Source organism: Miscanthus floridulus, chromosome 8, assembly GCF_019320115.1.
Source record: "Miscanthus floridulus cultivar M001 chromosome 8, ASM1932011v1, whole genome shotgun sequence".
Lineage (NCBI taxonomy): Eukaryota > Viridiplantae > Streptophyta > Magnoliopsida > Poales > Poaceae > Miscanthus > Miscanthus floridulus.
The window spans coordinates 128,803,253-128,868,322 of NC_089587.1; the positions used below are offsets into that span (position 1 = coordinate 128,803,253).

General features: G+C 45.0%; 3 long non-coding RNA genes across 6 annotated transcripts; all 3 read right to left on the reverse strand.

The window, feature by feature from the left end:
* Window positions 1-21,240: 21,240 nt before the first annotated feature.
* LOC136473534 (uncharacterized) lies at window positions 21,241-24,304 on the reverse strand. 3 transcript variants are annotated; one of them, XR_010762656.1, is made up of 5 exons: window positions 24,113-24,304; window positions 23,789-24,035; window positions 23,573-23,602; window positions 23,093-23,197; window positions 21,241-22,605 (listed from the first exon to the last, which is right to left on the reverse strand). It is a non-coding gene; the product is annotated as an uncharacterized lncRNA (long non-coding RNA). The 3 variants fall into 3 exon arrangements; XR_010762655.1 differs by having other exon boundaries at window positions 23,093-24,035; XR_010762657.1 differs by having other exon boundaries at window positions 21,241-21,492; window positions 21,763-24,035.
* A 9,187-nt stretch (window positions 24,305-33,491) lies between these two features.
* On the reverse strand, window positions 33,492-35,621 carry LOC136477282 (uncharacterized). 2 transcript variants are annotated; one of them, XR_010763971.1, is made up of 4 exons: window positions 35,329-35,621; window positions 35,118-35,244; window positions 33,801-33,996; window positions 33,492-33,723 (listed from the first exon to the last, which is right to left on the reverse strand). It is a non-coding gene; the product is annotated as an uncharacterized lncRNA (long non-coding RNA). The 2 variants fall into 2 exon arrangements; XR_010763970.1 differs by having other exon boundaries at window positions 35,118-35,620.
* A 14,299-nt stretch (window positions 35,622-49,920) lies between these two features.
* LOC136473535 (uncharacterized) lies at window positions 49,921-52,650 on the reverse strand. Its single transcript, XR_010762658.1, has 2 exons — window positions 52,494-52,650; window positions 49,921-50,659 (listed from the first exon to the last, which is right to left on the reverse strand). It is a non-coding gene; the product is annotated as an uncharacterized lncRNA (long non-coding RNA).
* Between the last annotated feature and the right edge of the window lie 12,420 nt (window positions 52,651-65,070).

Here is a 65,070-nt window from a genome sequence, read left to right on the forward strand (position 1 = left end):
TCATCCACCGCTTCGGCATACCCACCAGCATCATCACTGATCTAGGTACTCAGTTCACCGGGAATGCTTTTTGGGACTTCTGTGCAATGAAAGGAGCATAGTAGTAAAATACGTCTCAGGTGGCACACTCTAGAGCTAATGGACAGGTCGAGCGGACAAATGGTATGATCTTGGATGCACTTAAGAAGAGGATGTACAGAGAAAATGATAAAGCTCCCGAAAGATGGCTCAAAGAGTTACCAGCTGTGGTCTGGGACCTCAGAACCCAGCCCAGTCGCAATACCAGCGTATCACCATACTTTATGGTTTATGGCGCTGAGGCAGTGCTCCCAGCAGATATAGCCTTTAGATCAGCACGGGTAGAGAACTTTGATGAAGATAAGGCCAATGAAGTATGGGAGCTAGAAGTAAATAGTGTAGAAGAGAAGCGGCTCGATTCTTGCGTACGTATAGCCAAATACCTTGTTGTTTTGCGCAGGTACTACAACAAGAACGTCAAGGAGCGGTTCTTCATGGTTGGGGACCTAGTCCTAAAGTGGAAGACAAATCAGGCTAGCAGTCCACAAACTCAGCAACCCCATGGGAAGGGCCCTTCATGATCAAGGAGGTTACACGACCAACATCTTATAGGTTAGCTCACCTGGACTGGTACAGACATACCCAATTCATGGCACATCGACAAGCTTAGGCATTTCTATGCTTAACCACTGAGATATGTACCCTCTTGTACTTTCAATTTAATTCAATAAAGCTATTATGATTTCTCTGACCACTCTAATGTGTCACTTCGAAGTCTATTGTTATTCTAACTCAACCAGTTAAAACCGACCACCATTCCTTCTTAGGTTTTTGGAGCAGGCCCTAGTCTCTGGTTCCTCCCAACGCGTGCATGGGATCTGCTCTCTACACTATGGGTGATCGGCAGGTCCTCTCTGGTTTGACTTGTGTGTGTCTACGCGTGCACTAGCTACACACCTCACACTCCAACCAGAAGACAAACCAGGGCCATACAAACCTTTCAGGATGACGTGTCGACTAAACTGGTACAACTAAACAGAACGCTAACATGTTCTCACTTAGTTACACCAACATGATATCCAAGCTTAAATACGTTTTCTACAAAACAAACAAGCTTATGCTGATATATAGTTACGTTATTACAAGCTTGCCTGAAAAGGTCCAAGTTTACAATAACACAACTACATCTTCTTCCATAGCTATAACCTATACTATTGGCTGGTCGGGGCACGCGGCACCTGCTACTTGTTGGGCCTGACATCGTGCAAGGGTCTCGGAGACTCTAGCATTGATCGAGCTGAAGAAGATGGCCCCACCAATGCCTGGCTAGTCGAGACCGCAGGCTTCGCCGGTTGGCTTAAAAATGACGGCGCTTCTAGCTAACTTGTTGATGGCATTCCCTATACAGGTGGGGTCACGCCTCCACACAAGTTAATGTCGCCAATTATTTTCGCCAGACAAGTCCAGCTGGGTCATCCGTAGCTCCTCAGCCTTGTCTGGATCTACCTCCTTCGGGTATCTAGCCTCTAGGCGCTTGAGATCGATCAAGGGGTAGTGAGCATATACCATGCTTAGCACATGTGCGCCTGTGTACTCACCCGTCTCCTTCATGAACTCCTGGAACCATCCCCATGCCTATCAGCATCTCTCGATCAATCCCAGCTGCGGTGTCCTTGGCACGTCCTCTGCTAGCGCCGGATCGATGAGGTTAAGGACCGGCAAAATGCCCGTTGCCACCTCCTGGCACTGGTTTTTCTAGGTGTCATGATCCTTGGTGATCTCTTGGCACTGCGCCTTCCAGCCATCACGATCTTTTATCACGGCCTCCAGATGCTTCTTCGCATTGATTTTTATAACTGCAAACCGTACATGCTGTTAAGACGCTATATTACGCCAAACTACGGCAGGCAACAAAAATGGGCAAAGGGGTTTGGAAAACTTACCTTTTAGCTCCTCTATCATCTTGGTCATGTGGTCCCAGAGCTGCAACTGGTCTTGCGCCAGTTTTTTGTTGTCCTCTTTCAGGCGATCACACTCCATGACCGCACGACTGTTCTCCTCTCGGAGACAGACCACTTCGGCTTCTAAGCCTGCACTACAGCTGTTACTACCAACAACGCAGGTTCTGGTTCTAGGACTCTTGCACCATCTTTTCATGGTTGGCGGCTTCAAGTCGCTGGCACAAGCGTTCCACCTCCACCGTCAGCTCCTTGTTGCTTGTAGCGATCCCCTCGATCTGGTCAAAGCATTTCTTGCGGTACCTTGCGGTCTTCATTAAGTCCTATGTGTAGATAGCTAAGTAAGACAGCTGTGACTAGACAGCGAGATCAGGGGGTGAAGCGAAGCTTACCTGCACTTCCATCACTAGCCGTTTCACCGCCCGTTCAACTTTCTTGGTTTCTTCGACCTCTGGGATTTCCTCATGGACAACCCATTGGTCGTTCCGCCAATGCAACACATGCACATGTTGTTGCTTGTCCTGTGGATGGCCTAGGACCTCCTCCACTTCGTCCTCTTCAGGCTCTTCTTTGGGTCTCGGTGCTGGTCTGGCGCCAGCAGCTTCAGCGATCACCAAAGCCTTTCCACGGGCTTCAGCGTCGGTGAATGTGGGCTGTGCTCTCACCTCTGGTTGTTGCTCCTCGGTCTGCTCTGTCACCCTTAACGCTAAAGTGTTGCCCTCAGTAGGTCTAGTGCTCAGAGCACTCATGCCCAGCTCAGTTGGTCCCTTGACCACCTGCTCGGGGACTGTTGTCTAACTGCTCCCTTGCTAAGGCCTGATGGATCTTCTACTATGGCTTCCTCGGTGGCCGACTGTTGGGCAGTCTGCTCTGAACTTATTGGTGGAGCCACGAAACTTCCGGCTAGCTGGTCTGGACTTTCTGTGGACGCCGAACTAGTACATCCGAGAAAAGTTTAGAAGGCAACCATATTCAAGCACAGAATGATATGGTGAATGCGCGTCTCTTCGGCCACACTTGCTCCATGTGCTGTGCGAGTGACTCCTGGTCTCCCTCTACATCCAGCACTGTCGCTGGGCCTTGGTGCTCGACACCTCTGCCGCTTGTCCTTCGCGCTGCAGTGGTCGGTGGTGTGCTCGATCGGGTTGTTGCTCCCATTGCCGGTCGCGTTCCTTGCCTAGGTACTCCCGAGGTTGACCTGGCTACATCCTTCACTGTCATTGACAATGTGGGTCCCATAAGCGTGGAGGAGACACCCTGCTCCATCGACTCTAGTTGTTTCCTCCTCTTTTGAGGGACAAGTCGAAAGGTGTCTGCATCCTCTCCCTCCTCTATGTCATCGTCCGACCAGGAAAAAATCGCCTGTCGCCGCTTGCTGGTAGGTTTCTCCTTTGGGCCCTCCTCGGGCTCATTGATACTTAGCGCCCCCCCCCCCGGTGAGTAGGGTGGTTGCTTATCCCTTCTTCGGCTATTTGGGGCCAGCCGGCCGCTTACCAGCGGCTAGGGCCACTGCCTCCTCTCCAGCTTCGAGCACCGCCTAGTCGATGTCCTCGTCTTCGATCTCGATGCTAGTCTGGGTGGTGGGACTAGCTCCTTGTGGCCACTCCACTCTAGGGGGTGGCGACACAAACACTGTTGCTCTATCCCGATCATTAACCTAGGTAACAAAAATGGGTGAACACAGTAAGTTTCCACTTATCCTACCACAATATAAAACTACGGGTACAAGGCAAGACGAGTTACCTTTGGGGGAGGTCGAGCAAGCTTGAAAGCATGCTCGATGTCATTCAATCTGGCATAATTTGGATCATCTAAGTTAAATAGCTCTCCAATTCTAGCTTTGACTTCAATTTTCTCAAGCGCCTCCTGCCTCGTCCTTATCGGGTCCGCGCTACCTTGATATTCATAGACAGGATGTACTCTCCTCTGGCAGGGCTAGATCCGTCGGCTGATGAAGTTCCCAACAACGCTCGGACCATCTAGTTTTTCCATGGGATCATTCCAAATATTTCTAGAATCTATTTCAGGTGCTCGGGCTTCTCTGACCAGCTTGTCCTCTTCTCCGGAATGTACCCCACGTCACACAATGTAATCATGATCGGCTCTTCATGGATGTAGAACCATTTCTTATACCAGTTGATCTAGCGATGTGTTCCATGGGCAGTGCAGGTACTAGGCTTTCATGCCATCACGGAGGTTGAGGTACACACCCCCAGCTATCTTCGAACCGCCGCTTCCTTTCTTCTGCAGATAGAAAAGATGGCGGAAAAAATCGAAATGGGGCTGGAAGCCACCATATGCTTCACAAAGATGTATGAAAGTGGCGACAAGGAGGATCGAGTTGGGATGCAGATTGCAAATCCCAATCTCGTAGTAAAGACAGAGCCCCTGGAGAAAAGGATGTACTGGAACCGCAAATCCCCACTTAAAGAAGTCTTCAAACACCACGATCTCACCTGGTTGTGGATCGAGGTACCCCTCACCTCTGGCGCATGCCATCCTGTAAGCTCCTTGTTGTGGAGTACCCCCATGGTGATGAGGTCTTCAATGGTCTGCTCATTGCTTCTCGATTTCCACCACTCCTTCGCCATGACTCCTACTTTCTTCTGCGCATCGCTTTTCGCCATGACCCTAGCCTTGCTGATGAATGAGGAAATGGCGAAGGATTGATTGGTGGTAATTTCGAAGGTATTAGGGTTGGCGAGAGGAAGAACATGGTTGCGGCTGCGAATGGCAATGGGGTTCAGTAAAAAGTAACTTACCTATCTTATACTGTATTTAACCCAAGAGTTATGCCATTTCATCTGCCCGAGATTCTTGGGAGACGTGCGCATGTGCCGTAGATGGTTGTTTTCATAGCCTCGAGATCTATGCTAATATATGCGCCTCTTCGTTGCCAGTGTGGGAGGGCCCACGCTGACACACCTACTTACAGGTGCCACGCAACTGTTTGCTTAAAAAGACAAAAAGGCAGTATGACGTGCTATACCCGTCTACTTCTTTGACCAGACATGTCAGATTGGACTTGACAGAGCAAGTAAATAAATAAATATAAAAAATAATAGTACAAGTGGCATATGGTTTTTCGCCACACTTCTCGTGCTCAGGGACTATCGCGACTATCCTTGTGCTCAGGGACTGTCCAGACCACCATCGTGCTCAGGGACTGTTCCGACCACCATCGTGCTCGGGGACTATTCAGACCACCATCAGTGCTCGGGGACTGTCCAGACCACCATCATGCTTGGGGACTGTTCCGACCACTCTCATGCTCGGGGACTTCCTCGACCACTCTCCTAACATTTCTCGAGACCGCTCTCCTCGGCTACATATGATTTGTACTCACATATAGTTGAGAGGCATTTATTTAGACCTTGCTACAAGGCTGATACCTCGCCTTCTAGCAAGCTCGGGGACTACATTGGTATGATGCACCTGCCGGTGCATCTCGTATTGCTTGTACGACGATTGGATTCTCAACTTCAGTGGGAGTTCTTTTTAGACCCTGGCACCACGTGCCTACGTCACCTACTACCAGGCTCGGGGACTAAGTAGGCACACTTCACCTTATGGTGAATGTGTTTATTTTATCAACCTCTAAGCTCTAACTGTTGGCCATAACTACTATTGTACAAGGGTCACTTACATTTCTTTTCAGAAATACAAGTGGGCACACTTCATCAGGAAAGAAATCTTTTTCTTTTTTCTTTAGAGCACCATGCATTCTTTCGGACAACCAGGAATCTTTGGCTATAATCGTGGTCTACTGCTTTCTGTTCTGACCAGAATACTAGCACATTCGCTTGGTCAATGTTTCAACCAGTTGGAGATGACATGAAGACGGATCGCATTAGCCGAAGGAGATCGAACGGCGTGTCACAGCATAATACATGGTACTCGAGGACTAGCTGTGGGGGTATTAACCCCTATACCCTTACAGCTAGGCTTGGGCCGGCCCAAACTAGGGGGTCTAGCCCACTAGAAGATGACGCGTGGCTCGGCCAATCTGTTTGGAGTCCCACGCAAGGAATCAAGGCAGATTTGGAGATCAAGCAAGATCCTGGTCGGTTAGAATAGGAATCCTTATCCGGCCACCTATGGCAATTGTAACTGGTTAGGATTAATTTCCAGATCTGTAACCCTACCCCCTAGACTATATAAGGTGGGCAGGGGACCCCTCTAAAAAACATCTTTCATTGACATACAACAATATAATCAAACGCAGGACATAGGTATTACGCCTTCGCGGCGGCCAAACCTGGATAAAACCTCATGTTTGTCTTGTGTCACCATCTTGTTTGTAGCTTGCGCATCTGTCTACCGATAATCTACTACCTTGGGAATACCCCTAGGTAGACTACCGACCATATTTCGTCGACAGCGATGATCCTTCGGTTTACATCGCGGGCCACGGCACGTGCGTGCCCACCATCTCCACGGCGCCTGATCTCCTCATCGACCTCCACGTACTCTCGAACAAGCTGTTGTCCGACTTTGTCTATTTCCTGCTTTCGGGCTCTTAGCTGCTCCACCCCTATGTGAGGTGGGGCCACTGTCCCCCTCTCAGTTGCACCGCCGAAGTTGCCTATCGGGGTAGTTTCCTCCGTGGAGACGCTTTCGACGTGTCCCTCAAAGGTTTCTGCCATGAAACATTCCCGGGAGGGATGATGGCTCCCCCTACTAGAGTCAGAGCTAGAGTCCGACCCCGGCCCCTCCGCGAGGAGGCCGTGGAGGGACTCCGTAATGCTTTCGATCATCCCTATGAACTTGTTGTTCAGTGGGGGATAGGATCAGTGCACTAGTGCCACAAGGTGGCTAACGATCGCCGTGGCGTTACGGAGACCAAACAGAAGCGCCGTCGGGGCACTCCGTGCGGAGTGTTCCGGAGTGAGGGTGAGGCAGCGTGGGTCCTCCCTAGGATGGCTGTGGTCCAAGGGAGACACCGGGCTGGCTCTCAAGCCTCCCAGTAGTTGAAGTTGACGGAGGGGAGAGACTAGACGGTGGCGTGGGCCAAGCGCCAACTCTCCTCCTAGCCTGACGATGAACTCTAGGTCACAGAAATGCACATGCGCGCCGGGGACCCAACTGATTGCGTGGTTAGCCATTTGAGGCCTGATTTGGAATACGCAAAGGCCCCTACCTGGCACGCCAACTGTTGATGTTTCGAACAAACACTGGCAAGTAAATTTATAATTGTTGTACGTTAGACCCGGATGGTGCACTAAAGGACACAAGATTTATACTAGGTTCGGGCCAAATGTCCCTACTGTCCAGTTTGTCACTGCTCATGTTATCGGTACCGAAAAGGGTTCGTAATAGGGGGTACAAACGGTCGAGAGAGGGAAAGGTCCCAAGTCTCTGATGGAATGGTCGAAAGGACGCCAAAAGCTCGATCACTGCTTGGCTGTATGAGTGATGTGTTGTGTGTGTTGAATAGATCTATCAAGAGTCGGTCCCTTTAGTGGGGAGCCCTACCCTCCCTTTTATAGACCAAGGGGGAGCAAGGGTTACAGATAGGAGAAAGAGGAAAATGCTGAAGGTATAGAAGGTCCTTTGAGGGAGCTGGGTCTTCCTTTTTCCCTGTGCCTACCCTGCTTAACACGACAGGCCGTGTCAGAGGTAGCATGTTCCTTGATCCTCATAGGCTATGCCCTAGCCTCATTTAGCAAGTGGGTGCATCCCATCATACGCTAGCAGACAGTGTGGCATGTCGGAGAGCCGAGCTGTGACCCCTCGGGGAGTAATAGGGGAAGTGACCATACGTCCGTCACTGTAGATGATGTGATTTCTGTCTTGGACCGTTGTGGCTGTCGTATGCCTGTGTTAGTATCCACGCCCGAGGACTAAAGGCAGTGCCTACTACACTATGGGACAAAAGTCGGCGCCTACAACACTATTTGGACACTGTTACGTCGGAAAGGGCTTAAAGCGCCTGTCCCATCGTATCCTGATGGTACCTTCCTACAGGCATGCAGGGCATGGTCCTCGACACTGCGTTTGACTTGAATGTCCTGTCGTACCCTGTGCTTGTCATCATGAAGGAGCAAGGTGCGATTGTCGGGCAAGGCGGAGCCCGCCCTCGGACGTCGGGCGAGGCGGAGCCAGCCCCTAGCCGTTGGGCGAGGCGGAGGCCGCCCTTGGATGTCGGGCGAGGCAGATCCCACCCTCGGACGTCGGGCAAGGCAGAGCCAGCCCCTAGCCATCGGGCGAGGCAGAGCCAGCCCTTAGTCATCGGGTGAGGCGAAGGCCAGCCCTCGGGGGTCGGGCGAGGCGGAGCCCGCCCTCGGACATCGGGCTGAGGCGGAGCCAGCCCTTAGTCATCGGGCGAGACGGAACCAATCTTTCGTCATTCGGGCAAGAAGCGTAGTAGTGTTCTTGTCTGACTAGAAGCGTCAACGTTCGATGGTCGTTAGTCCCACCTCATTGGGTACCCCGGTATTAGGTCCCCGACACATGGTCACTATTGCATCGAAAGTTTTATGTTGCATGATGTTGAAACATATCTTTGAGCCACAAGTGCCTTAAGCCCTGAGGCCAAGGATAAGGACTTAGGGGCAGAGACATCACTCCCTAAGCCGCCCATCTCCCTATGTCACACCACCTGTGAGCCGCTATACGCCGTAGACTAAGCCGGGACGCAAAGGCAATAAAGTAACCAAATTTTCCTTATTTTCTAATAGCCAAAAAATAATAACAAAAATTTAGATGCTCAAATACAACAAGGCAACAACTAATCACTATTCTCACCATTTGTTCCATTGTTGGAACCACATCCTCCTGATCACATTCAAAATCAATTTCCACATTTGGCTAATTGTCACACCCAATTTTAAGGATAAAATGGGATGCATAAATCTTATATGCACCCAGAGATCAATCGCACACATAAGCTGACAAATTACAAAGTATCATCATAAGTGTTTATTACATCACGAAGAATAACTCCTTACAAAAACATCAAGTCTATAATAAAAGCGGAAGAACTAGATAACTACTCTCCATGAGAGCCGCCTAAACTCCACAGGGACGTCGACTAGTGAACCACAAGTCTAGTAATCCTCAGGGTAGTCATCATAACCACTGTCATTTGTTACTCATCCGGGATTTTTATCCACATAATAAAAATAAACAAGCATAAGTACATCTCGTACTTAACAAGGATAATATGGGGTTACAAAGCTCAAAAGACTGACACTGATTGTACTGCAGGTTAGCATTTTAATAAGTTATAATTTTAGCATTAAGTAGCTTTAAGTTATACTTAAGCCCCAATTAAACCACATGATCATAACCATGAATAAGAGTCATCATTGGAATTATCATCATTAATAACATCATCATCAAGTGAGCAACTATTCTGTCAGTTTTCTGGGCCGCTCGTGTCTGTGAGCACAGCTGATATACCAGTTTTACACTCTATAAAGGTTGTACACTTTCACCATGAGTCGTGTTGCCCATATGTCTGGGTTTATAACTCCCTAAAACACTACCAAAATGAGCAGGCAAGGAGATGGGTGTTGGCGGTCCTTAACTCACGAAATCTGACCGCTAAATTAATCTAAAATGACATGAAACAAATCAATAACCATAGTCATATGGTTTATTTCTGACCAGTTCCACGAGTTTTTGTGGCTCCAAGTTGTTTTGCAGGATATACTCAAAATACACGTTAAAAGGATATTAAATAGTACAGCTTGACGAAAATAGGGCACGAAAGGAATTCGAAATTTGTTTCACAGCAAAACAGTTCCGAACAAAGATTTAGAGCGTACAATTGCTAAGAGCTCGTCGATCCGATTTGGAACGAGAAGATATTAATTTTCCAATTAAAGAAAAGGAGAAGCCAACTCTACCAGCAGCATGCACGAGTTGAAATTTCTACATCCAATCCACGGATGCAACAGCAGGGCCCAACGGCCCACACGGGCAGTGAACTCTCCGAGAAGGCACAGCAGCAGATGCTGTCGGCGGTAACAGCAGCATGTGGGCTAAGAGGGCTCACCATTGCCAGCGCAAGCAGTAGCATTTGCTGTCCATGCTCACGCGCGTGAGCAGCAGCCCAGACGGTGACGGGTACAGCACAGGCAACGGCCAGAGGCGGTGGCAGAGAGCATGCGCGACCAGGCCCAAGACGACGCACTACGATGGGTCGGCAGCGTTCCCACGTACGAGGAGGCCCGGTCTTTGGTCGGTTCTGTATTACGGTGCGGCGGCTCCAAACCGACCTTGACAAGGTCGGTTCCTGGCCAGGTGTCCAAAGAGTAAAGGAAGGAAGGAATATTATCGAGATGCTAGGAGTATCTTCACTTGTCCAAGTTTCCTCCCATTTATAAATAGAGACCATCTCCCTCACTTGTGACACACAGCACAAGGGCTCTCAAGGCTCTCCTCTCTACCATTTGTTCAAGATTTAAAAGTAACTTAGCTTAGTTGAGAGTTAGAGAGAGATGCTCAAGTTCCGAAGGAATCCTCGGAGATTCGGTATAATTTTGTATCGCTCCTTTGTAAGACTCAAGTATTAATTTATTTACCTTCTCTATTCACTACTACACTCGGACTTTTCACAGCCACGTCCTAACCCCCATCACAGTCCAATTTTGGCCTCGGCAGTAAGCTGTCGGCAGTGATGATCATAGCCCTCACTGTTGCTATCTGAGACCGTCTGTGGTGTACAGTAACACCGTCATATTGGCTTATGATCCGTCCGTGCTAAGGTCCTTACTTCTGTCGTATTGGAACATGACCCTATGTTGGTATGCACTAACACCGCCACATTAGCAAATGATCCTTCTGTGTCGAGGCTATCATCACCATGATGTGGGCACATCAACCGCTTGTGTAGTGGTCACGACACCGTCGCCTTGTACTTCGACCTGACTGTCAACTATGCAGGTTCGCTGTCGCTTCGACGGCTGAGACGTCTATAGAGGTGAACATCACCGCCGCTTCAGCATATGAACCGTTAGTACAAAGGTCATGGTCACCATCGCCTTGCACAACGATCCGCCTTTGATGATCGTTTAGTCAGGTGTCGGGTTACTAAACGATTCGGCGGTGATACACTTTTGATCCCTGCCACATAATACGTATAGCGACGATGTTGGACGTTTGCACCACCAACAGCAGTGGTGATAACAAAACAATAAAATAGCTTACTGAACACAAAGCATACAGATATAATAATTACATCCATAAACCTTATTCTTATAATAACAATGGTCGCTTACCATAATATCATTCTCAACTGATTTCCTAACACAAGCGGTACATATATTGCAAACTAAAGGTATTGATCTCTATAGACTTACATAACGAAACAACGTAGCTATGCTCCTCCTATGTGGCACTCCTGCTTGCTAGGCAAAAATAAATATAATTAGTGCATCTTTCGGATTTATAGCTAATGCACCATGGAACCCCTCTTCTTCCTTCCTTAGCCAATGTAGGAAAATTGTTCAAAAGCACTCAAACTCAACCTGCACAAAGCAGCAGTATTAATGATATTGAACACACTATTCCTTTAGTTACCAAGCCCAAATTGTCATATATATAGAATCAAAATAATTACCTATCTGAACAAACAAAATATAGCAAATGCACATTTACTACTCTGCTAATGACTCCGTGAACAAGGGAACATAAAGAAGATAGAAAGGTCCGTTGATACATAGACTCTAGGTAGGTCTAGGATAGCGGATGACCCATGTAGGGAGGACATGAACTTTTCTATGGTTCGTGTCATATGCAAGCAGTGTTCTGTCCTCTCCAACAAGAAAAATCAAATTCCATTCAAGGTGAACTACAATCACTCTATACTCCGCATCACAAACCTCGTAACCAAATTCAATATTGTTCTATCCAAATATCTCCAGCGTGGTCACCATATGCTTCAGTGTCCATCTATTACTACCATAGTCTTCAAGGATCCAGATTGTCTTCAAGGATCCAGATTGAAAGCTGAGTCATAGTGTAAATATCAGCAGTACATAAACACAACTGACCCTAGGCTTCATGGATCGAGATTGCATCACCACATGGCTTCTATATTTTCATCCATGTCTTTCCATCCATATCAACAGCAACAATCTAAGAGAACTCGAGCCAATGCATAAAACCATTAAGAAACACACTTCTCGCATATGTGGATACTATAATACCGTCGCCTCATTCAGATTCTTTAAAGCTCCAAGCTGCACTCTTAGATGAGTAAATGCTCACACCTACGGAATCACCCTCCCTCATCTTCCCATATTCAAACACATGGAAGTGAGAGGAGACTGTCGGATCGAACCCAAAGGAGCCTCGCCACAAGAACGGAGGTTATCCGGTAATAGCAACCATTTGTTAGTCGCTGGATTGTAGACAACATAGCGACACCCAAAACACCAGCAGAGGATGAGGCCGCTGCAGCAATCTGAGATGACAACATCATGAATGGGGAAGGGCAAGAAGGACAAGGAGGGGTGTTCACCGGTGACGCTGGTGAAGTGGCGTTTTTCTTTCCAAGTGCGATAGAAGAATCCGGCAATAATCTAGGGGCAGCTCTTTTTGGTACTCGGTGTTTGAGATGAGGTGGTTCTAGGAGCGGCAGACACACTTGTAGCTACACAAGGAGCCGACAGTGAGGCGGCGGAGGATGAGGACCAAGACATGGTCTATTAGGATGCCCACTCCCTTCATCTTGTTTGGGACCTCCTCCATCTTAACAAGGATCTGCTAGAGTGGCACACACACACTAATCAGATAGATGCTTGCTTCCTACTTATACTTACATGAGTGAAGAGGGGAATTAAAATCCAAGAAACATAGATAAGGGAAGTGCGAAAGCATTACCCTTACGTTTGGATCTTGTAGCAGTGAGCTCGAGCGGGCACAACGGTGAGTACCACCTTGGTCACCGGTGCATCTGTGGGGGGCAGTGAGGTGTACCGACACCACGGCGTGGAGCACTAGATTGTCGGTGGTGAGTGGCAGTGATGGAGAATAGTAGCACTAAGGTGGAGGCAGATAGGGTGGGGGAAGTAGGCGGTATTTGTAAGCTAAAGTAGGAGCCGTGGGAATGTAAATTTGAGCAAAACTTTGTAAATACACGCAGGGAGACTTGGGCGGTCTTGGAAATTGACGATAGAGGCGCCATCCTGAGTTCCTGACCGTCTAGAAGCAGGCAGTGAAGGCTACCGGCGATGGTGGTTGCATGTTACGAATATCACCTAACGACGGACAGTGACATACGGTCATGAAATCTAAGGTGCTCGGGGGCTACCATCACACTACCAGTTGTAGAAGACCGCTTCTCCATCACACAAAATAAACATCGCAGCAAAGATAAGGAAGATCCCAAAAAATACATAAGTTAAGAACATTTCATATTTCATCTAAATAAAATATACATATTCTACGCTAAAAATTCAGTACATAAAATAAAAATCCTACTACAAGAATAGCTTCAGCGAGATGCGGATGACCCTCCAGTCGGGCCTTCTCCCTAGGCTTGTAGTAGGGGCCCTTTCCCATGCGACGCTTGGGTTTATTGTGTTAATTAAAATATAGTTAGATTCAATTGGTGACAGAAACTACGTAGTAACTTATAAAATTGAAAGAAGGTTGATCACAAAAAACATCATCACAGTAGAGTTATTTCTTCAGTGCCTTCTCCTTGCGCACTTCCTTGTCAGCCCTATTGGCCGCGTGGCGCTTGTCCCTATGAGCCTTCATCGCCTGATTGCCGCTGCTAGTCCCCAACTCCACCAAGCTCGCAGTCGTGGGCCATGGTGTCGTTGCTCAAGATATACTTGGCCAAAGCACTATGCTCGGGCCCAGAGATCCCCTTGCCTCTACAAGACTTCCCATTGGCGTGTTGCAGCAACTCGCGAAGACTCCAGGATGACACTTTCTTGCCACAGCAAAAAGGACACACAAAGGTGCCCTCGCCATAACCACAAAACCTGATGCCTCCATTGGAGAGGCCAAGTAGGAGCTCACTCTCCTTCTCTTCGAATTCAGCCTCATCTGAATATGAGTTTTCGCTCTCGGAGTCACTGTGGCCTGCCATGCTTGTAGAGGAGGTGGACGAAAGAAAGAAAAGATCAAATGCAAAATTTTGCAAGTTTAGAGTGGAGAAAGAAACACACCATAACCCCTTCTTATACGAAGCAATGGCGACGATTAGCATGGCAGCGTCGACTTCCATAGGCGCATATTTTCTATAGCCACGCCTCGTAGTGTACCCTACGCGTCCATTCAATGGCGACCATTTGCATGGCAGCGTCAATTCCCAAGGCGCGTATTTCACATCGCTTGGCCGGGCAACGTACCCAAAGCGTTCTAAAACATTGGAAAAGCAACTGCCACAATGGTCATCAATTAGGAGTGTGATTCACACGTAAGAACACGGCATACCCAACAATGATGTTGTGGGCTACGCGCCATGGAGATTGTGTCCAACGTCCAAGATCAAGTGGCACAGTGCACTGCGTGGCCGGACAATACTCTTTAAATAACCAAGAAACAAAGTTTCATCACAATAACCCCTCCACAATCAAATTCCCCCCCCCCAAAAAAAACTCCTCCTCAATCAACGTATGTCGCGCTATCCACATGTCGTACCTCCATCCACACCGGCAATAATGGCAGCGAGGCAGCGCCCCACATCACTGACGGCGCTCCCTGCTGAGGTGCAAATTGAGATCGACGATGACCCCGCTGTGACCTCGGAGCGGCCCATGGATGAACTCCGCAGCCTACGAGTGACGTGCTCGTCCATGCGCTACATCTATAGTGACCCTACCATCAGGTCGGCGTGTGGCAGTGATCGGTGTAGATGCGGGGCGAGGTCATTGTGGCAAACCCACCCTAAATAACACGCTTTGGAGGTGCTCGTCTTTCCTAGACACTAAGCACCTCGAAAGTGAGCTACATCGGACAGTTTTCATCGAGCACACCCCAAGGGAGAACTCGAAACTAATCTATGTTTTACATCCAGAATCCAATAATGAGTACGAGCTTACAACACTTAGTCCATTTCATACAACAAGAGTTCTTGGAAATTATTTATTACAATACCAAAGTCCAAAGTGCTGATAATTAAACAGCGGAATGAAAATAAACATCTAGCAGAAACGATACAAGGATCCGTATGTGCCCACTAGATGAATCCTCCACACAAGAGCTACTCCTCAAGTTGCACCTGCAACATGGGTAAAATAAACCCTGAGTACACAATATACTCACAAGACTTACCCGACTAGTTGGAATAGTTTCTCGACTCTCAAGGATATGTAGGCAATATGGGTTTGTTGTTTTCTTTTTGTTTGTGGAAAGCCTTACTAATAGTTCATCCTTACAATCAAGTTTTATTAGCAGTCATAATTACTTCATTAGCTAACCATTCTAGGTAAGCACCTGTTCTACTTTCAAGCAAGGGTTAAGCAATCAGAACCACTTCACCATCTTTCATCTTCCAGTTTTTACTACGGTGCTAGAACATAGCCAATTCATACCGTCTCACAAAAACGGTGATTTGCGAATCAATGTATCCCTAGCTGAGTACCCTAAAACACATGCCCCGTTTGTACCCTAGGTACAAACAAGACCAACCCATTCCACTCCTAGTCATGGGGTCTAGGTCCCCGTCCAAACTTAGACTCCAAGCCCCCATACTTGAGACCTAGTCTCAACATGGTGCTTAGACCTCCACCTTTCTCCACCTCCAATAAGTCGGTATAGAAAGAGCCAGAACCCATGATAAGAGCGTAACGAGCCTTCCCGCTCCCATAAGCAAGTATGTGCTCAGGATAATAAGTTTGTGACCTGACTACCATCCATAGCAACGGATGGTTCTTAATCGACACGAACAGAGAAAATAGTGTAACCAAACTAAGCCCCATTGGCCAAGGACACAACCTGTTACACCAATACCCATACCATATCCCTACCCTATCTCCATTTTTCCTTTCATCATTTTATTATGAGAGTAATAATAATCCCTTATCGTGAGCAACGGCAGGTTACTCACGCTACCGATGACCTAAGCATAGCATCTACTCAAACCTACACTAGTAAGACTCTTAGGACAGGTATATCTATGCATGAGGTTTCCATAAAATTCCTATAACGTAAATGCACATAACATATATAAACAGTGATTATCAAAAATAAGGGGTTATACACCGGGGCTTGCCTTGGGCAGGCACGGTGTCAGCTGAGTCAGTTAGTGGTGGCTCTGGGACCTCCTCCTACATGAGAATCTCTTCCTCATACTCCTCGATGATCTCCTCGAACTCAGTGATCACCGGTGGTCACGATCTTTGCCAGCTCGTTCTCTACAAGCATGCGATGATGATCCAACACTTAGCATTTAGGCAACAAGCAACTCTTAGACTAAGAATACACACACTAAGCTACTAAGCTAGCTCTAATGACCAAGGTACTAAGCTAACTATCATCTTTACTGAAGCAAAGTGTTGGGTTCAACTAACAAACACCTAGCTTTATAAATGAAGGATATATCTTTATTTCTGTTGATGATTTAATGTATATTGAAACAAAGAGCATTTAACTACCCTAATGCTTAGTCTATTCTAAAGCCACAAAAATTACAATGAGCACATAATAATACAATGAAGCTACTATAAAAATTTCAGAACTAAAGCTATCATCAATTTACCACCAAAATTTCCTACAATAATTAACTTAATATTATTAAGCATCTTCAATTGATTTAATAGCCCCTAATGTCAATACATATAAACATGAACTAAATACACCAATAGATGGAGCACAATTTTAGGAACCTAACCAAATTTGTTTCACATTTTTTGGACACCTACATGATTTTATATTAATTACCATAGATCAGCTTAGAAATTAAATTAGAAAACTATTTCTAATTCCATATGAAAATGAATAGCGAATCTCTTCGCATGGCCCACATGCGCGGCCCGCACAACCCAACGCGCACACGCAGCGGTCCGCTGAAGCGGCCCACGCGACATCGGCCCACGCGCGAGACAGCCTGCGATGGGGGAATCCCGCGCGCGCTGGCGCTTTTGCAAAATAGACCTCACACTTCTCCTAAATTACAACTAAGTCCTAACTGCTATTTCCCCTTCTCATAAGACTTCTCACTTAACCCCCTGGCTTTCCTAGAATTCCCTCGTGCGCACCCCTAGCTAACCCGTGCCAGGCGACACGGCGAGCGGTGGCATGGGATGGCCACGCCAGCCACCAGAGACCCGCACTAGCTTGTCTGTCAGGCCAACACTCAACTATGGTCTAACCGCCTACACCGAGTGGCAACACGGGGCGGCGGGACGCACTGGAGCGAGCTACGGCGGCGCGCGACCATCCGTGATGGTGACACAACTGCTCTAGCGAACCAAGGCACCTAAGGACCGAACCGGCTAGCGAGTGAGCATCAGTAGACTACCATGGACCTAGCCAAGGTGACGGTTGGAGAAGAGGGTGACGGAGAAGGGTTGGCCACATGCGGCTGAGCCATGCGGCGGTGCACCGTGGCGGCATGGTCGCATCAGCGATGACAGGGAGGTGGTAGCGGTTTGGCTATGGCACATAGGGTGAAGTGGGAGTCCAGGCGATTCTAGTGGTGTAGGTGAATTGGCTCGGGAGGGACGGTAGGAGGGCTGCCCTCGACCATGGAAGAGCGTGGCCTTAATAGCACGGCGGTGGGAAAACTTCAAATTGGAGCTTGGCCTTACACGGTTCGAGGCTGGGTGGGGGTCGGGCAGCGAGAGGACGTGATGTTGAAACTGTGGATGCAGTGAATTGAATGGAGGTGATCGTTCACTGGGTAATTTGATGGCGTGGCTCGATGGTGGCAGCAGAGAGAAAGAGAGAGACGGGGCATGGTAGGTGGGCTCAGCTTGGCCTTGCCTTGGCGGGATGCGGTCGGCGTGATCGTGAAGGCCCACGTGTAGGCACTAAGGACAAGCGTGCGTGTCCACGACCGGCATGGCCTGTGCGACCATAGTGCCATAAATGGCAAGACGACTGTGAGCTCTACCACGTGCGTGCGGCTGCGGCGAGCACCAAACTGGGCTAGCAGCGGGGTATGGGTGCAGAGGTAGGCACGAACGTGACGGTGAGGCGATGGCACCTACAACGGCTGTGACGCGACACAGGGCGGGTCGACTGGTGCGGCGGGATAGCCCACGTGCATGTGGTGGCAGAGCGAGCGGCAACAGCGCAGCACAGTGTCGTGGTGGTGTCGGTAGCAGCAACGTGAGGTAGGGTAGCAGTGCGCAGACACAATGAGAAGGTGACGGCGTCGACAGTGGCTTCGTCGTGGCACGGGGCGGGGCAGGCGGTAGCAGAAGCTCTGCGCGGCGGGCCATCGGCAGCCGAGCCACAACCAGGCCAGAGGCAGCCATGGCCGGCCACGCGTGGCAGCGCACGCATGCGCAACCAGTGTGGTGACATCATGCACCCGAGCTAGGTGACCGCATCCACCCTGGCGAGTTAGGCCGAGAACATGTCGTACACGCATTTTAAAGCACCTATAACAACTAAATGATTGTTTCTGGACCTAAACCATCTTCACCGTGCTCAAGATGGCATATGAGGCTACCTAACCTGAGCTAAAACACGACACCACCTCCTAACTCGATTTCACAAAATAAATCACCAAACATTGCACTATCTTGATGCTTATATATACTTAAATTCTTCTAAATCCTTGAGCTGAATTTGATTTCAAGTTCCATTTTTAGGCTATTAGAAATGTTATCTAGTAATGTTATTTTTTCACAACTAAGTATTTCATTGTCATCTACAAAGTTCATATCCCAAATTCTATTTAAGTGCCACATATATGTTCTATAGTATTTTTGTTCAATAAAAATTAGGTTTTAAACCCTACATGATATACATGAGTTGTGTAATAGCTTCTCATTTAATATTTTTATTGATCATTTTAGGTTGCAATACTTCATCTATTCATTCCATCACATGCACTAACACATAAATATAATGCTCATGATGTGTCTTAGTAAATGATTTAGGGTGTAACACCGAGGGTGTTACAGTAGTCGAACAACTGCGTCAACTACTTCGCCCTCCTTGCTAGGCTGACCCAAGTCAGCAACCCGGAGGCTTGCTTGCTCACCGGGATACAAACCGTATTCACTGGAAAACGATAGCCCTCCAGCCATGCCTCGACTATCTCACCGGCGCTACCAATGGCGGGCACAATGTGGTGGCCTATTTGGTCGTTATATTCCTCTATAGGCACAATGGCGGTGCTCGCGACAACAACACTGCGAGGCAGCACATAAGACGGGTTGAGGGCGAGGAAGAATCGCAGGCGGCGGTGGCGGGCGGCGACGGCAGACCAATGAGCAGCACTACTAGATTTTGACCCTATTGCTATTTGACGTCATTTGCATCACCACAAATTGTGTTGTAATAGAGGTGTGTTTTACAATATTTATCCAAAAAGGTGGCAATAGAGGGACTATGTTGCCACAAAAATAATGCATTGTAATTTTTATGTTCGGTGTTGCAACAGGTGAGACCTATAGCAACTCTTTTTTTAAAAGTGTTGCTATTGGTTAATAATATTGCCAGTGATGACATTTAGTTGCATTAGTATTGTTGGCCATTGCACCTATCTAGGTGCTCTTGCAACCAAATAGAACAGTGTTGCTATTGCTTGAAATTATTGCCACAGTGTTGTTGGGTTGTAATATTTCTCACGACCATTGCAATAGGTAGACCGTGTATTGCAACTAAATTTCTAAGGCGATGTAATAGCTTGTTGCTATTGCCATAGTTTTTGTTGGTTGTAATATTTCTCACAACCATTGCAATAGGTAGTTGTTTATTGCCACAAAATTTCTAAGGCAATGTAATAGTTTGTTGCTATTGCCTACAGTGTTGTTGGGTTGTAATATTTCTCACGTCCATTGCAATAGGTTAACCATGTATTGCAACTAAAATTCAAAGGCGATGTAATAATTTATTGCTATTGCCATAGTTTTGTCTGGTTGTAATATTTATCTCGACCATTGCAATAGGTAGTTGTTTATTGCAACTAAATATTTAAAGCGATGCAATAGCATGTTTCTAAGTATGCATGGTCGTCACGAGTAAGGATTCTCATTCCAGCATTCTTGGGTCTAGTTTGGACTTGGACTTAGATGTAGTGGGTTCTTGGGCCACAAGCTTTACCTATCAAAACCTTCCAAGGAGCATTAGTCTTTGACACATCAATCAACTCGGCGTAGGAGCATGGGATTTGTACACATCAGCACCAAATCAGATGTTGAAGTGGAGTATGAGCTTCTATCTAATCGAAAGAAGAAGCAAAGGCTTTTTGGTACTGCCACAAGTAAATTTTGTTGCTATAGAATAACATGTGTTGTTGCAATATTGTATTCTATTGCAACACTCCTATTTGGTGGGCCTTTGGGTGTGAAAGGCTAGGAAAACAAGGCACCAACACCCAATGTGAATAAGAGAAATTGGTGCCCTATAGATCAAGAAACAACGGCTCCATGCCCTTCATTATTAGGGCATCAACACTGCGATGCTCAACACACACCATCTACATTGACAATGCTTGCACCCTGATTCATCTTGCCTTTGGTAAAGTTCTTCTAACGATCTTGTGGGCATGTACTCTCCATGCTACAGATTTATGCAATTCTAATTGAATTCATTTTATTAGCATACTGGGTATACTAGTATGTATTTAGTAAAAAAGGCGTACCCTAGTGCAGAGAATTCCCGCTCTATGCGGGGTCTGGGAAAGGGTGTCAGTGGCAAGCCTTATCCCTCGCCTGTGCAATGCAAGGAGACTGCGACTCGAACCCAAAACCTTTCAGTCACAGGTGGTAAGACTACCGCTTGCACCAGGCCCGCCCTTCACTAGTATGTATTTAGTCAGCCTAATAATTGTTTGCTTAAGTATACTAGTATGTATTTAGTCAATTTTTTTTGGGACAAACATATACATTAGTTCATACCAACTACCGGGTCATACATTCACCCTGTTCGCTGGTTGGTGGTGGTGCTGGTTTAGACTGACTGGTGCTAGTTTTTTATGAGAAGAAAACATTATTGACTGGTTGAATAAGCCTAGGTGAGACCAAAGAGCGAACAGGGTGATTACATATATATCGTGGGTCCAAACATAGCCACAAACTTACATTAGTTCATCCAAACCAACTACCAACACATGTAGTGCTTCTATGCCAACTCCCGGGTCATATATACATATATATACACATAGACAATCAAATTACTATGCAAATAAGCCCAACAGCATATCATAACATTCACCATATTTCATTACATTCATTGTCAAGTTCATATCGACAGAAGTGACAGTTTATATAGATAAAATAAAACACAGCATTACATTCGTCCTTAGGCAGGTAAGGACATAGACTATCTGTTGAGCAAGTCCCCAGCTGCTTGACCTTGGCCATCCATAATGCCTTTTGTCCACTATGCAACCAGATAAAACACAACCACTTCTCCAAAGTAACCGCAATTCCTGTTCAAATCAATCGAATTAAGTTTATTCAAAAGCAACAGCTATAGCAAAAGGTAGTACATAGACGGTAATCAAATATCAACTTGTTGAGGAATCAAAATAGTGTAATTGAAATAAATATACAAATTAACTCATATTGTAACTTCTGGTTATCAGCACTGAATATATATATAACAAAACAATTATAATTTTGTACTATTCATGAGCACTTTTAGATTAGAATTAGAGCCATATCCAGTTATTCTTGGTGTCAAGAGCAAGAGCGAGTACCTTAGGGTCATGGAATTTGTCCATATCATGCATACACAACACGAGAAGCAACCATCACTTACTGAAGCAAAGAAATCAGTCAAAAAGGCACTTTACATATGTGTACTGCACGAAGAAACCAGATAGCTGATCCAAAAATACAATCAAACAAGGTGGTGCAGCTACAACTTTGCTACAACATGCAGTAGCCAGAACCCTTCGCAGTAGTAACCACTGCAAATACTACAGCTATGCAACAGGATGCAAATATTCCTTACCAGATTTGTGAAGGAATGAAAAATTGATCTACTGAGTTTCAGACACGGCAATATAAGTTGTGTGACTGTTTTTAGAAAGTTACAGACACCACCAATATTATAGCAATGCAACAGGATTCAGAGTTTTAGACAGCAGCACTGACATCTGAGTGAGAAGTATAACTCTATAAGCTGCTGAGTTGCTTAGTTATGGCTGTAAGTAGTACACTGGATTAGCACTAGTCATACTTTGTAAAACTAAATAAATACAGAGAATCCAGTGTTATCACCTTTCAGTGTCATTTTAGTACGTATTGCTTGCTGGTCATTTTAGTACATATTGCTTGCAATTTAATTTCATGGAGAAAGTAAATTGTTCTACCAGTCAAAACTACAGGTTGCTAAACATGTATGCTACTTAAGGAGAAGTATAAAGCAGAGCATAGGTGAGCCGAGCTGTTGCCAACTGCTGCACAGAACAGAACATTTTAGCCGAGCTGTTGCCAACAGCCAGACAAGTTTGATGGTGGCACTGTAGTAGGACAACATTTTATTAATGAAAAAAGCACCAGCAGCTGGTTTGCTTTCACAGACTCGTTGGTTTTCTCTGCAATCAAACCACACACAAAATTAATTGCATTGGAACACAGTCGTATGAGCATGAACAAAGACTGAAATCACCAACTCACAAATTGAAATAAGTGCAAACATTTCTAGTTGGAGTGCTGCTTGTGCAGACATGCTAATTAGCATCTATTTATTATTTAATATGTGCAGACATCCTTATTGGTGCACATAAGTGGTCAGAGATATTTCTTAAATATGTTCAGACTTGCATGTAGTAAATTATCAGAAATGTTCAGATAGAATATTAGACGATAGGTTAATTCCCCTAAGCATTTACTGTCCCCTATTGTGGTTGACAAACCACAGACCAGATTTGGCCTCCTAGCTGGTCTGTTCTGCATGCTGCTGCTACTGGAATATTATTTGTACTACTTAAGTGACAATTATTTGGCCCTAAACCTGTACTGGTACATGCAAAACATGAACTGAAAATACCACTAGGAGAATGATTATTAATAAATGGGTACCTTTGTGATTTCTGTAGGTTGCCAAGCACCTTGAATGTCCTGCTTGTTTGCAAGCTCCAACACTAAACTTCAGACTAGTGACTGAGAATTTTGACTTTCAAAACCCTGTGTAAAATACAACATAATTGTAGTGTTTTGGTGCAGAGCTCTGAAAAGGGAAAAAGCTCATCCATCAACATGCGGCAGCATAAATACATGCAGAGGCAGCACGCAAAAAAGAAAAAGACAATGCAATTGGTATTGCAGATATGGCTGCCTTTTTATTCAGGAAAATACTACATCTAACACTATCTGTATCAGGATATGAACACTATCTGCATGGAACATCACTACAGCTCTATATTTCAGATTGCATGAACACTATCTGCATATGAGATGTGCCCATTTTCAGTAAAGGAAGGGCAATCAGAGAGGACGTACTCTAACAGTCAGTTTCTGTATCAAGAATATTTGTAGTTAAGCAGGAATCAGTTAGTTTACCTCATCAGCATTTATATCCGAGAAGTGAACCTGAAAAGCGCAAACCATGTTATGAAAACAGCCAATTTCAGGAAGACAAGACATGAAGACAAAGTAGCCCAAAATGTTGCCAGTGCCATGGGCAGCAGATATATTAATCGATAAATATCCATGTCTTAATAAACAAAGCAAGAATACAAGCAATATTCTATCCAAATTTCTACCCAAGAATCAAACCTTTCGGCAGCCTAGTCCTTGAGTGGCATGAGCTCAGCCTTGAGCTGCTGTCTTGAGCCACATGGAGCAACGGAGCCATCTGTGTAAGAGGGCACGACGCGTGCGAGGGGCGCCTCACTGACAACGCCGTGCGTGATGTGGCTCTTCGCTGAAGTAGACCGTCTAAATGAGTCTCTGAAGTATTGTACAAAAGTGGGAAATCCAAATCGCACTGTCATGGCTGTCATTAGCCAATCACTTTGTGGCACTATCAAAATAGTAAATCATTAATCTAGAAGCCAATTGGTGCACCAGGATCCAAAGATGAAAGGAGCACGCACACACCTGTCTGAGGTTATTATCGATGCATCTGGAGTTGGCAGTGGTCTTGTTGGGGTAGTCCATGACATTGCTGCGCAGCTCCCTGATAGATCTCTCGAACTTGTAGTTGTAGTAGTAGAGATCGAACTGCGAGAGCTTGCCCCTGATGTCGTCAAGAGAAGGCGAGGAGCTGCGCGTAGAGGACTTAAACATGACGTTGCTGCCCAAAAAGACATATTTTATTTATAAGTATTAGCCAATAATATACTTTTTGAGAACCCCGCTGTGACCTCGGAGCGGCCCATGGATGAACTCCGCAGCCTACGAGTGACGTGCTCGTCCATGCGCTACATCTATAGTGACCCTACCATCGGTCGGCAGTGTCGGTGATGTGTAGATGCGGGGCGAGGTCGTTGTGGCAACCCGCCCTAAATAACACGCTTTGGAGGTGCTCATCTTTCCACTAGACACTAAGCACCTCGAAAGTGAGGCTACATCGGACAGTTTTGTCGAGCACACCCCAAGGGAGAACTCGAAATAATCTATGTTTTACCAATCCAGAATCCAATAATGAGTACGAGCTTACAACACTTAGTCCATTTCATACAACAAGAGTTCTTGGAAATTATTTATTACAATACCAAAGTCCAAAGTGCGATATTAAACAGCGGAAATGAAAATAAACATCTAGCAGAAACGATACAAGGATCCGTATGTGCCCACTAGATGAATTCCTCCACACAAGAGCTACTCCTCAAGTTGCCACCTGCAACATGGGTAAAATAAACCCTGAGTACACAATATACTCACAAGACTTACCCGACTAGTTGGAATAGTTTCTCGACTCTCAAGGATATGTAGGCAATATGGGTTTGTTGTTTTCTTTTTGTTTGTGGAAAGCCTTACTAATAGTTCATCCTTACAATCAAGTTTTATTAGCAGTCATAATTACTTCATTAGCTAACCATTCTAGGTAAGCACCTGTTCTACTTTCAAGCAAGGGTAAAGCAATCAGAACCACTTCACCATCTTTCATCTTCCAGTTTTTACTACGGTGCTAGAACATAGCCAATTCATACCGTTCTCACAAAAACGGTGATTTGCGAATCAATGTATCCCAGCTGGAGTACCCCTAAAACACATGCCCCGTTTGTACCCTAGGTACAAACAAGACCAACCCATTCCACTCCTGTCATGGGGTCTAGGTCCCCCGTCCAAACTTAGACTCCAAGCCCCCATACTTGAGGACCTAGTCTCAACATGGTGCTTAGACCTCACCTTTCTCCACCTCCAATAAGTCGGTATAGAAAGAGCCAGAACCCATGATAAGAGCGTAACGAGCCTTCTCCCGCTCCCATAAGCAAGTATGTGCTTCAGGATAATAAGTTTGTGACCTGACTACCATCCATAGCAACGGATGGTTCTTAATCGACACGAACAGGGAAATAGTGTAACCAAACTAAGCCCCATTGGCCAAGGACACAACCTGTTACACCAAATACCCCATACCATATCCCCTACCCTATCTCCATTTTTCCTTCATCATTTTATTATGAGAGTTAATAATTAATCCCTTACGTGAGCAACGGCAGGTTACTCACGCTACCGATGACCTAAGCATAGCATCTACTCAAACCTACACTAGTAAGACTCTTAGGACAGGTATATCTATGCATGAGGTTCCATAAAATTCCTATAACGTAAATGCACATACACATATATAAACAGTGATTATCAAAAATAAGGGGTTATACACCGGGGCTTGCCCTGGGCAGGCCGCGGTGTCAGCTGTGAGTCAGTTAGTGGTGGCTCTGGGACCTCCTCCTACATGAGAATCTCTTCCTCATACTCCTCGATGATCTCCTCGAACTCGTGATCACCGGTGGTCACGATCTTTGCCAGCTCGTTCTCTACAAGCATGCGATGATGATCCAACACTTAGCATTTAGGCAACAACAACTCTTAGACTAAGAATACACACACTAAGCTACTAAGCTAGCTCTAATGACCAAGGTACTAAGCTAAACTATCATCTTTACGAAGCAAAGTGTTGGGTTCAACATAACAAACACCTAGCTTTATAAATGAAGGATATATCTTTATTTCTGTTGATGATTTAATGTATATTGAAACAAAGAGCATTTAACTACCCTAATGCTTAGTCTATTCTAAAGCATAAAAATTACAATGAGCACATAATAATACAATGAAGCTACTATAAAATTTCAGGACTAAAGCTATCATCAATTTACCACCAAAATTTCCTACAATAATTAACTTAATATTATTAAGCATCTTCAATTGATTTAATAGCCCCTAATGTCAAACATATAAACATGAACTAAATACACCAATAGATGGAGCACAATTTTAGGAACCTAACCAAATTTGTTTCACATTTTTTGGACACCTACATGATTTTATATTATTACCAGATCAGCTTAGAAATTAAATTAGAAAAACTATTTCTAATTCCATATGAAAATGACAATAGCGAATCTCTTCGCATGGCCCACATGCGCGGCCCGCACAACCCAACGCGCACACGCAGCGGTCCGCTGAAGCGGCCACGCGACATCGGCCCACGCGCGAGACAGCCTGCGATGGGGGAATCCCGCGCGCGTGGCGCTTTTGCAAAATAGACCTCACACTTCTCCTAAAATTACAACTAAGTCTAACGCTATTTCCCCTTCTCATAAGACTCATCTTTAACCCCCTGGCTTTCCTAAGAATTCCCTCGTGCGCACCCCTAGCTAACCGTGCCAGGCGACACGGCGAGCGGTGGCATGGGATGGCCACGCCAGCCACCAGAGACCCCGCACTAGCTTGTCTGTCAAGCCAACACTCAACTATGGTCTAACCGCCTACACCGAGTAGCAACGCGGAGGCGGCGGGACGCACTGGAGCGAGCTGCGGCGGCGTGCGACCATCCGTGATGGTGACACAACTGCTCTAGCGAACCAAGGCACCTAAGGACCAAACCGGCTAGCGACTGTGAGCATCAGTAGACTACCATGGACCTAGCCAAGGTGACGGTTGGAGAAGAGGGTGACGGAGAAGGGTTGGCCACATGCGACTGAGCCGTGCGGCGGGTGGCACCGCGGCGGCACGGTCGCATCAGCGACGACAGGGAGGTGTGTAGCGGTTTGGCTATGGCACATAGGGTGAAGTGGAGTCCAGGCAATGCTAGGTGGTGTAGGTGAATTGGCTCGGGAGGGACGGTAGGAGGGCTGCCCTCAACCATGGAAGAGCGCGGCCTAATAGCACGGCGGTGGGAAAACTTCAAAATTGGAGCTTGGCCTGGTTCGAGGCTGGGTGGGGGTCGAGCAGCGAGAGGACATGATGTTGAAACTGTGATGCAGTGAATTGAATGGAGGTGATCGTTCGCTGGGTAATTTGATGGCGTGGCTCGATGGTGGCAGCAGAGAGAGAAAGAGAGAGACGGAGCACGGTAGGTGGGCTCAGCTTGGCCTTGCCTTGGTGGGATGCGGTCGGTGTGATCGTGAAGGCCCACGTGTAGGCGCTAAGGACAAGCGTGCGCATCCACGACCGGCATGGCCTGTGCGACCACAGTGCCATAAATGGCAAGACGACTGTGAGCTCTACCACGTGCGTGCGGCTACGGCGAGCACCAAACTGGGCTAGCAGCGGGGTATGGGTGCAGAGGTAGGCACGAACATGACGGTGAGGCGACGGCACCTACAACGGCTGTGACGCGACACAGGGTGGGTCGATGGTGCGGCGGGGATAGCCCACGTGCATGTGGTGTAGAGCGAGCTGGGCAACAGCGCAGCACAGTGTCGTGGTGGTGTCGGTAGCGGCAACGTGAGGTAGGGTAGCAGTGCGCAGACACAATGAGAAGGTGACGGCGTCGACAGTGGCTTCGTCGCGGCACGGGGCGGGGTAGGCGGCAGCAGAAGCTCTGCGCGGCGGGCCATCGGTAGCCGAGCCACAACCAGGCCAGAGGCAGCCATGGCCGGCCACGCGTGGCAGCGCACGCATGCGCGACCAGCGTGGGTGACATCATGCACCCGAGCTAGGTGACCGCATCCACCTGGCGAGTTAGGCCGAGAACATGTCGTACACGCATTTTAAAGCACCTATAACAACTAAATGATTGTTTCTGGACCTAAACCATCTTCACCGTGCTCAAGATGGCATATGAGGCTACTAACCTGAGCTAAAACACGACACCACCTCCTAACTCGATTTCACAAAATAAATCACCAAACATTGCACTGTCTTGATGCTTATATATACTTAAATTCTTCTAAATCCTTGAGCTGAATTTGATTTCAAGTTCCATTTTTAGGCTATTAGAAATGTTATCTAGTAATGTTATTTTTTCACAACAAGTATTTCATTGTCATCTACAAAGTTCATATCCCAAATTCTATTTAAGTGCCACATATATGTTCTATAGTATTTTTGTTCAATAAAATTAGTTTTAAACCCTACATGATATACATGAGTTGTGTAATAGCTTCTCATTTAATATTTTTATTGATCATTTTAGGTTGCAATACTTCATCTATTCATTCCATCACATGCACTAACACATAAATATAATGCTCATGATGTGTCTTAGTAAATGATTTAGGTGTAACACCGAGGGGTGTTACAGTCGTCGAACAACTGCGTCAACTACTTCGCCCTCCTTGCTAGGCTGACCCAAGTCAGCAACCCGGAGGCTTGCTTGCTCACCGGGATACAAACCGTATTCACGGAAAACGATAGCCCTCCAGCCATGCCTCGACTATCTCACCGGCGCTAACCAATGGCGGGCACAATGTGGTGGCCTATTTGGTCGTTATATTCCTCTATAGGCACAATGGCGGTGCTCGCGACAACAACACTGCGAGGCAGCACATAAGACGGGTTGAGGGCGAGGAAGAATCGCAGGCGGCGGTGGCGGGCGGCGACGGCAGACCAATGAGCAGCACTACTAGATTTTGACCCTATTGCTATTTGACGTCATTTGCATCACCACAAATTGTGTTGTAATAGAGGTGTGTTTTACAATATTTATCCAAAAAGGTGGCAATAGAGGGACTATGTTGCCACAAAAATAATGCATTGTAATTTTTATGTTCGGTGTTGCAACAGGTGAGACCTATAGCAACTCTTTTTTTAAAAGTGTTGCTATTGGTTAATAATATTGCCATGATGACATTTAGTTGCATTAGTATTGTTGGCATTGCACCTATCTAGTGCTCTTGCAACCAAATAGAACAGTGTTGCTATTGCTTGAAATTATTGCCACAGTGTTGTTGGGTTGTAATATTTCTCACGACCATTGCAATAGGTAGACCGTGTATTGCAACTAAATTTCTAAGGCGATGTAATAGCTTGTTGCTATTGCCACAGTTTTTGTTGGTTGTAATATTTCTCACAACCATTGCAATAGGTAGTTGTTTATTGCCACAAAATTTCTAAGGCAATGTAATAGTTTGTTGCTATTGCTACAGTGTTGTTGGGTTGTAATATTTCTCACGTCCATTGCAATAGGTTAACCATGTATTGCAACTAAAATTCAAAGGCGATGTAATAATTTATTGCTATTGCCATAGTTTTGTCTGGTTGTAATATTTATCTCGACCATTGCACTAGGTAGTTGTTTATTGCAACTAAATATTTAAAGCGATGCAATAGCATGTTTCTAAGTATGCATGGTCGTCACGAGTAAGGATTCTCATTCCAGCATTCTTGGGTCTAGTTTGGACTTGGACTTAGATGTAGTGGGTTCTTGGGCCACAGCTTTACCTATCAAAACCTTCCAAGGAGCATTAGTCTTTGACACATCAATCAACTCGGCGTAGGAGCATGGGATTTGTACACATCAGCACCAAATCAGATGTTGAAGTGGAGTATGAGCTTCTATCTAATCGAAAGAAGAAGCAAAGGCTTTTTGGTACTGCCACAAGTAAATTTTGTTGCTATAGAATAACATGTGTTGTTGCAATATTGTATTCTATTGCAACACTCCTATTTGGTGGGCCTTTGGGTGTGAAAGGCTAGGAAAACAAGGCACCAACACCCAATGTGAATAAGAGAAATTGGTGCCCTATAGATCAAGAAACAACGGCTCCATGCCCTTCATTATTAGGGCATCAACACTGCGATGCTCAACACACACCATCTACATTGACAATGCTTGCACCCTGATTCATCTTGCCTTTGGTAAAGTTCTTCTAACGATCTTGTGGGCATGTACTCTCCATGCTACAGATTTATGCAATTCTAATTGAATTCATTTTATTAGCATACTGGGTATACTAGTATGTATTTAGTAAAAAAGGCGTACCCAGTGCAGAGAATTCCCGCTCTATGCGGGGTCTGGGAAAGGGTGTCAGTGGCAAGCCTTACCCTCGCCTGTGCAATGCAAGGAGACTGCGACTCGAACCCAAAACCTTTCAGTCACAGGTGGTAAGACTACCGCTTGCACCAGGCCCGCCCTTCACTAGTATGTATTTAGTCAGCCTAATAATTGTTTGCTTAAGTATACTAGTATGTATTTAGTCAATTTTTTTTGGGACAAACATATACATTAGTTCATACCAACTACCGGGTCATACATTCACCCTGTTCGCTGGTTGGTGGTGGTGCTGGTTTAGACTGACTGGTGCTAGTTTTTTATGAGAAGAAAACATTATTGACTGGTTGAATAAGCCTAGGTGAGACCAAAGAGCGAACAGGGTGATTACATATATATCGTGGGTCCAAACATAGCCACAAACTTACATTAGTTCATCCAAACCAACTACCAACACATGTAGTGCTTCTATGCCAACTCCCGGGTCATATATACATATATATACACATAGACAATCAAATTACTATGCAAATAAGCCCAACAGCATATCATAACATTCACCATATTTCATTACATTCATTGTCAAGTTCATATCGACAGAAGTGACAGTTTATATAGATAAAATAAAACACAGCATTACATTCGTCCTTAGGCAGGTAAGGACATAGACTATCTGTTGAGCAAGTCCCCAGCTGCTTGACCTTGGCCATCCATAATGCCTTTTGTCCACTATGCAACCAGATAAAACACAACCACTTCTCCAAAGTAACCGCAATTCCTGTTCAAATCAATCGAATTAAGTTTATTCAAAAGCAACAGCTATAGCAAAAGGTAGTACATAGACGGTAATCAAATATCAACTTGTTGAGGAATCAAAATAGTGTAATTGAAATAAATATACAAATTAACTCATATTGTAACTTCTGGTTATCAGCACTGAATATATATATAACAAAACAATTATAATTTTGTACTATTCATGAGCACTTTTAGATTAGAATTAGAGCCATATCCAGTTATTCTTGGTGTCAAGAGCAAGAGCGAGTACCTTAGGGTCATGGAATTTGTCCATATCATGCATACACAACACGAGAAGCAACCATCACTTACTGAAGCAAAGAAATCAGTCAAAAAGGCACTTTACATATGTGTACTGCACGAAGAAACCAGATAGCTGATCCAAAAATACAATCAAACAAGGTGGTGCAGCTACAACTTTGCTACAACATGCAGTAGCCAGAACCCTTCGCAGTAGTAACCACTGCAAATACTACAGCTATGCAACAGGATGCAAATATTCCTTACCAGATTTGTGAAGGAATGAAAAATTGATCTACTGAGTTTCAGACACGGCAATATAAGTTGTGTGACTGTTTTTAGAAAGTTACAGACACCACCAATATTATAGCAATGCAACAGGATTCAGAGTTTTAGACAGCAGCACTGACATCTGAGTGAGAAGTATAACTCTATAAGCTGCTGAGTTGCTTAGTTATGGCTGTAAGTAGTACACTGGATTAGCACTAGTCATACTTTGTAAAACTAAATAAATACAGAGAATCCAGTGTTATCACCTTTCAGTGTCATTTTAGTACGTATTGCTTGCTGGTCATTTTAGTACATATTGCTTGCAATTTAATTTCATGGAGAAAGTAAATTGTTCTACCAGTCAAAACTACAGGTTGCTAAACATGTATGCTACTTAAGGAGAAGTATAAAGCAGAGCATAGGTGAGCCGAGCTGTTGCCAACTGCTGCACAGAACAGAACATTTTAGCCGAGCTGTTGCCAACAGCCAGACAAGTTTGATGGTGGCACTGTAGTAGGACAACATTTTATTAATGAAAAAAGCACCAGCAGCTGGTTTGCTTTCACAGACTCGTTGGTTTTCTCTGCAATCAAACCACACACAAAATTAATTGCATTGGAACACAGTCGTATGAGCATGAACAAAGACTGAAATCACCAACTCACAAATTGAAATAAGTGCAAACATTTCTAGTTGGAGTGCTGCTTGTGCAGACATGCTAATTAGCATCTATTTATTATTTAATATGTGCAGACATCCTTATTGGTGCACATAAGTGGTCAGAGATATTTCTTAAATATGTTCAGACTTGCATGTAGTAAATTATCAGAAATGTTCAGATAGAATATTAGACGATAGGTTAATTCCCCTAAGCATTTACTGTCCCCTATTGTGGTTGACAAACCACAGACCAGATTTGGCCTCCTAGCTGGTCTGTTCTGCATGCTGCTGCTACTGGAATATTATTTGTACTACTTAAGTGACAATTATTTGGCCCTAAACCTGTACTGGTACATGCAAAACATGAACTGAAAATACCACTAGGAGAATGATTATTAATAAATGGGTACCTTTGTGATTTCTGTAGGTTGCCAAGCACCTTGAATGTCCTGCTTGTTTGCAAGCTCCAACACTAAACTTCAGACTAGTGACTGAGAATTTTGACTTTCAAAACCCTGTGTAAAATACAACATAATTGTAGTGTTTTGGTGCAGAGCTCTGAAAAGGGAAAAAGCTCATCCATCAACATGCGGCAGCATAAATACATGCAGAGGCAGCACGCAAAAAAGAAAAAGACAATGCAATTGGTATTGCAGATATGGCTGCCTTTTTATTCAGGAAAATACTACATCTAACACTATCTGTATCAGGATATGAACACTATCTGCATGGAACATCACTACAGCTCTATATTTCAGATTGCATGAACACTATCTGCATATGAGATGTGCCCATTTTCAGTAAAGGAAGGGCAATCAGAGAGGACGTACTCTAACAGTCAGTTTCTGTATCAAGAATATTTGTAGTTAAGCAGGAATCAGTTAGTTTACCTCATCAGCATTTATATCCGAGAAGTGAACCTGAAAAGCGCAAACCATGTTATGAAAACAGCCAATTTCAGGAAGACAAGACATGAAGACAAAGTAGCCCAAAATGTTGCCAGTGCCATGGGCAGCAGATATATTAATCGATAAATATCCATGTCTTAATAAACAAAGCAAGAATACAAGCAATATTCTATCCAAATTTCTACCCAAGAATCAAACCTTTCGGCAAGCCTAGTCCTTGAGTGGCATGAGCTCAGCCTTGAGCTGCTGTCTTGAGCCACATGGAGCAACGGAGCCATCTGTGTAAGAGGGCACGACGCGTGCGAGGGGCGCCTCACTGACAACGCCGTGCGTGATGTGGCTCTTCGCTGAAGTAGACCGTCTAAATGAGTCTCTGAAGTATTGTACAAAAGTGGGAAATCCAAATCGCACTGTCATGGCTGTCATTAGCCAATCACTTTGTGGCACTATCAAAATAGTAAATCATTAATCTAGAAGCCAATTGGTGCACCAGGATCCAAAGATGAAAGGAGCACGCACACACCTGTCTGAGGTTATTATCGATGCATCTGGAGTTGGCAGTGGTCTTGTTGGGGTAGTCCATGACATTGCTGCGCAGCTCCCTGATAGATCTCTCGAACTTGTAGTTGTAGTAGTAGAGATCGAACTGCGAGAGCTTGCCCCTGATGTCGTCAAGAGAAGGCGAGGAGCTGCGCGTAGAGGACTTAAACATGACGTTGCTGCCCAAAAAGACATATTTTATTTATAAGTATTAGCCAATAATATACTTTTTGAGAACTCAAACATATTCATGCTTATTTATTGGAATTACTTAAAAATGCTACTGCACTTGCCAACACACGAGAAAATCCGGTGCTGTATCTAAACTGTAAATAGCATGGACAAAATTCAGAGAATAGCAACACTGGCAAAACTCAGGTACAGCTGAAAAAACAATCAAGCAGCATAGTAAGTCATGCTCAAACAATCTAATCTGTCCAACGGAGCAGCAAAACAGTAAACAGCATAGTACACTTCTCACGCACACAATAACAACAACAACAAAGCCTTAAGTCCCAAACAAGTTGGGGTAGGCTAGAGTTAAAACCCAGCAGAAGCAATCAAGGTTCAGGCACGTGAATAGCTGTTTTCCAAGCACTCCTATCTAAGGCTAAGTCTTTGGATATATTCCATCCTTTCAAGTCTCCTTTTAATGCCTCTACCCAAGTCAACTTCGGTCTTCCTCTGCCTCTCTTCACGCACCGGTGCCTCTGGAGGTCTCCGTTAGACATGTCCAAACCATCTCAACCGGTGTTGGACAAGCTTTTCTTCAATTGGTGCTACCCCTAATCTATGACGTATATCATCGTTCCGAACTCGATCCCTTCTTGTATGACCGCAAATCCAACGCAACATACGCATTTCCGCGACACTTATCTGTTGAACATGTCGTCTTTTCGTAGGCCAACATTCTGCACCATACAACATAGCAGGTTTAATCGTTGTCCTATAAAACTTGCCTTTTAGCTTCTATGGTACCCTTTTGTCACATAGGACACCAGATGCTTGGCGCCACTTCATCCACCTTGCTTTGATTCTATGGCTAACATCTTCATCAATATCCGTGTACACACTTCATCCACACTTCTCACGCAAAGTGAATAAATTAATCTTCTTGACTAATAAACAAGTGCTGTATTGATTAAATAGATTACATGTGTACACACTAATAAAAAATTCAGGGAACACACCTAATCTAAACAATCTAATCCTCCTAAATTTAGCTGAACACAGAACCATCGGATTGCAGATATTTCATCAAACAAAGAAATCATGTAGATCTAGCAGGGTGAGGGATTACCTAGGCAAGGCATCTGCTTGGTTGCAGGCTTGGAGGCGTCCAGCTCATCTAACCGCGCAAGAACGTCGGCCGTCACCGTGTATACCACCCCGGCCACTCGGCGGACGCCCACACCCAGGAGACAAACCTAGGTAAGAGATCAGAGTCAGTTTGGGAGAAAGAAAAAAGGGAAATGGGAGAGAAGAGATGGAGTAATGGAGGGTGAACGCGCCTCCATGATGACTGTGAACGGGAGGGGAGCTCGAGCCACGGGGTCGGAGAGGGAGCGTGTGCCGTCAGATCGGGGATGGAGTGAGCGCCGTCGGGTCGGGGACGGAGAGCCGCGCCGCCGGGTCGGAGAGGTGGTGCTCGGCCTGCCCACGGGGGTGTGCTTGAGGAGGACCACCACCGGCCCCAGGGTGCCCTCGGAGGAGGACCGCCGCCACCTTCTTCTTTGCGGGCAAGAATGAGAGGAATTGCGGGTGAGAGATGGAAGACGATGATGAAACACAGGATGAACGATAAGGTTGTACAGGAGTGGTACGAGTAGGGGGGGAAATGGGCCGTGGCGCCAATTTGGGCACTAATGGAGCCAAGCACCAAAAGTTTGGTTTTGTTGGGTATTTGCCGCCGAGTTCTAAAAAGAGCTACAAGTGCCACTTTTTCTCTGCCAGCTCATATGATATTTAAAAATTATTTATAGGACTCTGAAAATTATCATTCTTTATTTTTATTTTTTATTACTCCATCCATCTCAAATAAGTACACGTCCCACACTTCGTGAAGTCAGACAAACTTAAGTTTGACCGGTCTATATGAAAAAATACTAAGATTTATAATATCCAATGGTCATCATTAGATTAGTTACATCATATATTGTTGTACTAATCTTATTTAGAGACGTAAATGCTAATACTATTTTCAATCTAATCAAACTTGAGGTTTGTTTGACTTCTTGAAATGCGAGACATGCACTTATTTTGGGACATAGTAAGCAGTTATATGGGTCATTGCCTATATGTAGATTACATTGCTAAACATCGAGTAAAATTCACCACCGGTCCCTAAGCTTTGCCGATGGTGTCATCTTGATCTCCGAAACTAAGTGATATCAGTGTTGAAATAAATCTTAGACTAACAAGGTCTTAGGCTTAGCCTAAACATGATCACTAACTTAATCTTACACAGAATAAATCTTAGTGACTAACCAGAGAGTTTGTAGATGCCATCTAAGCGTCTCTATAGATGTAGTGAGGTTGATGTAGATGAAGTAGATATACCAATCTTCACTAATTAAGAGCCGGGGCTCTTCTTGATAAAAAACTTAACATAGATCCGATTTGAAGCCTCGTGTACTCCTGGAATAGGAAATCGTGCTTCTAAACCCTCGTAATGCCTAATCGATCGGTTAGATGGATCTAAGTGTTGAGAGATTAGCCTTAATCCCAAATCAACCTCTCTCTCTCTCTCTCTCTCTCCTCTCTCTCTCTCTCTCTCTCTATATATATATATATATATATATATATATATATATATAATCTCGTAAATTAACATAGTAATTATCGTAACTCAAAGTGCTATAGAATAAGTTATTTTATAGCCAGTTATAGGGTAGTAGTTCTATGGGAGAGTATATTCAGTAAGCCAGCTACGAAATAAGTTATTCTGTAGCCACCTGCATTTACGATAATTTTATATACTAATTTACGATAATATCAATACATATTTACGATAACTGGGTTACTATAATATATAGGGATATTTACCATAACGTTATAGTAAACCACTTAGTAAGGAGTTACTATAATCTCGTAAATTAACATAGTAATTATCATAACTCAAAGTGGCTATAGAATAAGTTATTTTCTAGCCAGCTACAGTGTAGTAGTTCTATATATATAATATATATATATATATATATATATATATATATATAGTCTCACTTTATTTGCGAAGGATATATAGTCTCATTTTATATGGTGTTTTTGGGTCAGCTATCTAATTATGGTTGAATGTCATTCTAGTTTATTTTCCACTCCCCTTAAACTACGAAAATGCTATCCTAATTCATTTGATCAATTTTTTGGATTGACACGATGACTCAAAATAGTTTGAACTTGCATCCTTAGTCTCAAACAGACCACTTATTCTTTATTAATAAATATCCTCTTGATGTACCAGATATTATCTATCCCTATTAAACCCTGGCTATTGTAACATGCATCTCAACGATCAATAAAAACCAGCACCTTTACTTTTTGGCTTACGCCACTGAAAGCTTTAATTTGGTTTTGGTTAATTGATGAAATTCTAAGTGATAACCTAGTTTATCAAAGTGATTATGAGATAGGTAGCACTACTCCAAGTAATGAAGCAATGATAAAAATCATGGTGATGGTGATGGCATGATGATGATCAAATGTTTGAACTTGGAAAAAAGAAAGAGAAAAAACAAAAGGCTCAAGGCAAAGGTATAAATAGTAGGAGCCAATTTTATTTTAGTGATCGAGACACTTAGTGAGTATGATCATATTTAGGATCGATAGGCCATACTATTAAGAGGAGTGAAACTCATATTGAAATGCGGTTATCAAAGTGTCACTAGATGCTCTAACTCATTGCATATGCATTTATGATCTAATGGAGTGCTAACACTCTTAAAAGTATTTATGAAAATATGCTAACACATGTGCACAAGGTGATATATTTGGGTGGTGGGCACATTTGAGTAATGGTTAGAAACTTCACCAGCGGAGTGTCCCGCCCGTAGAGTGCGGACAGTCTGACGGTGCCACCGACGCCCTATACAGAAAAAACAGGGGTTCACAGAGTGACCGGACACTGGGGTGCAGTGATCGGATGCTAGGTTCAGAGTCCGGTCAGTGACAGCAGTAAGCACACGGTCTCGGTCTTGTGACCGGACGCTGGGGTGTAAACTGACCGGACGCTCATAGTCTGAGTCCAGTCAGTGCTGACGTGAGGCGTACAGAGGAAACGTTGAGTGACTGGACGTCGGGTGAGTCCAGTCGAGCATGACCGGACATGTCCAGTCGTGAAATTTCACGTTTGGAACCTTACTGGAAACGACCGGACGCTGGGGTCCTACGTCTGGTCACTTTCTAACTAACGCATCCGGTCATCACTTGACCATTGAGATCGGGTGATCGGTGTTTGAAGCCGATGACACGTGGCAAGCATCGGGCGACCGGACACTGGGGTCCTACGTTCGGTTGAACTGACCGGAGCGTCCGGTCACCCCGTATTGTGCCCAGTGAAGGGGTACAACGGCTTTATTTCGTGGGGGCTTCTATTTAAGCCCATGGCCAGCTCAAGCTCACTCTCTTGGCCATTTTGCATTGATATCGCAACCTTGTGAGCTTAGCCAAAGCCCTCCCACTCATCTCCATCATTGATTCATCATCTTTGTGAGATTGGAAGAGAATCCAAACGCATTGCTTGAGTGATTGCATCTAGTGGCACTTGGCATTCATGTTTCGCTGTTGGATTCACTTGTTACTCTTGGTGGTTGCCGCCACCCGACGGCTTGGAGCAGCGAGGATCATTGAGCGAAGGTTGGTGATTGTGTCCGGCTCCGATCATGGTGATTGTGAGGGGTCTTGTGCCTTCCCCGACGGAGAGCCGAAAGGTAACTGAAGCGCCCCTGATTTCCGCGAAGGGAAAACCACAGAGTCGATGTGTAATAAGACCGTTGTAGATCATATTACCCAAATTCTAGTCGAATATCACACCCATACAACGATAATATCAGAATACAAATAGTGCGGAAGTACATAAATTATTACATCGCTGCATTGGCGGAATCAAAAATAGCATTTATTCAGAACAGCTTGAAGATAAGATCGCCAAACTCGGGCGTAGGAACGAACCCTTCAACCGTCAAACTCCTCAGAGCTATACTCCTCAGCAGAACCTGTGTGCTAAAATTTATCAGTACAATTTGTACTGGCCACTCCCACCCTATGAGCATTGCTTTGTGAAAATTGGATGCAAGTTGGATATATTCAAAAGGAACCTATAAGGTTGGGGTTTCCTATGTTTTAGCATATCAAGTATATAATAATAGTTGGTCAACACCATTCCCACACACATTCCACCCCATTCCCTTTCTAGAGCTAGGTTTCGATCCTGGGATCGATATACCACCATCTCCACACCATCACCACATCACTACCATACCATCGCTCAGTCGACAGGCCAACTCCCTCTCGGCACTATCTCAAGGCCCGTAGCCCTTGGCTACGACCGACACTCTCTCATAGGGGAAGAGGAGAAGGACTCATCTCACTATCTAGTTTAAGCGAATCCCAGGAAAGGTCCATAGCTGACAAGTTGGCACATGTATCGATCGATCAACCATACACTCTGCAGAGGTTTTACATAACCACAAGATCTACCTTCCTCGCTGACCATCGTCAACTGGGCTGATTCCGGCCACTTGCTAGCCTAGGATAATGCCACTCTACCATTCAGCCCTGGTACACCCCAAGTCTAGTCTGGGGTGGTTGAAACTATGAGTCATGAACCGGGTCCACAAGTTCTCCATGAAGTCTCGGAAGGGTGTGGGGGAAATCCTCCATGCCCCGTACCTCCTTACACTGTCCGCTATTAACCTAGCAGTAGTGGCAATATCCTACCAAGTAGTCCGGCCGTCCCGCACCATATAGGGCGAGTGGTACGTAAGGCTTCCCGGTGAATCTGAGTACTAGTAAGTCCTTAAGGTTGACCAAGCCAGAATGTCTCCATCAGGGGCTCCATTTATCGTGCCACCACAACACCTCCACCCTGGGCTCCTCCCATCACAGGTTCACACCCAGGGCCATCTCATATACCGTTTACCCACCATAGGTATCCATCTCCAGGGGTGCCCAGGTAGCACCACATGGCATGACTTGCCCTAGGCTCATCGTATACTCCAACTTGGTCGACACAACCCTTACCCTCCACGCACCCAGGTCACACACGCAGCACTCTCCCCATAGTCCAGTTTCCACCATGCATCAATGTAGTACAAGCGTAGTAGAAGTAATAAGCAATATAGCAGCAAGCGTGTGTCTAGCCTAATAGCAGGGTATGCAGGGGTAAGGTTGCGTCAAGGTAAAGGCCATCAAGTAAGCATACTACCATGCAAGTCCTATCATTGTATGATTATAACAGTAGGTAAAGCAATAACAGTTCTATATTAGCCATGCGTAATAGGTGCTATGAGATTTGGTGGGATGTGACACCTTTAGTGTAGTCATCTCCGTACTCCTTATGGTACTCACGATCCTCGTCCGTCTGGTTCTCCTCCGAGTCTGCAACGATCGCATTATAGTCGCGTTAGTGACATCTATAGAATAGCACAAAGAAGCAATGAAAATTCAAAAGAGCCAAATGCACTCAAACATGGGTTCATTGCGTAGAGCTCAATTTTAGATGAATTTTGGTCTTGGTTTCATATTTTTCTGAGGTTGTATGAATTAGTTATGAATTTCTGAAGATTAAATCATCTCTGAAAATGGAAAAAGGCTGAATTAATCTCGGGCTGACATGTGTCACGCTGTGACTGGTCCACGTGGCATGCTAACGTCAGCATGACATCATTGGCTCAGCTCTGAGCTGACAAGTGGGGGGGCCTGCTGACGTCATCATGATGTCAGCATGATGTCATCATCGTCATCAGTTCCGACAGGTGGGTCCAGAGGCTCTTGAGTCACTGACATGTGGGTCCGGTCAAAGTCAATGTCAAGTCAACAGGTGAGTCAACGGTCAATGAATCAGGGTCACTGACGTCTGGGGCCAGTGCTGCTGATGTCAGCAGCTGACATCATCGTGATGTCAGCATGACGTCACCTTGGCTATGTTGTTAGTGACAAGTGGGACCCGCGTGACGTCGTCATGACGTTAGCATGATGTCACTTACCGACAAGTGGGTCCAGCGGCTCTGTGTCTCTGACATGTGGGCCTAGGTCAACAGTCAACGTTGATCGGTCAACGGTCAACTCGGACTAGGTCACAAACGGGCCCTGGCGGGCTTGGGTTGGGCCAGTCTGGGCCGAGCCGGCCCGGACACGTGGCATGCTGTGGCGCTGCCACGTCGTTGCCATGGGCCTCCACTGGGCATTGTCCATAGCTCGGCCCACACTATGTGGTTCATGGTGGATTGGCGTTCACGGTCCTTGGACCGTAGGCTGGGTCTTTGGTGGACCGAGTCTATGCTTCTTCTCTCTGGCCTGGTCCATGTACACCAGGTGTAGGTGCGTGCGGTCGGCGAGGGAATCCTCTGCCTCCTTCCCTGGCGTGCTCCCGCCGGTGATGTGCTCACTGGCGAGTCTTCCACAGCGGCAATGGCGTCCAATTGAAGTGGGGAAAAGCTTCACCAGGCCATGGCGAACACGATGGTGGGGTCTAGGTGGCGGCCGGAGCTTTCTAGGACATTGGCCACGGCGGTCGGCAGCTCGGTGGTGCTCGCCGGTGGTGAGGTCGCGCGTGTAGGCTGGTGGCTCGGCTAGGCAGATAAGGGCTTCTATGGGTCAGTGGGAGCACGGTGAGGGCGTCCAAGGCTGTGGCAGAACCTCCTAAGTTATAGGGCCCACATGCACCTGTCACTGTCCGACGACCTTTGACATTTATGCATATGTTTCCATTAACTTAAAAAGACTGTCGGGTGTCCTCGGGGAACCCTGAATCATCCACGATTTCCGAGCAGGATCACGTTACAGAGTCATTGCAGTATTATAACATTTATTCAAATATATGCATCAGAGTAAAAACAGCGGAAGTCTTACAATAACATAATTTACAAAACAGTAGTTTCAAACCTAGCAACTAGGTTCGATGTTTATTACAAAACAAAATAGTGGAGTGGCATTATAATATAATACAAAACACACAAGGAGATTGCCCTGCCCAAGGGCCACACATTTACTTCTCATTGTCACCACAAGGTACAACTGTCATGCAACACGATCCAAAACAGATCTGCTCATGAGGCTCACCTGCAACAAGGGTCAACGAACCCTGAGTACAAAAGTACTCAACAAGACTTAACCGAAATAAAACTGATAGAACTCAGGAATGCAGGTTCAGGGATTCAAGGTATGGTTTTAGCAATAATCGAAGTTATTTTGCATAAAAGCTCTTTCAACAAAGTTCTTTATTTCAACAATTTAAACTTCATAAAATCATATACAAAGATGACACGATCCGTAATGCGATCATGAAACTTCATATCCAACACCTTCATCAACCATTCTCAAGTTCTAGTTATTAATACTACGATGATGAACAGTGAGTTGAGTCTCCATAACCGAGGAGCAACGACGATTCGAACCGATTAAACCCAGCTGGGGATTCCAGACCACACGACATATGCAGGTCCCCGACTCACATATATCAACCTACCCTCGGATCCTCTAAAGCAAGAACGGGTCCGCGCCACCCGAGAATACAGTACTCCACCAATCTAGCCCGTTGCCACGTGGGTACACGCTATTCTTGCCATCTCTCCACTCCCAGTGCGCGAGTAGCCATTCTCGTAATAGAATCGCCAAGTTCAGGCTTACCGGAGTATGTGGTTAGTACTACAAATTCTCACCTCATGCAATTCAACAACGGACGTGCCTTAATTGACACAGGCGGAAAGAACCCGCTCACAAGACCTCCATGTCTTGTGGCTCACACACACCGAGTCCGCCTGGTCTAGATTTATTACTCCACATTCCCATATCACATGCTAACATAATTAACCGATGTTCCATTTAAAACTTGCAGGTGGCAGGTAATCACCCGACTTTCATCGTTCTACGCATAGCTAAGCAAAACTGGGCATATACGAGTTTAAAAACTGGTAATATGGTAAATATGGAATAACAAGTATGGTAATGCACCAATTTGGCTCTTACTTAACTCCTAATCACTTAATGCAGTAACGGAAAGCAAAAGCAAAATTAATTTGTAAAACACAAGGTAGGGTTGTATGCATCCGGGGCTTGCCTTCGTTGACGGAAAAGTCCGATTCCTGCGACGTCACACAAGTATTCGATCCGACCTCAATAGAAGGATTAACCTCCTCAACAGCTTGATTAACTACCACGTGTTCACCTTCGTTCACTACACGTAATAACAATACCATGTTTAACATGATGCGGAATACGAAACATGATGCTCGATGATGGATACAAAAATTAAGAATTTGAATACAACCTTCCTTCGCGGTACAGTTGCAAGTCAAACAAACTAAATCTTTTTTGTAACACGTACATCAACTGCCAAGGATCATTATCAACAAATGACCCAAGGTCATCACTCAATCCAAAATTACAAACAAAACCTAAATCACTAAAGGTTACCATTTGCTTTTATGAATTAATTATTTAATTAAAATTATGAAATAAATCAACTTATTCTAATTGAGCTCAAAATTTTAGTAAATGTTCATTACATGATAACTAAGTGGCAAAACAAATTTCATAATTTTTTGGACAAGTAAATAAGCCTAGAAAAATCATGGAAAGTCATTTATTAATTAATTGAGCAATTTTTATCATACCCCAAAAATACTGAAAATCAATATTTCAAATTTTTGTTATATAATATACATCATAGAGAATTCACACAAAAATTTTCATAATTTTTGGAGCTCTAAATAATTCTACACAAAAATAACAAATTACAGCACTATTCATTTAATTCTGAAAAATAGAAAATCCACTTAGAACGCTGAGTCACTGACAACCGGGTCCCACATGTCATCTTCAACCTCCGACGTTGACCACGGCAGCGACGGCTCTGACCGGCGATTTCTCGCCGACGGTGAGATCACCGGCGACGACCAACATACCAAAATGATCACCAAGTCTAGGCGCATCGATTTATGGCACTAACGCGATCAATTACGGACTGAACCGAGCACTACGTCGACCATGGCGGCCACGACGGCGCTGCTGCACTACGCCGGCGATGTGAGACCTGTAAAGCTTAAACGGATGGCTCAGGAAGCACCAGCAGCTCACCCCGAACGCGTTGAAGCAAGGAGCGAGGTCGGAGAAGCAACGGAGAGGCGTGACGACGATCACGGTGATCACGGCGGAGCAAAACATCGTCGGCGATGGTGTACCGGCGACTGCAGTGGTCAAAATGAACAACCAACTATGGAGTAAGCACCACAGTATCGAGACGAAACAGAATCAGCCAAAACCAGGGACGAAGATGCACCGTGGAGCTCTGGCCGCGGCGAATCGCGCTCGGCGGAGGAGTTGCCGACCGCGAGGAAGAAGACGATGCAACTCGAGTTCCTGACTTAGACTAGCTGAATTGGTGGGTTGGCTGGATGCGCAAGGATACGGCGGAGCTGGAGCACGCTTTGCCGAGATGGCAACGGCGCTAAGTCGACGGCGAGAGCTCGACGGAGCTGCGGCGGTGGCGACGGGAAAAACAGAGGAAGAAGAAAAACGACGACGACGGCGCCTTGGTTCAAATAACACGGCTCAGAAGCTCAAGGAAGCTGCGCTGTGGCCTTCACCGCGCCAGCGCAATGCCAAAGACGGCCACGACCGCGCCTGGAAGCAAACCGAAGATCGCCGGCCATGTAGCTTCGGTGGTGGACACTGTTCATCCATATTACAGAATTGCCATTCGCCAAAATTCACAAATTACTCTCAAATTTTCATAACAACTCAAAAATCTCCAAAAACAAAAGTTGTTCAAAATCAAAAGTTCTACAACTTTGCTTTTATAACCATCTTCTAGTTCGGTCTAGATTTTGAAATGATCTTTTAAATTCAAATAGGGGATATTTAACGAATTACGCCTTTTTGAATTACTCAAAATTTTTCTAAACAACTTGAAAAACTCCAAAAATAAACTTTGCTTAACTTGCCAAGCTCTACACTTTTTCTTTTGGGATCAACCCCAAAATATGCTTAGATTTTGAAATGGATTTTCAGGGTAGGATTTAAATGCTGAAAATCGGGGTTTTCTCGAAAAATTCAAAAATCCAAACAAACTTTAAATTTAAGTCAAACAATACAATTCAACACATACCACATGAATATAAACTCGTTTTAGTGTATGCATCTCAAAGTTTTCACCAAATGCCAAATGCTTTGCAATGCATATGATGATATGTCAGGTTTTAGTACTTTAAACACCCGAGGTGTTACATTCCTTCCCCCTAAAAGAAATCTCGCCCCGAGATTCAAAGCCATAGAGTAAGTAATGGAAAAGGAAATGTGTCAATCCAAAAACATCCAAAACTTGCCTATAAAACAGCTGAGGTTCCTTTACAAAACACAACTTGTAGCAACCGAGCACAACTAATACTACTCGATTCTATATTGACGCTAGAAACTCTGGAAACTTTTCTAACAAGTAATCTTCTGATTCCCAAGTAGCTTCCTCTTCTGAATGTTGATTCCATTGTATTTTATAGAACTTGATTGTCCATCTTCGAGTAACACGGTCTTTCTGATCTAACACTCGGATAGGATATTCGGAATAAGTTAAATCCGGTTCTAGTTCCACTCCTTCAACTTCAACATTCTGTTCAGGCACTCGGAGACACTTCTTCAATTGAGAAATATGGAACACATCATGCACAGCTGTGAGATGTTCAGGTAATTTCAAGCGATATGCCACTTTTCCATACCTCTCCAAAATTTGATATGGTCCAATATATCGGGGTGCCAACTTTCCTTTAACACCAAAACGATTAACTCCCTTCATTGGTGATACTTTCAAGTATACAAAATCTCCTTTGTTGAATATCAATGGTCTCCGTCGTCTATCCGCATAACTCTTTTGACGGGATTGAGCTATCTTCAAATTATTCTGTATTTGCCTAACCTTGTCTTCTGTTTCTTTCACAAGGTCAACTCCAAAGAATCTTCTTTCTCCAGGCTCAGACCAACTCAATGATGTTCTGCATCTACGACCATAGAGTGCTTCAAATGGAGCCATTCTAATGCTTTCCTGATAACTATTGTTGTATGAGAACTCGGCCAAAGGTAAGCACTCATCCCACTTATTGGAATAGTTAAGGACACAACATCTTAACATGTCTTCAAGTACTTGATTAACTCTTTCAGTCTGCCCATTAGTCTGCGGATGATAAGCTGTACTATACAGAAGTTTGGTACCTAACGAAGCATGTAAGTGTTTCCAAAAGCTGGAGACAAACTGTGTACCCCTATCTGACACTATGGTTTTTGGTACCCCATGCAAACTCATGATTCTTGCCAAATACATCTTAGCATATTGGATCGTAGGATATATGGTCTTGACTGGAAGAAAATGTGTTGACTTAGTGAGTCGATCTACAATAACCCATACTGAGTCAAATCCCTTTGATGTCTTGGGTAGACCAACAATAAAATCCATACTGATGTCCTCCCACTTCCAAGATGGAATAGGTAATGGTTGTAACTCACCAGCAGGCCTCAAATGTATAGCTTTCACCTTTTGACAGGTATCACACTTCGCTATATATCTAGCAATCTCTATTTTCATTTTAGTCCACCAGAATCTTTGCTTCAAATCATGGTACATCTTGTTGCTTCCCGGATGGATAGATAACCTAGTAGCATGTGCCTCATCTAGAATTGACTGCCGCAACTCAGGAACTTTTGGTACCACCAGGCGATCCTTGAACCATAATACATCTTCATCATCTATACTAAAACATTCTGCTTTTCCATCCCTGACTCTTTCCTTGATATGGGATATACCCTTGTTTTCCTTTTGAGCAGCAATAACTTGATCTCGAATAGTAGCTTCAACAATTATGTTGGTCAAACTTCCTTGTTGAATTACTTCTACATTCAACTTCTCCATTTCTTGGCATAAATTCAAACCCATTGTTCTCACTGTCAGACAATTGCAATAACTTTTGCGACTAAGGGCATCTGCAACCACATTTGCTTTACCCGGGTGATAATGTACTTCCAAATCATAATCCTTAATCAGTTCTAACCATCTTCTTTGTCGCATGTTTAATTCTGACTGAGTGAAGATATACTTTAAGCTTTTGTGATCGGTGTAAATATGGCACGTATTACCAAGCAGGTAATGTCGCCAAATCTTTAGAGCATGAACCACAGCTGCTAACTCCAAATCATGAGTAGGATAGTGTTCTTCATGTTGCTTAAGTTGCCTGGACGCATAGGCAATGACTCGGCCTTCTTGCATCAACACACATTCAATACCAATACCTGAAGCATCACAATAAACATCAAATGGCTTCTCGATGTCAGGTTGGGCTAACACTGGTGCAGTAGTCAACAGCCTTTTTAAAGTCTGGAAAGCCTCTTCACAATCTGATGACCAGACAAACTTGACTTGGTTCCTCAACAATTCAGTTATAGGTTTTGATATTTTTGAGAAATCTGGAATAAACCGACGGTAATACCCCGCCAATCCAAGAAAACTCCGAACTTGATGAACTGTGGTTGGCGGTTTCCAATCAAGCACATCCCTCACTTTGCCGGGATCAACTGCAACTCCTTCGGCTGACAAGACATGTCCAAGAAATTGCACTTCCCTAAGCCAAAAATCACACTTGCTGAACTTGGCATACAATTGATGTTCTCTCAAATGAGTTAGAACAATTCTAAGGTGTTTGGCATGTTCTGTCTTATTCTTGGAATATACTAGTATATCATCAATAAACACCACTACAAACTTGTCTAGCTCCGGCATGAATACTGAGTTCATCAGATACATGAAATGAGCGGGAGCATTTGTCAAACCAAAAGACATCACTAAGTATTCATATAATCCATATCTTGTGGTAAATGCCGTTTTGGGAATATCTTCAGGCTTTATCTTAATTTGGTGATACCCTGATCTCAAATCTATCTTGGAGAAAACTTTGGCTCCGGCCAATTGATCAAAAAGCAAATCTATCCGAGGTAATGGATACTTATTCTTGATGGTCACTTCATTCAACGGACGATAGTCAACACATAACCTTAGGGTCTCATCTTTCTTTTTCACAAAAATTGCCGGACATCCCCAAGGTGAAGAACTAGGTTGGATAAACCCTTTCTCAATCAATTCTTGTAACTGAGTCTTCAACTCGGCCAATTCCTTAGGTGGCATCCTATAAGCTCTCCGAGAAATCGGAGCTGTTCCAGGTTGTAACTCTATATTGAACTGTACATCCCTATCGGGTGGTAGACCGGGTAAATCTTCAGGAAACACATCCAGAAATTCACACACTACCGAAATATCTCTAATCTCTTTGACAGTAGTCGCACAAATCTTGCCCACTGATCTTCTTAGGGTTGGAAGTTGGATGAGAAGTTGAGAATTACTATCAGGCAAACTTACTCTTAAGGTCCTATTCAAAACATCTATAACAGCCTTATGCTGATACATCCAATTCATTCCCAAGATTACATCTATATCCTGATCTTTAAGGATAATCATGGTAGTGGGAAAAATATGCCCACCCAGGTTTACGGGTACCTGGTATACCATTTCCTTAGTACACAGACATCCCCCGGGCGACTGTATAAAGAAACTTTCCTTTGTTGCCCCAATTGAAATTTCATACTTCATGACAAATGTTCTATTGATGAATGAATGCGATGCGCCAGAATCAAAAAGAATAACTGCAGGGTGATTGGCGACAGGAAACATACCCATCATCACTGGCTCTCCTTCAGGAATTTCCCCGGCTTGAATATAGAACACCCGTCCTGTCTTCTTCTCATCTTTGCCCTTCTGAGCATTCTGATTGTGGTTCTTGTTTGGTGCCTGACCCTGTTGTTGATTGGCAGGGGTCTTCTGATAATTTTGATTAGCCTGCCTAGGATATGGACATTCCCTGGAGAAATGACCAGTCCTTCCACAATTGTAACATGGATAGTTGTGACCCTGGGATGTTGGAACATTGCCACCAGAAGCATTGGTTGACTGTGAGTTCGGATAGGTTATAGCAGGACGGACATTTGACTGTTGCCCGGCTTGGAACTGCGGCGGACGATAAGGAGGACGATAATGGTTTACGGGATGATAAATCACTCTCTGCCTCTTTTGGTTTCCACCAAAAGGTCCAGACGGCACATTCTTTTTCTTCTTGAGCTCCTTATGCTGCCGATACTTTGCCTCTGAAGCAATTGCAATATTTACTGCCTCATGATAAGTGATTTTCGTACAGGCTGTCATCATTGTCTGCAGTTTGGTATTCAGACCTCTCATGAACCATTTCTTTTTCTTGGCATCCATATTGACATGTTCAGATGCATACTGCGATAGATGATTAAATCTTCCCATATACTGCATTACGGTTTGATCTCCTTGCTTCAAAGCAAGGAATTCATCCAGCTTCATAGCCATCACTCCTTCCGGGATATAATGGGCTCTGAAAGCAGTGCGAAATTCTGTCCAAGTTAACGGAATGCCTGCGGGTTGCATGGCCATCAGATTTGCATACCAAGCACCAGCTGCACCTCTAAGTTGCTGGGCAGCAAACACCGGTTTCTGAAACTCTGTGCAGTGAATAAGATCAAATTTCTGCTCCATGGTCCTAAGCCAGTCATCAGCCTCTAGTGGTTCATCTGCCTTGGTGAACACCGGGGGTTTTGTATCCGTGAAATCCACATAGGTAGCCTCATGCCTGTTATGATTGCGGCCACGGTTTCCATGCATCTGATTCTGATTACTTTGAGCCATCTCATGAAGCAAACGAGAATTTTCCATAGTCACATTGACTACTGCAGCGATAGCATCAGCCAGATTGGTCGGCATTGGTGGCGGGTTGGGGATATCATCATCATCTTGTGAAGTACCAGGAATATGCGATCCCCACGTACGACGCATCTGTTCATAACAAACCAAACTTTATTCACAAGTCTTTATTCAAAGATCAAAGAGCTTACTACCCGCATTACATCGATGCCACTTATTTAAACACAAGAACACATCTAAACAAGACTACTAGCTTAACTAGATCTTCTATTACACAACTCTACTCTTTTCCGTGATTACTTCAAACTTCAGGCTCGGTATCCATTCCGGAATTGTTACCGCCTTCATCATCACTTTCATCTATCATTACTAATTCTTCAGGATCTTCTTCTTCTTCCTCTTCTGATTCACTTTCATCAGCAAGGATGACACCTGGGTCCATGGCATCAGCTTGAGGCTCATGATTCGGGTTTAGTAGATTGCTAAGCCTATGAACTTCCTCATGTAGATAGGTATTATGTTCTTCTAAATCTTCTACATAGAATTCTAGCTCATGAGTTCTAGCTCTAGCTACATCTTCCCTATGCCAAGCCTCATTTCGTCCCTCCACCGTACGAACTAACATGCTTTCGCAGTTCCTGTGTGCGGTGGTGAGACGCCTCAATTGATCCTGTAATTCTCCTAACTGTATAGCATCCAAAGCCCTATCTCTAGTAGCTTGTGCTAATTCTGCAGAAATCCTCTGTATCTCTGCTTGGGGATCAGGCCTAGAACTGCTACTGCTAGCACCATCGTTTCTAGAGGCAAGTTGGTGACGAGGAACTCCTTTGGGTCCAGTGGACTTATGGGGCGTCATCTTGGCACGAGCCATACTGTAGGAAACCAATTTAATCCAAGTAAGACCATTTGATCAAAGTCTAAAGAGCAGCTATGATGGATTACATTACTCAAACCAGTCTCACTACTCAACTCCAGACTAATAGGTGAAGGAAGTAACGAGTGAATTAATAATGATGCATGAATCGTTCTTACGAACAAAAACATCAAAGTTTATAATGCACATAAACAACATTTATTTTTATATAGGGCATAGTAAGATTACTACTCCACCACACAAGACCCTTTTAATCAAATAAGGAATGGTGAGAAAGAAACAAGATAAGTCAGAAGCAATTTGGACCAAATTATCAAGTTAAATTTAGTCATCCAAATCCTTTTGAAGTTTTTGTAAAACAATACAACAAAAACCTTGTAACGATCGCTCTGATACCATTCTGTGGCAGAACCTCCTAAGTTATAGGGCCCACATGCACCTGTCACTGTCCGACGACCTTTGACATTTATGCATATGTTTCCATTAACTTAAAAAGACTGTCGGGTGTCCTCGGGGAACCCCGAATCATCCACGATTTCCGAGCAGGATCACGTTACAGAGTCATTGCAGTATTACAACATTTATTCAAATATATGCATCAGAGTAAAAACAGCAGAAGTCTTACAATAACATAATTTACAAAACAGTAGTTTCAAACCTAGCAACTAGGTTCGATGTTTATTACAAAACGAAATAGTGGAGTGGCATTATAATATAATACAAAACACACAAGGAGATTGCCCTGCCCAAGGGCCACACATTTACTTCTCATTGTCACCACAAGGTACAACTGTCATGCAGCATGATCCAAAACAGATCTGCTCATGAGGCTCACCTGCAACAAGGGTCAACGAACCCTGAGTACAAAAGTACTCAACAAGACTTAACCGAAATAAAACTGATAGAACTCAGGAATGCAGGTTCAGGGATTCAAGGTATGGTTTTAGCAATAATCGAAGTTATTTTGCGTAAAAGCTCTTTCAACAAAGTTCTTTATTTCAACAATTTAAACTTCATAAAATCATATACAAAGATGACACGATCCGTAATGCGATCATGAAACTTCATATCCAACACCTTCATCAACCATTCTCAAGTTCTAGTTATTAATACTACGATGATGAACAGTGAGTTGAGTCTTCATAACCGAGGAGCAACGACGATTCGAACAGATTAAACCCAGTTGGGGATTCCAAGCCACACGACATATGCAGGTCCCCGACTCACATATATCAACCTACCCTCGGATCCTCTAAAGCAAGAACGGGTCCGCGCCACTCGAGAATACAGTACTCCACCAATCCAGCCCGTTGCCACGTGGGTACACGCTATTCTCGCCATCTCTCCACTCCCAGTGCGCGAGTAGCCATTCTCGTAATAGAATCGCCAAGTTCAGGCTTACCGGAGTATGTGGTTAGTACTACAAATTCTCACCTCATGCAATTCAACAACGGACGTGCCTTAATTGACACAGGCGGAAAGAACCCGCTCACAAGACCTCCATGTCTTGTGGCTCACACACACCGAGTCCGCCCGGTCTAGATTTATTACTCCACATTCCCATATCACATGCTAACATAATTAACCGATGTTCCATTTAAAACTTGCAGGTGGCAGGTAATCACCCGACTTTCATCGTTCTACGCATAGCTAAGCAAAACTGGGCATATACGAGTTTAAAAACTGGTAATATGGTAAATATGGAATAACAAGGATGGTAATGCACCAATTTGGCTCTTACTTAACTCCTAATCACTTAATGCAGTAACGGAAAGCAAAAGCAAAATTAATTTGTAAAACACAAGGTAGGGTTGTATGCATCCGGGGCTTGCCTTCGTTGACGGAAAAGTCCGATTCCTGCGACGTCACACAAGTATTCGATCCGACCTCAACAGAAGGATTAACCTCCTCAACAGCTTGATTAACTACCACGTGTTCACCTTCGTTCACTACACGTAATAACAATACCATGTTTAACATGATGCGGAATACGAAACATGATGCTCGATGATGGATACAAAAAATAAGAATTTGAATACAACCTTCCTTCGCGGTACAGTTGCAAGTCAAACAAACTAAATCTTTTTCGTAACACGTACATCAACTGCCAAGGATCATTATCAACAAATGACCCAAGGTCATCACTCAATCCAAAATTACAAACAAAACCTAAATCACTAAAGGTTACCATTTGCTTTTATGAATTAATTATTTAATTAAAATTATGAAATAAATCAACTTATTCTAATTGAGCTCAAAATTTTAGTAAATGTTACAGAAAGGCCATGTAGCTTCGGCGGTGGACACTGTTCATCCATATTACAGAATTGCCATTCGCCAAAATTCACAAATTACTCTCAAATTTTCATAACAACTCAAAAATCTCCAAAAACAAAAGTTGTTCAAAATCAAAAGTTCTACAACTTTGCTTTTATAACCATCTTCTAGTTCGGTCTAGATTTTGAAATGATCTTTTAAATTCAAATAGGGGATATTTAACGAATTACGCCTTTTTGAATTACTCAAAATTTTTCTAAACAACTTGAAAAACTCCAAAAATAAACTTTGCTTAACTTGCCAAGCTCTACACTTTTGCTTTTGGGATCAACCCCAAAATATGCTTAGATTTTGAAATGGATTTTCAGGGTAGGATTTAAATGCTGAAAATCGGGGTTTTCTCGAAAAATTCAAAAATCCAAACAAACTTTAAATTTAAGTCAAACAATACAATTCAACACATACCACATGAATATAAACTCGTTTTAGTGTATGCATCTCAAAGTTTTCACCAAATGCCAAATGCTTTGCAATGCATATGATGATATGTCAGGTTTTAGTACTTTAAACACCCGAGGTGTTACAAAGGCTCAAGGCAGGGCTTCGGGTCCTCATATGGCTGGTAGGGGCTTCATGGCATCCACGGCGGCATGGTGGCGACGGCGAGGCACGCAAGAGCACTATGGGGCACCGATGGGGCGGTCACGGCGTGGTTGTGGATGTACGCGTGAGTGCGTGTGTACCCCGAGGCCGAAGACGGCCTTGGCCTACGTGCTCCCGGTGTGGAGCGCCATGACCGAAACAGCGAAGTCCGGCGGCAGGCAGGGGAAAGACCGGGGCTCACCGTTGGTGTCGTGGGAGATAGGATGGCGGTGCAGTGGCAGGTCGTGGCAATGTAGAGACGAAGCCATGCAGTGCCGAGCAGCAACGTCGACGTGCTTGATCGGGGCGACATCCTCCGCTCCGGCGACACCAGCGACGTCGCGTGGCTTCAGCGCTCCCCCTTCTTCTTCCTCTTCTCCCTCTTCTCTCTTGGCTCGGGTGCGCTGTGGATGGCCACAAAGTGGCGGCAGGGCAATGAGAGAGCTCAGGGGCTCCTGGGGCTAGGGCTTTTATAGCCGAGCTCCATGGCATCCATGGCGGACGGCGATCGAGCGGTGGAGGTGCGTGCATTGCATCCAACGGCCCGCGCGTGGTTGTGTAGGCGCGGCGCAAGGGGAACAAGGCCATGCCCTGGGCGTGACCCCCTGGCCCGCTCCTGCCAGCGCTGTCGGCCTCCGGTCGCGTGGGCAGTTGAGGCGTGGGCGGAGAAGATTTTTAAATTGCTTTAGTTGATATGCCAGCACTAATCAAATTGCTTTAGTTGATTTGTAGATTTTTAAATAGGCTATTCACCCCCCTCTAGCCATATTAGGACCTTTCAGCCACCCCTAGGAGTGGGAGTAGAGTAGATCTCGATGAGTTCTTTAGCAAGCAGTGCTGGCATCGGTTAAGTCCAACCTCTGGTTTGTCTATGAGTATCCGTCATGACTTATATTTTGTTTGCAAGGCGACATCGGTTAGTTCTGACCTCTTATAAGCTTGGTGTAAGTTAGTTATCATTAGTTAATTGTAAGGTTGCATCGGTCCAGCTCATATCCCTTATAATTATTGATATAAGTTACCCTTGATTCTTATCAAAATTTGTACAGTTGCATCCGTCCGGCTCTTATCTCATACAAATTTTGATACGGATTAGTTATTGGCCAAATCTATTAAGATTGGTAGGGTCTCCTTGCTGTTTTTAGTAGATTTGCTAGTTATCGATCTTGTTATAATTAGTTTCTTACTATTTGTAACAAAATCACCCCTTGCCCGATTAAGATTGAAATGGATCAACTTTATATCTCTTCGAATCATTGTCTTGGTGCTTTTCCCTGTTTACATCTCACTTTGACGATGGCTTCGGTTAGTTTAGCCTTTTTGATCCAATCTTGATCGAAGATAGCATGTGGTCAGGGCATATTTAACCCTAAGTAAAGCTTCCTAGTTGATGAAATCTAGTCTAGAACTGCTATTATGGCTGCCATCGATCCGGTCGACCCCACTGTTAGCATTATAGATCAGAAATTGTTAAATAGTAAGTCTTGCTTATGGTCAAACATAGCCTCTGGCTGCATGCTATGTCCGCATCGGCTATTTAGCCGATCGCCTGTGCTTCCATGATCGTAGCATGTTTTCATGATTCTGTTGAGCGTGTATAGATTCATATTCTTTGAAGGTTTAACCTGTTATCTTTATCATGGTTGCATCGAACCCCACTGTTAGAGATAGTAGATTAGATCTGATGAGTCTATGAACTTATCCACATTTAATGGTTAGGTGCTTGCATGTTACGAGTTTACTTTCATTAGAATCAGTTGTTTTAGCCGATGGCCCGCACTTTGAGAATATATTGGCTATTTACATGCTTTTACTTGTTCTTGTCCTGGTTAAAAGCTAGTATGTTTATCATTTAATGCTTCCATGTCTACTTTGTTACACCTTTTGCATGTTTTCATGATGATCGGCTATTAGATCTATGCAATTGAGTATATGATAATTGCTGATATGCTTGTTTTATTTATCATGCATCATGAACATGCTAGATATCGACTCTCTAGTCGATAGCCTTATCTCATTGGCTACTTGGCCACACATTTGGAACTGTCTAGATAGACACTAGCATGTTCCACCTTAAATTACTGATCAATCTTGTCTCTTTGTCAATTATAGGGTCAAATTGACTAGCACGCCCTAGGTCACGACCAACCGGTCCGGTGTCCTCCTAAGTCTAGGGAGAGCTTGGGATCTGCTCCAAGCGATTTCTCTCGGCTTGCTCTGTGTGTCGGTGGTGGGGATCAACCCATCACTTTTTGCAGTCGACACACTCTTGGCACACCTGGTGGGACCACAATCGTCAACATGGACAACAAAGCAATCCTTAAGGTCAACCTTGAAGACCTGCCTAATGTCCAGAAAGCACTCATTGAGTAGGTGGTGGAGGAGTTTCATGAGAAGGGTCTGTTGTCTTACAGCAGGACGTGTGATTCAGTCGTTCAGAAGACTCTCCTGCCAAGTGTCCTTCTACATGGACAAAGTGAAGATGTGGAAGCAAGAACTACTGCCCATTTGGTCCACAAGACTGTTCATGAAGCCTTTACAAATCACATTAAGGTGTTAGCCAACACAATTGGCATTGTTATGAAGGAAGTTTTCTTTGGAGCGCCAGTTGATCAGGTGGGACTATCATATTTCAATGGCTATAATCCTTCGGCTGTTGGAAGCAGTGTGCCTTGTCCTAGTCAGTAGCCATGGGCAGTATCAGTAGCCACCAGCGCTGTAGCTTCTAGGAGGACAAGCTCAAGATCAAACCCTGCAAGCATTAGGGGGCAAGGTCAAGCCCTACCAATGGTAGGGGGGCAAGGTTAGATGATAGGGGGGCAACCGCCATTCCAACAATCACCTAGTGCCCCTGTCACTCAAATAGTTTAGCAGCCTACTAGACAAAACCAAGTGTATTCGGTCCAGTAGCCAACCTCTCTAGCTACTCAATAGGTTATGCATCGGCCGGCTTAGGGAAGATTCAATACTTCCTACCAAACACCTCAGTGGGCCCATAAAATTGCTCCATCAGTTCAGAGGATCATCAAGAATGTTGATCCAAACTACTTCAATAATCGATTACAAGGATATGCAACTCATAATGCTCAGATCGACTATCTAGAAGGATATCACTTGGTTTCTGATGCCAGTACGTATGAGCTTATGCCACATTCTAGGTACCAGAATCCTTATAATTATATTGCGCAGCAACTTCAATAGTCTCTGGCTTAGGGTCAACAAGTTCAAGTACAAGGCTCTCAGGCTTAGACTCAAGGGCAGCCGAGACAAGAAGTCACTGGCATGGATGCTGATGAGTTCATCAATAGAGTTACCGCTATGATGTAGAGCTAGTTTGGTCTAAAGCCTAAAGGATAGGTTGGCTCCTACCAGCGCCCATACCTAGCCTAGTATGATATTGTGTAACTCCCTCCACGCTACAGAGTCCCAGATTTCTCCAAATTTACCGAAATAGATGAGATGACAACCATGGAACATATCAGCTGCTATCTCATTTAGCTTGGAGATGCCTCTATTGAGGAGGCACACAAGGTTTGATATTCCCCTTGTCCCTATCTAGACCAGCCTTTAATTGGTTTTCATCGCTTGAGCCAAACTTGATCATTAGATGGGTCGATCTAGAGAACAAGTTCCACGCATACTTCTATAGTGGGACAGGAGAGAAGAAGATTACATATCTAACAAGCATGAGGTAGAGGAATAATGAGTCAGGCTCCGAGTTCATTCAAAGATTCAGAGAAGTAATGAGCCATTGCTACTCATTGAATCTGTCTATTGGCCAATTTGCTGAATTGACCCTTCAAGGGATGTCTCCATTAATCAGAGAGAAATTTGATGGCTAAGAGTTTGAGAGTTTGGCCCATTTAGTTCAGAGGGTGTATGCTTTTGAGAGTTAACATCGGTCCCTGCGCAAAGAGAAGTATTTGAAGGGTACTGCTGCTATGTCCAATCCATACAATGCAGACTCTAATGGGGATGATCTAGAAGTCACAACCATCGAGTGGACATAAGGCAAGGCTCTTGTATCTTGTCCATGGGTGAAGGAGATAGAAAATGCCTACAACTTTGATGTCAAGAAGGCCGATAACATCTTTGACTTGCTGTTGGAGAAGAAGCAATTGAGATTACCTTCGAATCATGTGATCCCTTTGGCTAAGGAACTTAAAGGAAATAAATACCGCAAGTTTCACAACGCCACTAATCATAACACTAATGAGTGCAGAATCTTTAGCTTACAAATTCAGAAGGCCATTGAATAAAGGAAGATCAAGTTTGAGCCAGCCAAGAAACCAACAATGGACAAAGATAAGCATCCTTTCCTAGGGGTGCATTTGGTAGAGTTTTAGTTGGCTAAAGGAAAGATGAAGGTCTTGATGTCGGCTAAGGCCAAAGAAGATGGATCAGTTGACCCCAAGGTTCAAATATCGGCTAATGAGTGTAAGAAAGCTAAGCAACAACACGATCAGCAAAAGAGCCGATATGAGCAAGGTGAGACATCTAGAGTTGGTGCCATGCGTTCTCGTGTGACATCCAAAATATTGTTGAACAAGTGGCAACACCAAAAGGAGAAGGACTACCAGTGCCAGCTTGAAGAAGAAGAATATGAGCGTCGGTGCGAAGAAGAAAGGTATGAGAGAGAATAAGTTGAGTTACATTGGAACTGTCCTTTCTTCAGACACTATTGGAATGAAGGTCTGAAACTACCCAGAGTGTAGTAATTAATATTCAAAATTTAGGCAATCTCAAGCCAACCGCTGGTCTATCCATGAACATCTAAATTATCAATCTAACGACGTGGATCAGAGCATAAAAATGAAGGAGTTCATGATCAGCTAGGTAAGCGTGCATATGATCAGAGCTAGGCCGACCGTGATGAAGAAAAAGAATATGTTTGGCAAGAGGGCCAATGGTGTCCAAGAGGTCTAACAAGGAGCCAGAAAAGAAGAGTTCAAGCACTTGAGGAATAGAGAACTAGAAGCTCAGAAGCTTAGCAGACCTCGGACATGACACGTCAAACAAATAGCCGACAAGGGTAAGCCATAGGCTAATATTGATATGGTCTTCATCTTACCTGCATAATTCAGAGCTCCCTACAAGTATGAACAAGAAGAATCCAAGGGAGAATAATATGATTGTGGGGGTATTAACCCCTATACCCTTATGGCTAGGCTTGGGCTGGTCTGGACTAGGGGGTCCAGCCCATTAGAAGACGATGCGTGGCCTAGCCGATCTACTCAGAGTCCCGCGGAAGGAATCAAGACAGACTTGGAGATCAAGCAAGATCCTGGTCGGTTAGAATAGGAATCCTTATCCGGCCACCTATGGCAATTGTAACTGGTTAGGATTAGTTTCCAGATCTGTAACCCTGCCCCCCAGACTATATAAGGTGGGTAGGGGACCCTCTCAAAAACACATCTCATTGACATATAGCAATACAATCAGACGCAGGGCATAGGTATTATGCCTTCACAGAGGCCGAACCTAGATAAAACCTCGTGTCTGTCTTGTGTCACCATCTCGTTCGTAGCTTGCGCACCTGTCTGCCGATAATCTACTACCTTGGGCATACCCCTAGGTAGACTGCCGATCATATTTTGTCGATAGTGGCACGCTAGGTAGGGGGTGTGCGTACTGCTCCCCAGAAGAACAAGATGGTCATCATCCCCGGTTCCATGGCTACGTCGAACAGCCTCACGTTCACCATCGGCCAGATCACCTGGACCACTAGCTCTGACAACTTCATTGCCATGACCACGGAGGAGGCATAGATCCAATCTGCATCGACCACTGCTTCACCAGCATCAGCTACGGCTCCAACCATGTTGGACCTGGCTCCGACCACACCAGCATCGTCTTTGGCCACGCCGACAACCCATCGTCCGCTTCCTTGCTACAAAGGGAGGTAGATCGACAACACCGACCTGCTCGACTCCATCGATCGGGTTGGCACCAAGCTTGCTAAAACCCTAGCTCTAGTAGATTCGATTCAAAATCAACCTACTGAGCAGGTAACCACTACCCACAATAGATCTACCTGACCAGCTCAGGCCAGTCATCCTACATGACTCGGTATGGATCTCATGGTCACGTCTAATCCTAAAGGGCGCTCCGTTCATCGCTGACCAGCCCCCGCAATGGGTCTCCGGCTCTCCAAGTGCGAAGCCTCGATGGAGAACTACCTGGCTCAGCCCTACGACCTGCGAAACACTGCTTCCAACTACGTGCACAATATACAACGCTGCTCGGATCTGTGTTTTATACCTCGACCTCGGCCAAAGCCACGCAACTTCGTCAACATGGCTCGGATCGAGGAGTATCAAGAAGGATCGGTCCACATAGTTCAAGAGGGCGGTTCAAGCTCCCCGTCTAGCATTGCATCTATTGGCTCTGTCCACACTGAGCTCTAGTGTCGTGACAATGAAGAAGTTGAATATGATCTGGATATCCCAGACCACTCCCCGGGTTTCCCACAATTCCCATCTTTCCCACCAAGGCGAGGAGACTTGATCAATGTCGTCAGTAATGACGAACCACCGACAGTTGGTGAAACAGAACAAGAAAGGCTAGCATGTGAAGCACACAATATTGACCGGTTTAATCACAGACAAGTCAAAGCCGAGGCAGAAGAGGAGGCACGACGCATAAGGTTCTAGCCACGCAATCTCAACAATGCCTTTGATAGGGTAGGGGAAAAGTAGGTCTTTAGGACTCCAAGTGCTAACGTAGCTGTTGCTATGGCAACAATGCAATGACTACCTAATACCCTGGAAATCCAGGCAATTCGTGATGATGTATAAGCCTACCTGACGGCTGCTATAGCCTAGACCGCAGAGATTGCAAACCAAGCCTAGGCTTTGTCCGTCTCAGTCGAATCAAGCTGCAGTCGCCAGTACTCAAGTCACCCACAGTCACCCAACCAACATGGCTCGCGCAACAACGACCCATCAGACAACCATCAAGGCAGAAATGGTGGTCATGATGGTGGTCGGGATGACAACCACCACAACAACCAGGACGATAATCGACGAGACAACCACGGTCGCTGAGTCAACCAGGGTGGCAATCGAGATCGCCATGATGGCAATAACGATCTCCGCCATTCCCTCAGAGAATGCGATCTGCGCGATTGCATTAACCAAAGAGCCAACGATCGTGCATCCCACGAAAGCTATCGCCGTATGGAATATGATACTACCCACGGCCCTCTAGGTTTGAAGCAGTTTACTCCTCACATTCGCCAAGTCATATGGCCCAAAAACTTCAAGCTCGAAAAACTCTAGAAGTACGACGGCAAGGAGAACCCCGAGTTATGGGTCATGCTCTATGAAACCGCAGTGTAGATCAGCCATGGCTGACAAGCACGTCATGTCTAATTACTTCCCAGTTGTCATCGGCCATGCAGGCCACCAATGGCTGGTCAGCTTACTGGTGAACTACTTTGATTCTTGGCAAGAGCTCAAGCAAGCATTCATCGACAACTTCATTGCTACTTGCGAACAACCCGGCAACAAATATGATCTGCAGTGGATTCGAGATCGCAAAGATGAGCCACTGCGCAAGTACGTCCGATGCTTCTCAGATATGCACATCAAGGTCCCGTCAATCTCCGACAACGAGGCAATCGAAGCTTTCATCACTGGTCTCCACTTCCACGATGCCCTAAGGGACATGCTCCTCCGTAAAAGACCTAAATCGATCACAACGCTCCTAGCCACTGCTAAAAAATATGCAGATGCTAATGATGCTAAAAAGATAATCATCAAAGAAGCAGCAAGGGTTCCATGCTCCGACCACCCCCCACACCACGACGATTACCGCGACAACTATGGTCAGAACGACAATTTTGATCGCTGCAACCAGCGCAACGATTCTCGCGACCACCATGACTAGCATAATCAGCGGCGTAATCGCCATGATGATTATAGAGGCAAGCGTGCTTGGGAAGATGACGGTGAAGTCAACACCGTTAAAAAAGGTGGCGGACGTCGCAACTATGAAGAAGACTATGCCAATGCATTGAAAGGACCCTGCCAGCTCCATCCCAAGTCAAACCATACCATGGAGAATTGCCATGTCCTCAAATCTATCTACACGCGCCAACAGGCTCCGGATACATCCGACAAGCCTAACAACGTAGGGGAGCAGTGTAATGAGGACAACGATGATGAAGACGTAGATCCTCATCACAAGTACGTCAAGCCAACCGACCGCATCCACACCATCATTGGGGGTAGAGTGTCCATCAAGACCAAACGAGAACGCAAGCTGCTCGCCCGCGCTTGCTTGAACGTGGCCAATGCCGATAACCTCATCGCCGATCTGTGGCTCCCTCCTTGGTCTCACCGCAAGATCTCCTTCAGCAGAAAGGACCAATGGGCTGCAATACCTAAGCCAGGGCATTTTCCTCTTGTTCTCAATCCTTGTATCAACAGGTTCAGTTCGATAGGATACTGATTGACGATGGCAGTTCCATCGATATACTGTTTAAGAACAGTTTGTCAGCCCTGAAGATAACCCAGGCTGATCTCAAGCCATATGAGGCATAGTTCTGGGGTGTTCTCCCCGGACAGAGCTCCACACCTCTCAGGCAGATCACGCTACCTGTGCAATTTGGTACCCCAGACCACTTCCACACCGACTACATCAACTTCGTGGTCGCCGAGTTCGAAGGCACCTACCATGCTATCCTTGGCTGACTAGCGCTCACCAAGTTCATGGCCATACCTCACTACAGGTATTTGGTGCTCAAGATACCTACTGAGAAGGGGGGTTCTAACTCTCAGGGGCAACATATACGCAGCTTACACCTACGAGGATGATAGCTTCAAAATAGCAGAGGCTCACGACGTCTCTATTCGCATGGCCAAGACCACGCTCGATGCCAAGAAGACCCCAGCCGATCACCTAGAGATCCTAGAGCTCGAGGCTCCTCGCAAGAACATCAAGTCCAAAGAGCACAAAGAGATCCAGCTGGTCGATGGTGATCCTAGCAAAACGGCCCTTATCGGGGCCAACCTAGATCCTAAATAGGAAGACACGCTCATCAGGTTCTTGAAAAGCAACGTGAGTGTGTTCACATGGAAACCCGCTGACCTGCCCGGTGTACCTTAGAACTTGATCAGGCACTCCTTAAATGTTGATGGCAAGGCCAAACCCATCAAGCAGAAGCTACGACGGTTCGCTCACGACAAAAAGGAGGCTATTAGGGTAGAAGTTACACGGCTTTTAGCAGCTAGATTTATCAAAGAAGTGTATCATCCGGAGTGGTTAGCCAACCCGGTTCTTGTACACAAAAAGAATAAGGAATGGAGAATGTGCATCGATTACACTGATCTCAACAAACACTGCCCTAAAGACCCCTTCGACTTACCTCGCATAGACGAGGTCGTAGATTCAACTGCCGGTTGCGAGCTGCTTTCCTTTCTCGATTGCTACTCTGGTTATCACCAGATCGCTCTCAAAAAGGATGACCAGATCAAGACATCCTTCATCACGCCTTTCGGCGCCTACTGCTACACGACCATGTCGTTCGGGCTCAAGAACGCTGGGGCTACTTACCAACACGCCATACAAGCCTGCCTCAAAGATGAGAAAAAAGATGACCTTGTCGAGGCTTATGTTGACGATGTAGTTGTTAAAACCAAGGAAGCATACACCCTTGTTGACAACCTAGAGCGTACCTTTGTAGCCCTTAACACATTCCAATGGAAATTAAACCCAAAGAAGTGCATATTTGGTGTTCCATCTGGTATACTACTCAGCAACGTCGTCAGTCATGATGGCATACGCCCTAACCCAGAGAAAGTAAAAGCTGTCTTGGACATGAAGACGCCTAAAAAGATGAAGGATGTTCAGAAGCTTACCGGATGCATGGCTGCTCTCAGTCGTTTCATATCAAAATTAGGCAAAAAAGGACTACCATTTTTCCAGCTGCTCAAAGCATCCGAGAAGTTTGAGTGGTCGGAGGAAGCAGATGCTGCCTTTACACAGCTGAAACAATTCCTTACATCACCTCCGGTCCTCACTGCTCCCAGAGATGACGAAACCCTCCTGCTTTACATCGTGGCAACTAATCGAGTGGTCTCCACTGCAATGGTGGTCGAGCACGATGAGCCTGACCACGTCTACAAGGTACAATGACTAATTTATTTCATCAGTGAGGTGCTCCATGAATCCAAGACCAGGTACCCATAGATTCAGAAACTGATCTATGCCATACTAATCGCATCCCGAAAGTTAAAACACTACTTGAGTACCCTCTGGGAGACATCATTCGCAACAAGGATGCAAATGGGCGCATTGTCAAATGGGCAATGGAGCTATGCCCTTTCTCCTTGGAATTTGCAAGCCATACTACAATCAAGTCTCAAGCACTTGTTGATTTCATCGTCGAGTGGACAGACTTAAGCACACCCGCCTCTCAGGGGCCCATCAAGTATTGGAAGATGTACTTCGACGGCTCTCTCAACATCGATGGCGTAGGAGTAGGAGTCCTTTTTGTATCACCATCCAAGGAGCAGCTCCGATATGTCCTCAGGATTCATTTCCCGGAGTCTAATAACACCGCCAAGTATGAAGCATGCCTACACGGTCTGCGCATCATGGTCAAACTCGATGTCAAGCATCTCTATGTCTATGAAGACTCAGGCTCTGGTCATCAACCAACACAACAAGGACTAGGATACGACCAGCGAAAAAATGGACGCATACTGCAAAGCGATCAGAAAGCTGGAAGGCAAGTTCTATGGCATCGAGTACACACATGTGGTCTGGGACAAAAATCAAGCAGCAAATGCACTGTCAAAGTTAGGATCATCCTGAGCCAAAGTCCCACATGGCGTATTTGTTCAAGACCTACTGACGCCCTCCATCAAAGAAGAAGATCCCACGGTCGACAAGCCTCCAGACTAGCTATTGGTGGCTACGGTTCCAGCGCCAAACACCACCAAACCACCTCCGACCACTAAGGAGCCTGATTGGAGAGTACCTTTCATCAAGTACCTAACAGATGGTAGCAGTTACACCGATCGAATAGAAAACGAACGCCTGATGCATCGCAGTAAGCAGTATCTGCTCATCGATGGCAAATTGTGGCACAAAAACATGAAGGAGGAAATCTTGATAAAGTGTATAACCCAGGAGGATGGTGAACATCTCCTAGACAAAATCCACTTTGGCTCCTGCGGCAACCACACGGCCTCGAGAATGCTAGTTGGCAAGGCTTTCCGAGCAGGGTTCTATTGGCCGTCAGCCGTAGTCGATGCAGAGAAGCTAGTCCGCCATTGTGAAGGTTGTCAGTTCTTCGCCAAGAGAATCCACATACCAGCACATAAGATTCAGACTATACCAGCCTCTTGGCCCTTTGCATGCTAGGGACTGGATATGATCAGGCCTTTCAAACCGTCCCCTGGGAAATTTACATGTGTCTTTGTGCTAATCGACAAATTCTCCAAGTGGATAGAGTACATGCCCCTAGTCAAGGCACTTCAG